The sequence below is a fragment of the Xenopus tropicalis genome, chromosome 4 (genome assembly GCF_000004195.4).
Source record: "Xenopus tropicalis strain Nigerian chromosome 4, UCB_Xtro_10.0, whole genome shotgun sequence".
In the NCBI taxonomy this organism is placed as follows: Eukaryota; Metazoa; Chordata; class Amphibia; order Anura; family Pipidae; genus Xenopus; species Xenopus tropicalis.
Genome location: NC_030680.2, coordinates 16,242,393 through 16,309,468, shown reverse-complemented (window position 1 = coordinate 16,309,468; position 67,076 = coordinate 16,242,393). Strand labels below are relative to the sequence as shown.

At 43.1% G+C, this 67,076-nt stretch overlaps 1 protein-coding gene across 4 annotated transcripts; it reads right to left on the bottom strand.

Moving 5' to 3' along the window:
* Positions 1-12,643: 12,643 nt before the first annotated feature.
* Positions 12,644-66,846, bottom strand: far1 (fatty acyl-CoA reductase 1). Of its 4 annotated transcripts, none has more exons than XM_018092872.2 (12): positions 66,729-66,846; positions 49,161-49,361; positions 43,457-43,632; positions 40,426-40,605; positions 33,606-33,783; positions 31,201-31,245; positions 29,853-29,980; positions 29,694-29,761; positions 25,690-25,861; positions 18,115-18,244; positions 16,016-16,143; positions 12,644-14,340 (listed from the first exon to the last, which is right to left on the bottom strand). In XM_018092872.2, the coding sequence occupies exons 2-12, from the start codon at positions 49,347-49,349 to the stop codon at positions 14,178-14,180; spliced, it is 1,557 nt and encodes a 518-aa protein (XP_017948361.1). In that variant the 5' UTR covers positions 49,350-49,361; positions 66,729-66,846; the 3' UTR covers positions 12,644-14,177.
* Between the last annotated feature and the right edge of the window lie 230 nt (positions 66,847-67,076).

Genomic DNA, 67,076 nt, shown 5'->3' with positions numbered 1-67,076 from the left:
CGGCCTTGGTGTCTCAAAAGTGAGCAATCATCAATGAAATTTGTTTTTCTTTATTGTTCAAGACCACACTGCCTAAACTATAAACTTTGTTAATTTAATAAGAAGGGATGTATGCTTATTAGCTCAACCCTTGTACTTTCTCAGAAATTGTTCCGTGCTACGGAACATTCTAAGCTCTTGATCAGCCATGGAGAAGGAACATTATGATATGGACAAAGGTCACAGCTGGTGCACCACTTGAAAGGTACTAATCCTCGTGTCATTCACGGAACTTAGGTCTTTAAGGTCTAACAGGTCTCTGTAGTATTTAGTTTTTCCTAATGTCTCAGCAAAAGCAGAGATATCAGCTTACCCAGCGGTTCTCAAACTGGGGGGGCTACTCCACCTAGTTGGACTCGGGTAGTGACAGGGGGTTCAGCTAAAGGGTCATTTAGGGTAAGATTTAGTAAGAAAGTCTATTTGATTTGTTGGATATATCACAAGGCCCAGCATGGAGATCACCTATGAAGTGATTTTGGGTGAAAACCTAAATATTTTTGGAACTATGACTGAATGACTAAGGGTAGCCCCTGACCAAAAAGGTTGGGAAACTTTAAAGGAACAGTAACACCAAAAAATTAAAGTGTATAAAAATAATTAATATACTATGTACTATTGCCCTGCACTGGTAAAAGTTGTGTGTTTGCTTCATAAACACTACTGCAGTTTATATAAATACCCTGTTGTGTAGCCATGGGGGCAGCCATTTAAATTGAAAAAAGGAGAAAAGGCACAGGTTACTAAGCAGATAACAGATAAGTAGCAGATTCCCATTGTATTCTACACAGTTATCTGTTATCTTCTTATGTAACCTGTGCCTTTTCTTCTTTTTTTAATTTAAATGGCTGCCCCCGTGGCTACACAACAGCTATTTCTATTAACTACAGTAGTCTTTCTGAAGCTAACACACAACTTTTAGGGCTCTGGTACACGGGGAGATTAGTCGCCCGCGGCAAAACTCCCTGCTCGCGGGCGACTAATCTCCCCGGGTTGCCTTCCCTCTGCCATCCCACTGGCGAACATGTAAGTCGCCGGCGGGATGGCAGACGCGGCGGCGCGATTTCGGGAAATCGCCGAAAAAGACTCGCGAGCAGGGAGTTTTGCCGCGGGCGACTAATCTCCCCGTGTACCAGAGCCCTTACCGGTGCAGGGCAAGAGTACATTATATTTTAATTATTTTAAAACATTTTTATTTTTTAGTGTTACTGTTCCTTTAACAGACAATCACTGTAGTAACCCCATATCATTAGAGTGAAGATCCATTTGGGGTATTTTGAGACTTTATTTCATGATACCATTGTAAGTGAAGATGACTGAATCTTTATCACCCTAATTACATGGGGTTTAGTTGACATCTCTTCAATGGTGTGGTTGACAAAGATGGATGCCACATCAGCTTCGGTGGCCAAACAACTATCATATAATGCGTTTCCATTATAACACCTAAGTATTTGTAATTCATAAAAATGGTTCTGATTCATTGACTCAAGAGCTGGATCTTTTATATTTGTTTGTATATAATGAGAGCTGCTCTCCCCACAGCTTAAAAAAAAATATGGCAGTTATTCAACTGAATTGCACCCAACTTCTTCCCCAGGCAAGTTAGCAATGTCAGAGTGTTCTTAGTTTCACATCTAAAATAGCTTTGTGTCACAGTTTAACCCCACACCGTGCAAGGGAGCTGTTCTTTGGTGTGACACGGTGGCTGCCAGGAGAGGAGCACAGAAATCAGGTATATTACATGGCATGGGTTTCTCAGGATGGGAAATTGACTGTGCCAAATGCCCAGGGCAAGATGCCACCTAGGGCATAAACTGCTCACAGCTATTGCTTATAATTAAACAGAACTTTGCGTATATTTACTATATATATATATATCTCAAGCAATGCACAAGGCAAGGTTTTGTCATGATTTTTAAGGTGTACTTTTTATTTCTAAATTACACAGTTTACAAAGCAAATAATTCTGTCTGCCATTTAAAACCAACAAATGTATTTTCTTTAGCTGTAATATTGGTGTTTCAGCGCCATCTCAGTGCATTGTGCCTGAGTCTGAGCTTTCAGAAGGAGCCAGCGCTACACATTAGAACTGCTTTCAGCTAACCTATTGTTTCTCCTACTCCCATATAACTGGAGGAGTCCCAAGTCTTGGACTTGGATTTCTTACTATTGAGTGCTATTCTGATACCTACTGGGAGCTGCTATCTTGCTCCCTTCCCATTGTTCTGCTGATTGGCTGCTGGGGGGGGGGGGAGATATCACTCCAACTTGCAGCGTAGCAGTAAAGTGTGACTGAAGTTTATCAGAGCACGGGTCACATGGCTGTGGCACCCTGGGAAATGAAGAATATTGCTAGTCCCATGGGAAATTTCAAAATTGAATATAAAAAGTTTTTTAAAAACAGATTTCAATGCAGGATTCTGCTGGAGAAGCTCTATTAACTGATGGGTTTTGAAGAAAACATGTTTTCCCAAAAAAGAATCCTTTAACCCCTTGCAAACACAAAATAATTAACGTAATATCTGCCGCATGTAGGGCCCAAACAGCCCCCCAGCAGCCCAATAAATAGTGACTATGGCACCTTACAGCAGCCCCTCGGCATTTGCCAGAACCCACAGATTGTCAGGCCGGGCCTGGTTGCATTTCATGCCAGTAATATTGTACTAAATGATACCTTCTGGGTAGCCTAGCAAGGTAGGGGTTCCTTTGAACCCATACACAATTAATTAACCCCTGTGGTGCATATAACTAAGAGTTCAAACCTGCTTGCTGTGTACACTTTATTTTGGTGCGCACTTATCTGTTACCCAAGGTGTGACATTGATGAGATCCAGTACATTAGAATTGTAATCCATTAAAGGACATCCATGTGTTGATCCCAGGGATTGCACAGTCTAGTGTTTAGTCCTGGCTCTCCACTTGGGTGGGCCACTAACTAAGAAGGGGTGACTGACCCTAATGGGCACTGAAACCTGGGGCCTGACTAATTAACGTTTTGGTTGAATTTCCTGAGTCCCTAACTAGGCCCTAGATCTGCAGTAGCCACAGTGAGCGCCTATTGGAACTGCAACCTAAGGGCCCTAAAGTGCAAGGAGAGTGAAGTCCTTCCTGTAACACTAAGGGGAACCTGCAGTTCAGCCTTTCCTGCACTTTGCCAACCTTATAGCCCAGGGGATGCCTGTGCCTGCTCCCCCCTTGCCTTAGTGCCTTGTTTTCCTCTTTTCCCACCCTCTCTTTTCACAGTCTGGTATCAGCCTTGCTGTTCCCACATTGCCCAAGGCTGCCATCTGCAGGCTGGAGGTTACCACTGCACCATCCTCATTTGCCTGCTTATTACAATATCACCACAATTTCACTATATCAGGTCAATTACATCAAGGGGCAGAGCAGTGATGTCGACAGGCGGATTGTGGGGCTAATTCTTGGTGAAAAGGTAAGATTAAGTAGGAATTGCCAATAGCCCATCAGCAAGTCATAGCCCCGCCCACATAGCATCACCGTTCTACCCAAGTGACATCACCACCCACCCCCTGTGACATCACCACCCACCCCCTGCCGAAGTAAGGAGCCAGGAAAGTTGGCAACCCTGGGTGGGGCTTAGAAGCCAACCGGAACCAGCATAGTGCACGTGTGCATACACACATTGCGGGGGGAATGGGTTTGAGGGGCACATGATTTGGAAATCCGGTGCTGGGAATTGGGAACAAGAGTTTAATACATATATTATTTTGCGGGTAAGGTCAGTAAAATACCTACTGGTGTATTGAGCAGCTCATTTTTCCAGCCGCCACAGGGATTTAATATGGCAGAAGTTATACACATATCCTGCTATACATCATCCCCTCACCTTGCTGAGTCTGCTCCCCCGACTCCCTCCTTTTATGCTTTCTGCATTCTTTTTATTTGCCTTTTTTCTCCCATTTACTTTAACCCTTACAGATCCCTATTCTGTTTAACCCCTTCCTCTGCCTTTCCATTGCTCTTCTCCGCCGCTGTCCCACTAGTGTCCCATTAGCTTCTATCTCTATGCGAGTGTTAAAGGAACAGTAACACCAAAAAATGAAAGTGTATAAAAGTAACTAAAATGTAATTCAGAAAGTTTACTTCAGAAAGTCTACTATAATTTATATAAATAAGCTGCTGTGTAGCCATGGAGGCAGCCATTCAAAGGAGAAAAGGCACAGGCACATAGCAGATAACAGATAAAACACTATTGTATTCTACAGAACTTATCTATTATCTGCTATGTAACCTGTGCCTTTTCTCCTTTTTTCCAGCTTGAATGGCTGCCCCCGTGGCTACACAGCAGCTTATTATATATAAATTATAGTAGTGTTACTGTAGCAAACACACCAGTTTTACCAGTGCAAGGCAACAGTACATTATATTTTTATTACTTTAAAGCTCTTTCATTTTTTAGTGTTACTGTTCCTTTAATGTCCTAAACTCTCCCTTCTCCATATTGTATCCTGCTCTCCAGTAGGGATTCAACCAAAATTCTTGCCTTTTCAGCAAGATGTGGCCGAATCCACGTGCCTGGGCAAACCGAATCCGAATCCACATGGCGTTTTTGGTCACATGACACGCACAACACGTGGTTCTATTTAACACATCCATGATCTAATATGCATATGAAAAATAGGATTCAGTTCAGTATGCGGCCAAATCTTTCACTAATGATTTGGGGTTCAGCTGAATCCCAAAATAGTGGATTTGGTGTATTCCTACTCTCCAGCACTCTTCATATTTACTCCCCATTTCTCTATTCCCAAATGTGGCTCTAAGGCTGCCATTCTAATCTAATAGAAATGGGGATGTTTCGCGAATTGCATGTGGTATTTTGGAGAGTGTGACTATAAAGTGGGCAAGGTCTAACCTTTCACCAAGACATGGTTGATTTGGCTCCTCTTTATGTTGTTCAGACCTGTTGGGAAGGTAAGTCATACTAGCTACTTCCTACTGCCCTCCCTGTCTGCGACTTTACTATGCCCCGCTTCTGCCTCCAGCAGCTTTAGGCCAATGGGAACACATGCTTATCATACAGCATAGGCAAGGGAAGTTATGCTTCAGTTCTCCTTTAGTGCCTTGTTTCTCCAGCAGGTGGCGCCAGAGCCAAGATCTTTTTTGTATGGCAGAATATTGTCTTTTTAAAGAACCCAATGGTCATTCTGCAAATCCAATGTAGCAACTGTACTTTATGACAAGGCAATATGTGATATATTCTGAAATATATAATCCTTCACTCTCATTTTGTTAAATATAAACTTGGGATAGCTATAATGTGCTGGCGAAAAGAGTACACTAGTTTTTATCCCCAAAACTAAAATTACCCATCAGTCAGGATCCCTTTGTATACCTGGACCTGTCCCCCAGGCCCGGACTGGCAATCCGTGGATTCCAGCAAATGCTAGAGGGCACTGGAGTAACTATAGAGAAAGCCCATGGTCATGGGGGGGCTAGGCCCTGGGGTCTGCTTCCTATATAGTTGCAACAACCCCCCCAAACTGCTTTCCTACCTGCAGGCAGGAAATGGGGGACACAGGCAAGTGAGTGGTGGGCGAGGGCCCGGTAGAAGTCTCTAGTTATGGCACTTGCCAGAGGGGCTGCTGTAAGATGCCACAGACTATTTATTGGATCTGTGGGGGCTGCTTGGGCCTCTGTGCACATGAAATGCCTGGGTCTGTTTTGAATCCTAGTCCACAGGGTCAGACTGGGGGGTTCAGGCCCCCCCCATACCCCCCAAAGGGGCCCCCGCACCCCCCAAGGGATCTGGCCGCCCAACCCCTCCCCCCAAGCGCTCGTGTAATATAATTACTTTCGGGTGCACTGGGGGAAGGAGAACAGCAGCCATGGGGAGCTCCGGGGATCGGGTCTAGCCCGGCGGGGCCCACTGGGTTTTTTCTCCTTGCCCCGCTGGCCCAGTCCAATTCTGTATTACCAAGAGCAATGCACTGTGATACAGCAGATTCCTCAGAGGGCACATACTGGGCTCATAATGGTATTTATTTCCCCAGCCCATAGTTAGTAGGCTGCACTGAGCTGGCAGCTAGAGAAAGCAGATCAAACAATGCTCTCATTATTGTCTTGCAGAACATGCAGAGCTAAAGTGAAGCAGAGAGCAGAGCAAGGGTTGGCCATGGCATGAGAGGTTAGGGCAGGAGTAGGAGTGTGAGGCATTCCAGGCAGCTGGGACCAGTTGTGCACTAGTGCCATTGGGGGGGGTTGCTATTAAAACCAGAATTCATGCCCAAGCTTTTCCTCATGGGGCCCTATTTGTGGTAGGACGCTGAGCATTCATATAGTCCAAAAAAGTCACTGCTTGCTTGGGCCACCTCAAGCAGTGCCAGGCCGGGCGGGCCCCTAGGAAACCTGGTCAGCCACCTCACCCCCCCAACCTCCACACAAGTAGAAGTGTGTGCACAGTGACGTGGGTGTCGGGGAGCAGGTACCACCGCTCATGTATCAGGGTGAACAGGACTGGAGGACCTGGACTGAGGGTTAGGCAAATAAGGTACATGCCTAGGGCCCTGCCCACTGTTGGGCTTTATGCATGTACCTTTTCTAGTTCCGTACCTGACCCCAAGGCAACTCTGGTTCTGTAAGAATATTAAAGACCCCTGGAACTCCCAGCATACTGTACCTCCTCATTTTTTCAAATTGGCATTTACCCCACTGATCTGCCAAAGCCATGCCCAGATATAACCAGACATGCTCTGAAGTAAGTCCAGCCCCCAATTTGTGGTTCACAAATCAGGACTGTCCCTTCTATACAGAAATAGTTAGGAACTATTACAGAGATGTATGGGTGGGCGGTACAGTAGCGTGGGTTAGCATTGCTGCCTTGCAGTACTGGGGACCACAGTTCAATTCCAGCCAAGTTCTCCCATGCTTTTGCAGGTTTCCTCACACAATAAAACTGACCATACGTTAACAAAAGTAGAAGAAATAAGAAAATTAGAGGAAATATCACATCTAATACACAATAATAGCAACACTTACCGAAAAACCTGGAACCCCTGGGCAGAATGCCTAAACAAAATGGGTAAATAAATAAATAAAGAAACAGATGCCACAAAACATCACACCTAATAACGTGCTCGACACCACCCCCACCACACAAGGTAACTTTCCTTGGAAAATTAAACATGAATACACACCTGAAGACGTTTATCTATGGAAAATGATTGTAAATAGCAATATAGCAAGAACTTGTTGTTAGCTTAGAAATTTTTGACTTTGAATGTACAACATGTTTCTATTTTTATTATGCTCCCCCCACCCCCTCCTCTTCTTTCTGTATCCCTTTCCCCCACCCCTGTTGACAATCTGAAAAATAAAAAACAAAGAATTTAAAAAAAAAAAAAAACTGACCAAACGGATAAAGGTGTCAGTAAAGGTGTCAGTGACACTGCACATGCTCAGTGTGCTCTGGGCAGCTGTTGGGAAGCTAAGCTTAGGGGTCGTCGTAAATCATAAATAAGAAATTGAGGTTGGCCTGTCATAGAAGCTGATGCTACTGGGCTGATTATTAAATTAGGATGCTAATTTCACTGGTTTCTGAGCATTTCTGGGTGTTATATTGTATATATACAGTATATTGTGATGGGTCCCTAAGCTCAGATAAATGCCAGAAGCATAGAGCAAGTGCTAGGCATCAGAAGAAAAGAAGATAGGGGTCTACTGAGGGCATCTTCAAGGGAACAGATCTTCCCTGCTAAAGGGCTGTTACAGAAGCCCAAAACATAATGTACAACATTTATAGCCTATTTCTTTATTTAAGGTTTAGTTCCCCTTTAAAAGCATAATATATTCATTACACACAATGCCTCCCTGTAAGGAAGGAATGTCATACTAACTGCACACAGAAGCTCCAGATGTCTGGGGATGCTCGGAATTCAAATTTGCAATAGCCCGCTAATGTAATAAGTATCTGCTAGTAATTAATAACAGGCAGACCTTTCATCAGTTTTGAATTGCGTCTCATCCTGCGCTTCCCTGCCATGGAACACACAGCGAAGTGCCAGCGAGGATGAGCCCTTAAAGGGGCGAGGTGACAAACCTAATAAAGGGGAATATCCTACTGCTACTTTTGCCTCGGGCTTAGTGAATATTATGGGCGCACATATACATATACATATACATATACATATACATATACATATATATATATATATATATATATATATATATATAGCCAGGGATTTAATGGCCCATTGTAGCAGTATTTTAGCACTTCAAACAAGCAGACTTTATATATAAAGTGACACATTCCTATACCTCCCAATTTAGGCAGGAGCATTCTGGTCCGCAGACCTAAACAAAACAGATTAATAGAAGGGTTTGGGGCAGATTCAAGGGTGTAACATTACTAGGGTGGAACAGGGGAGCAGCCCAAAATAAGACATGCTGGGAGGAATGCCTTGGGTCACAGGGAAACCCGGGCCCATTTACAACTACAAGCGCAGTGAGCCAAGTGCCATTCAGTCACCAGGGAGAGCTGTGCTTAGGGCAATTGTGGCAGATGTGTTAAGGTCTGGCATTTAGTGTGTGAGTGATGTGTGCACCCTCTTCTTTTGGCGCAGCTGTGTTGTGGTGACTGGATCAGGGTGCTGTGGGGACACTGGAGCAGGGGCGGGCCAAGCTGATTGGGTGCCCTAGGCAACAGAGTCGGCCACCTCGCCCCTACATCTCCCCCCCGGGGGGCGTAATGACAAGTGGCAGGGGCAAGGACAAGGGAGTGCAAACTAGGGGTAGGTAGAAGAGGCTCCTTCCCTCACCGGGCCCTAACCTGCAAAACCTTAACCCTCACTGGGCCCTAACCTGCAAAACCTTAACCCTCACCCAACTCTAACCTGCAAAACCTTAACTCTCACCCGACCCTATCCCTCAAACCCTTATCCTCACCCGACCCTAACCTGCAAAGCCTTAACCCTCACCCAACCCTAACTTGCAAAGCCTTAACCCTCACCCAACTCTAACCTGCAAAACCTTAACCCTCACTGGGCCCTAACCTGCAAAACCTTAACCCTCACCCAACCCTAACTTACAAAACCTTAACCCTCACCTAACTCTAACCTGCAAAGCCTTAACCCTCACCTAACTCTAACCTACAAAACCTTAACCCTCACCCAACCCTAACCTGCAAAACCTTAACCCTCACCTAACTCTAACCTGCAAAGCCTTAACCCGCACCCGACCCTATCCCTGAAACCCTTATCCTTACTCGACCCTAACCTGCAAAAAAATTGCTGTTGTAGGACCAACACCCAACCCGTACACGCTTCTTTCCACCCTATGTGCTACTTCTGTACGTGCCTTAGGTTCCAAGATGGGAAACCTCAAGAGTAGAAAAATGTACTTCCCCAGTCCAACCTGCACCCAACCTGAGCCCACAATGGTCACCCAAATTTCAACCCTAACCTGCCTGACCTAACTATAAACCTGACAGGCACAAATGAAAATCAGAGGAGCAGACAGGGGGTACCAATTGATGCTGAGCACAACTATACGCAAGTATCTTTAACAAATGGATTTTTAGTGTGAAATGATTTCTCCCACCTTTCTGACAAAGATCTTTTGAGTTAGGGCCTCTAGCCCCTTATTGTGCCAAAGCTTATGGTATGGGAGTACCAGTACAACGCTCACTACAAATTGTGTCTGATACAGTATGTAGCAGCAGGGCAGGACAAGACTTGGCTAAAATCCCATCATCCTCTATCACCAGTCTTAAGACATGTAGTCATAAGACTACATTAGCTAATTCCCCACATATCCAACTGCTGGGCACATACCATATAAGTGACTACACACATGCATGGCCACCTTTCATTGCCCCAATCGCTTGGGCCTATAGCCTGCATATTGGAACTGACATGGAAGAGTTACGGTCCCTCTTCACTTCATCTGTTCATGCATTCCCCCCGGCATGACCTGGTATAAATATCCAACCAATGTGGTTTAATTACATAATCTACTAAATTCCAAACTACAAAAAGCAAATAACAAACAGGCCAATTGCTAATGACCTTACAATGCCATTGCCATACATAATGTACCTCCCCATTCATTTCTGTCCTGCCCCCATCCTCCCACGCGAGACCCCAGCAGCTGGCAGAGGAGCCATCAGTCTGCCCAATCTCGTTGCTGTGGCTGAGCCTGCTGCTGAGTGCTGCTCCCTGCTATTAAAATTGCATGTTTCCTCCTCTTCTGTTAAATGAGGGTCAGAAGGGAAATGCTATACGTTTCTCTTTCCGAATGAATTATTCACACCCCGAATGAAAGGCAGCACAAAAGAGGTGGCGATTGGACCGGCGCTGCTCAAACTGTCCAACAACTTGACTGGTTTTCCATTAAGTCTTTGAAAGGGGACCTAAACCTTAATGCTTCCATTATTGTTAAATTACTAATGTGGTCATTATATGACAGGTTTTAGGGTACAGTCCTAGGCCGATTGCACCTCGGAGTCCCTTGGGTAGGGGAGGAAAGGCTAGTTGAAAATGGAAAGATAATATTAATACAACCCTTCCCTGCCATATGGGGCCCCTTTTGCTCTAGGTATTTATATAGTGAATAATGTTCCTCTATTGTAAAATATAAGGATATTATATGTTACCCAGTAGTGGGCGAAACAACGCTGCGCTGGGTCCCCCAGGTACCTGTAAGCTCAGGTGAGGCCTCAGCTGTAATGAGAAGCTGAGATAATATACGCAGAGTAACACTGCACTTTAACCTCGCTGCTAAGAAAAGAGAGCGACGGGAGCTCTCAGTAAACTAAAACTGCTGCTGCCTTTGGCAGGCTGCAACTAATAGCCGGGTACCAGGTTTCCAAGAGGACCGGAGGTTTACAGCATTGGCTGCAATGGCCCCGGCTGCTTTTTAACCTTATTAAATTATTATTTATTACTAACCACAGTGCAAATACAAATCTTCCCACATTTATCAGGAATGTATCCAGCACTAAACTTAAAGGGGAACTCCGGCTTCCGAACCAAAATTTGCTAAAGTGACCCACACAACACAGTAACCCCTAATATACCTATCCCTGTAATCTGTTCCTTCAAAAAGTATGAATAAATACCTTTGTATATGCTCAAATCCTGCTGCAAAACCGTTCTTCTCTTTCTACATTTGAAATCCTGGCAGGGGAGGAGGGACTAAAACATTTATATTACAAACTGTAACAACTTCTCAGCAGCTGACATCTGGCTAGTAGGTGGGCTCTGGCCACTGTTAACATTTGTTCGGCCCATGGGAAGGCAACTAGACAGTTTAGTAAAGGGGTAGTCAGACTCCTTCTGGCTAATGGCAGAGGAATCCATAGACAGTCACTATCTATTGGGCCTGTGTATGGCCACCTTCATTCCCACAATTCCTTGCATGTTCTATAAAACACAGAAAGAGGCAAAGCATTGTGGGAATTACAGTGTTGACTGCTGGAGAGCTTTTACTCGGCAGCAGCAGTTCATTAAGTAGCAAGGGGCAGGCAAATACTGCTTTCAATTTCATTTACAAATAACTTTATAATCAATAAAAAATGTTTAACTACTGTATAATGGAATGTTGCTTCAAATTAATTTTTCTTTCATCCGACAAACTTCCCCTTTAAATGAAAATCATCAGAAGACGAAGCCTGTTTTCAAGTCTCAAGCTCCTGGAAGATAACGTAGAGTTAATATTTACATTAAATGGAATTAAAATACTGATAATGCTTGTTTCATGCTAGCATGCACTTCAGCCTAGCGCAATAAATGCACATTCTGCTTTCTCCGGCTTAGTGCAATCATTCGCAGTCACCGAGGGGCAGCTTCATGCGAGCGAATAGGACGCAGCCAATGGGGATTCAGATACTAAATAGGCCATTAGCGGAGCCCCTGCCATTAATAGCACATAAGGCACCATATGGCCAGACAACCTTACTTAATGGGAAACAATTATTACAGGTTTTAGGCTGCAAATAACAAATGGCAAAAGCTTTGCTGAGCCATTAACTCATGGATAAGGCATTAGAGTAGGTGCTCGGCCATTAAAGGCTTAATGTACAGCAATGAGCACATCGGCGGTACTGTAAAAATACAAATAGACACACTTACACAGAAAATAAAGGGCACATTGCAAAGACACTGCATTAGGGTTAAAGGGAAAACAACTACAACTGTATAGGGCTTATTTATTTAGATGCATGTATTATGGTGGCAGTTTGTTGAACTGTAGGAGTGGCGGCACTGGAATTCTGCAGCGGGAATTCATTCATGGCAGGGTCATACACTGCCCTAACCAATGACTGCTGGTCTGCTCATGGCTGGGCTCCTAGGTTCAATTCCAATCAGGGCACTATCTGAAAGAAGTTTGTATGTCCCCCCCGCCGTGTCTACTTGGGTTCTCCAGTTTTGTCCCACACTCCAAAATATACAGGAAAGTTAACAGGCCGCTGATGCACAGTGTGAGTTAGATTGTAAGCTCCACCAGTCAGGGGAAAGCACTGCAGAATAGGGAAGCACTATATAAACAATGATAAATAAATCTAGCAATTTAACACCAATCTGGCAGGATATATGTACGCCCACCTAGTTGTCCTACTCCCCACAAAAAACAACACAAAACAAAATTCACAAAAGTCATAATTTATTGGTGCTTAGGAGCTGCCGACGGCCTCTCACACATGGATGTGATCCTACGCCACGGCAGCAAGAAGATATTCTGATGCTATACAATTTTAGATTTTTTTTTTTGTAAAAGACCTGTGACATTTTCTTATTTAACTACATTTCACAGAAAACTAGCGAGAGGTGCTCCGACTGAGATCCGCACCTACAGAAAGGAGCCTGCCGTGTGGATGAGCACTGCACAACAATGAAGCGCGCCGGCTTGGGAGGTGGAAGTGAGATATAAAGGGAGCTGGTAACCAGTTCCTCGGCACCCCCTGCGGGGCACAATCCCGACTAAAGCAGAAGGTGCAGAGGAGCTGTGGTAAGTGCTGTAGCAGTGTCATTGGACACATGCTAGAAATAAAGCCGTAGGTTCAATTCTCACCAATGGCGTCGGCTTTCTGATGTGATCGGAGACATGTAGCCCAATAACTGGGGGACGCCTGAAGGTAACTATAGTATGAAGGTAGAGAAGCTTTAGGGCAGATCTCCAATTAGCGCCATTGCTTCTTGCACCATTTACAGAGCTTTACTTGCATTTGGAAATCTTCTACACAATAAAATATATCCTCTATAAAGTAAGTTAAATAACTGGCTTTGGATCCAACGTTGGAAATGGGGAAGACTGGGACGAGTCCCATCGGCAAGGCAAGGTAGCCTCAGAGGCTTAATTTGTGTTTAAACGAGCAAGAAAAAGAAAACCAGTTACAGACAGTGATGTACGCCAAGGGGTTGGTGCGTTATAAGCCACGTGTCTGTTTGTTTAGTCAATCACTGCAGTGCAAAAAAAGATTAGGTGAAGTCCTACGTGGCTGCTGGGGGCCAAGCTATGCATATGGCGCAGCCCGCTAGGTCTCTTACGCAGTGCATATATTTATAGGCTTCGTGGTCTTGAAGGGGTTAAAACAACACAAGGCAATGCCATAGAAAGGGGCCGGAAAGGAGGATGGTGAAAGTGAGGAAGGGAAGGATTTAATGGAACAAGGGATATACAACTGATCGATTAGCCAATGTAGTAACACAGGGTTTCTAATACGGTGAAAAAGTTACAGTATTTACATGACAGGCGTAAGGCTTATCAGAGAACCTATATATTTAGTTACGACTCAACCGTTCAGACTGGCACAGCTTTGCAAGTGACCAAACAGAGTTGCACCCTGTGCCAACCTTCACAGACAGCAACTTGAGATTAAACTACATTTTCATAGAGAACAAAGAATGGGGAAAGTGTGAGTGTTATTCTTTCTGCAAATGAGCTGAATTAGAACCGCTTGATACCTACAGTAGGGAATGCTGGTTTAATCTGCCCGGCGTGGTTCATGTTTAAGGGACACTTGAAATGTCAGGGTGAAGAGAAAAAAAAAAGCGGTTTCTCTGGGCTCGGGGTGGTAGTATGGCTGTGCGCACAACATGTTAAGGGCACGGAACGTTGAAGAGGTTTTGTGCAGGTTGCCGCCGTGTGCATAGATGCCCCAGATATGGAGAGTCCAATCCTCAGTACCTCATGGTGCTAGATGCCCGAAAGTAGGACAGAAACTTGAAACACATACTAACGACAAAATACCAGATGTTTCTTGCCATCTGCGACCTGGCGATGAACACGCGCCAGATGAGCACTACCAGGATGGTGTTAAACCCGTAGCGGATATTCCGTAACCTGTGGGATAAAGAAATGGTGCAGATGGTTAGCTCCCGCTATAAAATGTACCTGGTAACCCTATTCCTCTATATCTAAAGCAGTGATCCCCAAACAGTGGCTCGGCGGCAACATGTTGCTCCCCAACCCCTTGGATGTTGCTCTCAGTGTCCCCAAACCAGGTAGTTATTTTTGATTTACTACCAAATAAAGCCCCCTGTAAGCTGATAGTGTGCATAGAGGCTGCCTAATAGCCAATCTTAGCCCTTATTTGGCTCCTCCATGAACTTTTATGATGCTTGTGTTGCTCTCCAAGTCTTTTTACATTTGACCGTGGCTCACGAAAAGGTTGGGGACCCCTGATCTAGATGAACAGCCGTTAAATCCCTATATTAAATTCTGTACAGTGCACTAGCCCAAGTCATTCGGCTGGTATATAAATTGGACTTTAGCTCTCTCAACTATGCTTTCAAGTATCCCTTATTCCTGAAGTCTCAGCTGACCCTCAATAATCATGTGCATGCTGACACACAGGGCAGCCACAAGAGGGCACCCCTGCACACTCCCCTATACTGTCCCATTTGCCCATACCTGTTTATAAAAGCAATGAATTCTCAAGGCTGCCAGAGAGCTCTATCTGCCATATACAGTATATACAAGTAAGGCGAACGGTTTAGTACTAAGAAAAGCATGTGTTGTGGATTAAGAATATATATAAATGGCTTTCCTTGACCTTTAAAATATTTACAATAGTGGGCCGTAAATACCCAAAAATACAATTTTTATTACTGGGCCCCAGTGAATTAAGTAGGTTTCTAATGACACAAAGATGCGCAATGCTATAATCTGAGATTATGTAGGGGTGGATCTGTACTTTGATAAACTGTCAGAGCTGTGGCATCTCTACATTTGTAAAGCAATCCAAGGTTGACTCCCTTCTAAAGCCTTCCCCGTTATCCTGTTGTATTTAGCAAGAGGTCCCCAGCCTTTTTACCCTTGAGCCACATTCAAATGTAAAAAGAATTGGGGAGCAACAAAAGCATAATAATGTTCCTGGGGTACCAAATAAAGGCCATGATTGGCTATTTGATAGCCTCTATGTGGACTGGCAGACTACAGGAGGTTCTGTTTGTCATCACTCTGGGTTTTTATGCAACCAAAACCAAATCAGGAATTTAAAAATAAGCTCCTGCTTTGAGGCCACTGGGAGCAACATCCAAGGGGTTGGTGAGCAACATATTGCCCCCGAGCCACTGGTTGGGGATCACTGATTTAGCCCCTTAAACGCTTTGCCTTTTGTTACAGGAGTAGTTCACCTTTATATTAACTTTTAGTATGATGTAGACATTGATATTCTGAGATATGCAACTGGTCTTCATTATGGTTTTCAGTTACTTAGCTTTTTGTTTAGAAGTTATCTAGTTGGTAGGGTCTTATTTACCCTAGCACCAGGCAGTGGTCTGAACAAGAGACTGGAGAATGAATAGGAGGGGGCTTAATAAAAAGTTAACAGCAATAAAATTGAAGCCTCACAGACTGATGGTCTTTGGCTGCCCCATTTAAAAGAGGCAAAAGGGGAAGGCAAATAGTCATTGCATAGTTGCTAGGGTATTTGATAGCATACTGAAAGTTAACATAAAGGTGAACCACCCATAATGCTCTTCTGCACACATGGGTGCCTTACCCCCCAGCTTACTTATTTAAGTGCTTCCTCGCTGCGGGGAGCCCGGACATTTCTTCATTCAAGACATATTTTTTCGTCCCCATGCAGTAGTTTTCCATGTACTCGGCCCAGTGCAGCTGTCTGACGTCAAAGTTGAACGCCTGCAACATAAACGGGCATTGGTGCCAAATAAATATCTGAATTCTTGCACGGCAACACATAGTAAAGGGCTGATGAGTCTTCTGCCGTTGGGATACAGCAAACTTGCAAAATGTGAGGCTGTGAGGGAGTTTATAGAATACATTAATAATTAGAGGGTCATATTATAAATGGGGTCTCTAACAGGGGATTTGTTTATGCATTTTTTGTGCACTTGAACCGAAACCTTGAAAAAATGATGACTAAATAGCTGTATTCTATATACTGAACTCACTGTACCAGCCCAGAGATTCAGCAGCCCCAGAACAGTAATGATCCTGGCCTTCAAAGATGTCAATAGGAATTTGCCATCTTGGACCTTGTTAGGTGTATGTAGATGCCTAAGCTTAGGTAAGTGCCAGCAGCCCAGAACATGTGTTGGGAATCAGCAGAAAAGAAGATGGGGGGCTACTGGGGGCATTTATGGAGGCACAGATCTTCCCTGCTACAGGGCTGGGGTGGCTTTGGGCTGGTACAGAACCACACATGTAGCAATATATAGAATTTTTAGCCTGCTTTTTTTACGAATTAGTTCTCCTATAAAACAGTATTATAAATGAACACAGAATACATTAAGGGCCTTTATGTATTGGTATTTCAACTTGTGACTGTTGAAATTAGGGATGCACTGAATTCAGGATTTGGGGAAGATTCTGACTTTTTCCACAGGATTCAGCCAAATCCACGTGTCTGGTTGAACCAAATCCGAATCCTTAAAATAACGTGACTTCTGGTTACATGAACACCGAAGCAGAATCTTTATTTCGGTCCTTGGATGAATCTTTCACAAAGGATTCGGGGTTCAGCCAAACCCAGAAAAGAATGGATTTGGTGCATCCCTAATTGAAATGCATTCTAAATGTATCAAAATACATAAATGCAAAGTACATGTTCTACACATCAATCAAACAAGAACACAGCGTACTGCAATAGAAGGCAACTGAGCTAACATGCAGATCTGAACACTTATGGGTACAACAAAGTGTAATAAAACCAAATCAATACGGATCCTTTATTGACAAAAGACCTCTTATGGGGATTAGATTCGCAAAGTCCCAGCCAGGAGTAAATGAGAACCGATAATGCTGACTGTATGACTACAACAAATGAGCTTCAGGCATAAAATATCTATACTCAGGCAAGAATCAGGGCTTAGACAACAGATTTTGCTCAGTTGCCCATGGCTACTCTCTCATGTAGGGCCTTTCCTTCTACAGCTGGAGGTCCCATGTTGAATGATAAGATTTCTTATGGTGCATCACAGGTCTAATAGATCTGATCATAGGGAATGACTATGAAACAAGTGGACTGACCAGTTAAGATGACCATATTGGCTGCAATATGCACGCTCGGGTACCTGTACTATAAGCTGGGCAAATCTGTCTCATTGTAGAGGGGGGTCTGCAGTCCCATCAAATAAGCAGTGCATTGACATGCTGATAGTTTCATAGTTACATAGGGTTGAAAAAAGACCATTGTCCATCAAGTTCAACCCATCCGAGTAAACCCATGCAGTTGTTGGACAGGAGAATCTAATCTGCCTGATTTTCAGGCAGATATCAGTTGGGCAGGCACAATGGTTGGCCTCAGACATGGGCTATAAATTGCCAAACTGGCCTGGAAGGACAGAATTGGCAGTGTTTATCGGCCTATGTACGCCTGCCATTAGTCGCCCATTTGTTTTGCCACATTGGATTTTAAAATGGGAAAACTGAAAAATACTTGTGTGGCGAGGAGAGTACAGGGCTGAGGTCTTCTCCAGCATGGGGACTATATGATCTGATTGTTGGTTGGTGACCAGCCTTATAGATTTATTGTTTACAATAACAAACAGAAAGGCCATACCTTAGGGCTATGGTACACCCCACACTACCCCACAACCCTTCCTTTAAAAGCAAAACATTACAGATCTAAGAGATTGAAATGTCGCTTACCTTTTTGTCGTCTGGACTCAGCTGGCTCATGAGCATGTTGGTGTTTTCATTGTTCCACACCCAGGAGTTACTTGTGAAATATTCCAGCAACATCATGGCCTTATGAAGGCGCGTGATGGTCTTCATCATCCTTCCAAAAGAAAACCCAATGAGTCCAAGGTGCCAATGAGTAAAGCTAGGACAGGTGGGCCTTATATACCCCAAAAAGGTCCCAAATGCATTACAGCACAATACATATCCGTCACCTTTGTGAAGCCACCAATTAGGTAAATCGCTAATAAAGCAAGATAAAGTCTCGCAATACCTAAAACTACATTCAAATGCAGAAAAATGAATAAAGAGCTAAGTATCTTGCACAGGTTTTGATCAAAATGATTATCCCATCACAGAATTTATTAGATATTAATTGGAAATGAGGCATGAATGGCACAGCAGCGCAATGTTCACTGTACTGCACTTGAGTGCAACCCCATGTCTAACCATACTTTAGGGTTCGTAGCTACTGGAAAATTGGAGGCTACTGGCAGAAGGATTCCACAGGGGCTGACCCAAGCATTTACAGGTTCATGTTCTCATGGGTTGTTATTATACAGTGCCAGTAATTCGGCAACTCTTTTATTGGTCCCTGCCCCTATAGAGCTTACAATCTAGTTTTCCTTCCTCACACACAGTTAATTTATCCTTGTGTATTTGGACTGCTAAAGGGAAGAGGAGCACTAGCAGGGATAGATGGTGGCCTGTCTGGAACAAAACCCAAGACTCCAGAGCTGCAAGTCACTCTTTGTTTCTTTGGTTTCATTCAAGTGTTCTAGATGAAAGGGAACCAGGGTTGCCATATGGATAAAGGCCTGACGTGTTGCTGTAGAGGGCCCGACTGAGCTGGGATTGGTGGTTTGGGCGTAGCACAGGGGGCCCAGTTGCTTCTTATGGCAGCCCTGAAGTCAACGAGAGCTACATACCCACAGACTACAATGGTCATATCATCTGAAATGCCAATTGGTCAGGTGAGGTTTTGCACCAACCAGTGATTCTACACGGTTGGCTTGTTGGCTCACAAATCAGCCCATTTTGCTTGAACTAAAAATCAATCGTTTCAGAAAGCGACACAATAAGTTGGTCGTAGACTATAATTTGAAACTGACAGAATTGTACAAAAAACATCTAATAAACATGTAATTAACAGGGGATGAGCTGTAAGTTACCACATATCTGCCTCCTTTACATAGCCTGAATATTCTCCTGCTATTTACAAAAGCTACAATTATTTGAAGTTAGGTTATGCTCAGAGAGGTCTTTCTGATTATAACACTAATAGTGTAATGTAATAAAAGGCACTAAGCTTGCCCAGAAGCAGTAACTCATAGCAACCAATCAGTAGGTAGCATTTACTCGCCACCTGTTTAACTGCAAACATCTTATTGGTTGCTATGGGTTTCTGCTCCTGGGCAAACTTAGTGCCTTTTATTAGGTATGGGGGTATGTTCTATATAATGTGCAGGTTAGTGTATACTCACAGCCAGTTAGGTCACTGAACCCAAGTTATTGCCAGCGGGACCTTGGGCACAAACACAATACTACCGGACACTATGCATGCTGTTATGCAATTTAACTAGGTCGGAACCAAGGGCTTGGGCAACAGACCTCATGTGAATCCATCTGGCCTACTTCTTTTTGCATGGTGCATCAGCAGATGAGGGATAAGAGGAGCCGCTGCTCCTTGGCTATAATGAATGTAAATAGTGGAAAGTAGCCATGCATGTGTTCGGCCAATCATATTACAGTATCTATTCATTCAGCTGGCAAGCCGATTGGTCAGATACAGGGGATTTGGTTCAGCAATCTTTGTTCACGGATTCAGATGAATATTAAAGCTGCCAAGCCAGGCTGATTCTTGGCCAATAGATAAATGTGGGCTAAGAACCAGCCACCATGCTTGCCTTAGCCTACCATTGTGACTATACCAGGAGGCACTGCACCCAAGTTAAGCACATTTCAGCACTGAAATGCATAAATATGAATTTTAGTTCCGAAATCTGCTCTGTGTGCCCTCAGCGCGCTTCCCCTATACTTGGCCTAATATACTGTCAAACCCACTGTCCGATCTATTGTGGCCTGATCATTTTCTGCCCTATCCTACAGGACCTAGAGATAGGTTTAGTTGTAATCCAAAGGCAAGACTGTTACTACTACTCAAAGTAAAGAAGCTTCTTTTTTTTTTTTTTTTTTTAACTTTTCTCTTTTTTTTTGATGGCAACCAGGTAAAATTCCTACTTTTCACTACACCTGCATCTAAGAAGCATGTCAGCAGCGCAGGGGTGAAATATTCTGCTACTAGGGAATGTAGTCTAGGCAGCCTATAGTGTTGTATTACCTGGCTGTGACCCACATACTGAGTAGGCTTTACTGCAGTAAAACAAAAGGAGACAAAAAGGGTGAACAGCCGAATGCGTAATCTGATTTGGGACAAAATGTCAGTGGTTATCGGCAGTCGCTCTACTTTCTATCTGAGCATTGGCCATGAGTTTAAAAAAAAAAAAACTACCCTAAAAGGATGGAGAAGCCACTCTGTAAGCGTGATGCTAGATTGGTAAATGAAACAGCGGGGTTTTAGATAAAGGACGGCGGCTCGGTTCTGCTAATGGAACAGAAGGGAAGAGATAAGGCGCTCCCGTACAAGAACATTGGGTAAAATAAAAGCCACACTCAACACTTTGGTTGCAGAGAGAGGAAGGCTCCCTGGCACCAACAGGAATAAAACACATATATATATATATATACATATCATTGAACACAAATCCAGGGCCAGTTTTAAGTTAGGGCAGAGGGGACATTTGCCTTTGGGCCCCCAACCTGAGAGGAGCCCACTTCATTATGTATATATATTATTGTTGATATTTTTATTGCTCTTTGCAGGGATCTCCAACTTGTGGCCCCTTGCTGTAGTTTATGGACTGGAGGGCTGCAGGTTGGAGACCCCATTTATAAAAAATATATCTCAAGATGAGGCCCATACCTTCAGGGACTTGAGACCCCTCTGCTCTATCTTCCGCCCTGCACAAATGGCAAGCACGTGAAAAAGCAATATAACATTTGCATTATGCGCCGGTGTCAGGAGCGTCGAGGTGCTTGAGAAGCGAGTATGATGTTAGTTCTTCCCCGCCACCCCTGCAACTGGACACGGATCGCTTTTATCCGTTGAAGGCAGAATTATACATGCAAAAAAAAGCAATCTTGTGTGGAGTATAGACAAAAAACTAGTTAGGCTTCACTTGCTTATAATGTCCGTAGGTGAATCCAGGTAGGGGCTGGATGCATTGCGCTGGCCCCTAACATCACCTTATTCTTGGCCCTAGACACATGTTTAGATTTGCCCAATTCTGTCCAACACGTGGGGCGGATCTGTTACCTATTTGTTGGATTTAGAAAGGGGAATAAAGCCCCACATTATTCATTATTATTAAGAGAATAAAGGGAAACATTAACAAGAGGTTGCTTGCCCCTGACCTTCTTAACAGTAGAAAGGACGCCCCAGAACAGTCCTGCAGCACCAATATAGACATGGAAATTTTAGGGCAGCACAGTAAGGCTAGCAGCATCCCTGGACCTTTGACTTCCAGCCCTCTGTGCTCAAGTAACAATCGCCAAGCAGGACCACGAGCACTTCAATCATGCATGCTCAATCACCACCAGAGAGCAGGGGACTGGACGGTCATGGAGGCCACCAACACCGCTGCACAGCTCTACTTCAGCACTGCTACAGGACCATCCAGGGGGGCACGTCATTGCTGCAGTTGGGAGAGGCCCCAATACTGAATACCCCTTGATAATGTTTGCCTCTCCTTCTCCTTTAATGCACAGGGCTCTTGTGCCACAAGCTACAAACAGCAGGCCTGGGCTGGATAAGATATAGTTCTCTGCGTAGATTCCTTTCCTTTTGGGTTCCACCAGCACTTGGAACAGAAGCCAACTTGGGCCTTTAGTTGTTTTGGAATGTTTAGGGAATACCCTAGCCTTTAATTATCCTTTAACATATACTAATCAGTCCTTTTCTCATTGCACACGCAGTACTATAATCGTTGCCATATTCCAGGGAGAGACCTTAGAAATGCTCCTGAATTCTCTGAAGAGGATTTTGATCTAAGAATTCATTGCTGTAAACATTTTATACAATATTCTAATATAAGAAAACCATCGGCGAGGTGACTGGCGACTCCTTACAGCACGAAGAGGCGCAGAGTTTAATTTTTTTTTCTTATACCTAAGCAAAAGAAGCCTAATTTTTTTTTGTTATACTTTTGCTTCAAGCCCGTAGTCAAATGAAATTCACATTTCACCAAACGCAAATAAATGGCAAAGTACTGGTAAATAACTGCAACACTGTATTGATGAGAAAGCCAACAGGCTTGATGGCAGCAACAATGTTGAACCCCGCAACAAGGGGACCAGCATCCTTTATCGTTGTGTTTTTATTTTAAATGAAAACAACAATATCTGATGTCCTAATCCCTGCCAAAGTACAATACTGAGAGGAGCGTATACTCTTGGGATGTTTAGTCTCTCTCTCTGTATATAGTATGAGATTTCTTACATTTATGGGGGTTTTTAAACATTCTTTGCTTTTTTTTTTTTTTAACATTTAATACATTCTCTTGCTATTTATTATATACAGGTATAGGACCCATTATTATCCAGAATGCTCGGGACCAAGGGTATTCCGGATAAGGGGTCTTTCCATAATTTGGATGTCCATACCTTAAGTCTACTAAAAAATTAATAAAACATTAATTAAACTCAATAGGATTGTTCTGCCCCCAATAAGGATTATTTATATCTTAGTTGGGATCAAGTACAGGTACTGTTTTATTATTACAGAGAAAAGGGAATCATTTAACCATTAAATAAACCCAATAGGACTGTTCTGCCCCCAATAAGGGGTAATTATATCTTAGTTGGGATCAAGTACAGGTACTGTTTTATTATTACAGAGAAAAGGGAATCATTTAACCATGAAATAAACCCAATAGGGCTGTTCTGCCCCCAATAAGGGGTAATTATATCTTAGTTGGGATCAAGTACAGGTACTGTTTTATTATTACAGAGAAAAGGGAATCATTTAACCATTAAATAAACCCAATAGGGCTGTTCTGCCCCCAATAAGGGGTAATTATATCTTAGTTGGGATCAAGTACAGGTACTGTTTTATTATTACAGAGAAAAGGGAATCATTTAACCATTAAATAAACTCAATAGGATTGTTCTGCCCCCAATAAGGATTATTTATATCTTAGTTGGGATCAATTAGAAGGTTCTGTTTTATTTCCACATAAAAAAAGGAAATCAGTTTTAAAATTCTGAATTATTTGCTTATAATGGAGTCTATGGGAGACGGGCTTTCCGTAATTCGGAGCTTACTGGATAACGGGTTTCCGGATAAGGGGTCCGATACCCGTACAGTCTTTGCTATTTTTTTTTTTATACACTCTTTGCTTTATTTTTTAAGATTTTTTTTTTATAAAGTCTTTGTACAGGTATCGGACCCCTTATCTGGAAACCCGTTATCCAAAAAGCTCCGAATTACGGAAAGCCTGTCTCCCATAGACTTCATTTTAATCAAATAATTCAGAATTTTTAAACTGATTTCCTTTTTCTCTGTAATAATAAAACAGAACCTGTACTTGATCCCAACTAAGATATAATTACCCCTTATTGGGGCAGAACAGCCCTATTGGGTTTATTTAATGGTTAAATGATTCCCTTTTCTCTGTAATAATAAAACAGTACCTGTACTTGATCCCAACTAAGCTATAAATAATCCTTATTGGATGCAAAACAATCCTATTGGGGTTAATTAATGTTTTATTGATTTTTTAGCAGACTTAAGGTATGGAGATCCAAATCACAGAAAGATCCCTTATCCGGAATACCCTTGGTCCCGAGCATTCTGGATAATGGGTCCTATACCTGTATAAAAAATAGAGAATGTTAAAAATTTTAAAAGCAAAGAATGTATGAAAGAAATAAAAAAAAGCAAAGAAAGTATAAATATTTATAAGTTGTTTGCTGTTTATGGAGCTGCCTTTTTCAGCACTGTACAGAGATATACTGTGATATACTTACGTCTGCTTGTGAGAGGCAAGCACTAGTGATGTGCAGGTTGAATATTTTTTGCCCCACCCAACTCCATGACCCATTAGCCCACTGCTTAGATTTATATACCCGCGCCTGACCCATTTTCAGTGTCAATGAAGGGAGTAGGAAAGTGCAAGTATATAGGGCAGGATATACTCTATATAAATAAATGATAATGATAAAGCAGCACCACAACATCATCATTAGAGGGGCTAGGACAGCACATAGAGTCCGGGTAACAGATTGCCTAGGAGGGAATACAGCCTGTCAGCAGCCCGTGACTCGCCTCGGAACTCGGAAATTGGATTGCCCCGGAACCCGGGGGCTACTAAGCACTAACGACAACCAGTGCACATCACTTTAAAGGACCAGTAATGCCGTAAAGTGAATTTTATATGTTTTAAATTAATTTTACACTTAGGGTACAGGCAAACAGTGTGACTTTAGTGTCGCCCAGATCTTATTAAAAATTTGTGGGAAGGGACAAAAATGCTCATAATTGCTGCACCCCTCCCATTCAAGGTGGATGTGAACTGCTGGCAATTATTGATTGAAAATGAAGACCAGCTCTTTTCCAATCGATACGTTCCTGTCACTTGGCAGGGATTCTCCTTCACTTTGAATGGGAAAGGAAGCTTATTTCCAGCATCTTCTTCAACCCTTCCATGGAGCTACAAGACGCTTAAAATTGTCTACCATTACCCATAAAGCTTGAATCAGATCACTGAGCAACTAAAACAATTTCTTGCCAATAAACGTGTTCTAGTTTATAAAGGATTTCATTCTATAGTTCTGTAGAGAGCCATTAATCATATCTGACCACAAGTTTCCTGCACTGGTCCCCTACTCTCTGCAACCTCAGCAACAGCCATGCTCCTCTGCAGAAACGCTGAACATGATTGGAGCATGCACCCTTAAAGCCAATGAGATTCCTTGTTTCTAGTGTGTACATGCTTCTCCTCAGGGCACAGGACTGTTCCGAGAGGTCTCGTTGGCCCAGCAGGAGAAGAGGACCTGTTTAGGAAGCCTATGGTTAGACCAGTGTCACACCGGCCTGTTCATTGGCTTTTCTCCACTTTCCTTTTTCTACAAAAGCCACTGAACAGCCCTGTGTGTCCATTTACCTTTATTGTATTCAATCTATAACCATAACATTATTCAAACACATACAAATACCCTTATATGCATTATTACTGATGTTTTAAAGGTAAAATCTACCCTTCCATTTGAATTATCTCTGGGTCCTTTTAAGGCAAAAGACTCGAACAACAGAGGCCATGTTAATTGCCGATTCTTGTCACATTTTACTGAGCCAGAAATATAATATCTTGCCATTTACAACTGCCCTTTGTTGCATATTTGCCATTGAGCCTGTGTCTTCTCAGTGCGCCTCCACCAATTAACTGTGCCTCCTATTGATTTGTTTTTAAACGCAGCCTTCCTTACCAGGGCTTCTGACCCGTTAACCTTAGAATAGCATCATACATCATTGCTGGAACTATATGACTGACAGTCGTCCAGTACTGATGCAATAGGGGGTTGTTTCGGAGATTAACATTGGGGCGTCTTAGGGCCTGTTCTAAAGGATTCATCTTGAAGGAAACATTTACATAATATTCTGTGGGGGGAAAAATAAGCATCAAATAAACAAAGAGGTTTAACAGCAACAAAACATGTATTATTGTCTTAACTAATTGCTCACAGGCTGCGACAAAGTTTGCCAGGTCAACACTCTGAGTCTTGGCTCTCCCTGTTGTTATATAATAACACAGCAAGTGTTCTCTGGAAGCTTTGCCAGTGTAGTCCATACAGACTTTTCAAAAGACTCCTATTGTGCCGATGAAGCAAAGAAATCCCAGCCTGCAAGCAATGCATTCATATGCAGGCAACCTGAGGTTCACTTCTCATCCCATTGGGCTACAGAAAAAGAAACCACAGGCTGACAGCCATACACGACATTATACATTGCATTAGATCCCCCTGCCTAGGACGATTTGCTTATGGTTGTTAGTGGCATGACATGTAAGAGGAACAGAAAAGAAAAGCGCTATATAGTCACCATTACCTTGGGCTTCTTCCAGTAATCCTGAGGTAGACATCATAGAGGAATGCTGGCGCCTTATGGCTCACAGCAATCCAATAGTGATATAAGAGGTGATTTGAGGTTAGATTTACATTGGGCCGTCTGAAGGCCTGTTCGAGAGGGTTCCTCTTGAAAGTGGAAATTACATGGTACTCTGAGAAAGAGAAGCATTGCAAACAGCTTTCATAATCACCACTTCGGCAATAGACATCACAGGCTCCATGAAATGAACAGCAACAGACAGCACAGCCACGGGATGAGCATGCCACACTGTTCCATCCACTAATAAGGGAAACACTGATGCCTAAGCAAACATCCCCACCCACGGGGAACTCAAAATGGATACATCCCAACCTATGGGGACCTGCATAGTGGTATGTTCCCACCCACAGGGGCTGAATACTGGTATGTTTGCGACCCACAGGGGACTGCATAGTGGTATGTTCCTACCCACAGGGGCTGAATACTGGTATGTTTCGACCCACGGGGGACTGAATAGTGGTATGTTTCCACCCACAGGGGCTGAATACTGGTATGTTTCGACCCACGGGGGACTGCATAGTAATATGTTCCCACCCACAGGGGACTGAATACTGCTATGTTCCCACCCACAGGGGACTGAATACTGCTATGTTCCCACCCACAGGGCACTGAATACTGGTACGTTCCGACCCACAGGCAACTAAATACTGGTACATCCTGATCCATGGGGGAGTGAATACTGGTACATTCCAACCCATAGGGGGCTAAATACTGGTAGATCCCAACCCACGGGGGACTGAATACTGGTATGTGCTGCTTCCGCACCAACCGGCCGCTTATCTTTTTCTGTTCCTCTTTCCAGACAGTCAAGAACATTTATAATCTTGATTTTGGTGCCAAAGTAAGTTGTAATCAGCCCTTTTATTTTAGCACAGATCGGTTGTATTTTATATAAATTCCTTTACATGGTGTCAATATGTGTGATGTGTATTTTGGGATTTCTAATTTGCAGCTGTAAAACTTCCCACTGGTGATGTCTTGACCAAGGCACGGGTCATTACTGAGTCCACTAAGTTCAGTACAGTAAATAAAGTATTTGTAAGTCATTCATTATGAGGCTTTATTTTTCCTTTAATGTCTCAAGACAAAACAGGAGGCTATTATGTCGCTTGCTTTAGAGCATGGGCCGTGGTATCTGCAACCCCTACAACTTCAATTATCATTGGGATGCTTTGTGGCTCAGGAACACTGGGAAAGACAATCCTCTATACTCGCACGAGTAAAAGTCTATTCTTGGGGCATAAGGAGTGTAGCTGCCATCTAATGCATAGTAGTGTGATTCGGATGGGATAGGGGAGGCCAAGCCATTTAATCTACCTTTAATCTAAGGCTTTAAAAGGGTGACAGCGCCTTAAGGGCCCAAAAAGTCCCTGTGTATATTCCGAGTCTGTGTTTAAGGGCTCCAGCACAAGAAATGTTACAGATGCAGACGAGGGCTTATATAGTAACATGGGCAAATCTGCCTCATGCTTAAGAATTCCATCAGCACTTTGACTTTGGCCTACTGCAGTTAGAAAGCAAAAACTTTCTATTCGTCTCTATGTTACCGGACCAGGGAAAACCGTTTCGTTTTTTTAAGAAATAAGCAGCATTATCAAAGATGAAAGAAAACATTTGTGCATTGTGGCTACTTTAACAATAAGCAAGGATAGTAAGAACATCCATCTCCCAAATGTTTATCCCTCTTGGGCTGCCAGCTTATATTGGCTACCCATTTACTGGGCCAGATTGGGAGTTCATTTGGCCCTTAGGCCAATGACTGGGTCATGCAGTAAGGTTGGTACATAACCAACTTGTTGCTACATTGGTCCAGACAGACTGAATCAGCCACCATTATGAATTATGGTGCTAAATAACATGGAAATAGCTAACTTGCTGGGCTGACACAAAACTTACAGGTATGAGATGGTCAATATAAAGAAGAATAGACAAAGAAACTTCTGGCCCAGACCTAAGGTTATTGCCACACTGGGCTGTTTCTCAGTGGGTGATTCCCATTAAAGGGGTTGCTGACCTTTGAGTATGATGTAGACAGTAATATTCTGAGACTATTTGCAATTGGTCTTTAATTATTTCAGTTTTTCAGCTGCTATCTGGTCACTAGGGTCCAAATTACCTTAGCAACCAGGGAGGGTTTGAAAGAGAGACTGGTGTATGAATAGGAGAGGGCCTGGATCAAAAAATAAGTAATAAAAAGTAACAACAATTAAACTGTAGCCTCACAGAGCAAAAGATTGCTGGCTGCTAGGGTCAATAGGGTGGGCTGGGGAGATTTGTAGCTTTTTCTCCCCCTTCCTTAGAGCAACAAAATGCTGGGGCGACACCCACCTACCTGTTTATCTATGGCATGGGGGAATAACCCAAGAAATTGCCATAGACCCTTAGTATGAAATCAATTAGGTGCATCAATGTTTCCACCTGAATTTTGGGAGACGGATGTTTTTAGTATGCAGTGTTCTGCACTTGATACAGAGGAATAATACAATGCAATACACAGTAGCAGAGCCAAGAAGTTATGGTGTTTCTGCATCAGGCTAAAAGGATAAGTAAACCTTTAAAATAAGTTGGTGTACAATTGATGAGAGTGCTATTCTAAAAAAAAAAAAAAAAAAAAAAATGCAAAATTGCTCAGAAGAGCTTATTTTAAAGGCTAACTTATCTTTTAAATGGAAGGATTTCTGAGAAACAAGTATTTATTTAACGTCAGGGAACCTTAAAAGCTAGTAAAACAAAAAAACCCTCACTCCAGTCTTGCTTAACATACAGGGGAAAGGCCTATATTGTACATGAAATAAATCTATTAAATTGAAAATACACAATACGTCTAGAATCCCACGTCAACCAATAAGATGATTGCTTGCAAGCAGCAAACCGGCCGATTGGTTGCTATGATTACTAGACATGAATTTGTACTGTTATGGCATCCTTCCAGGCTATACTGGAAGGGGGGATAGTGTTACACACAGTGCTGGTTTCCCTGGACACTGGTATATTGGTTTCTCAGACATACTTTCCTTTTAATTAGGAAATGTTAAAACATATGCTTTATTAATGTAATAAGTTATTCGTTAAGGGGAGCCATTAGCCTTACTGCCCAGAATGGAAACACGGAAAGGGAGCGCAAATGTATTTCATGGCACAAACCAGGCAATACATTTAAATGAATAATCATCTATAAAGACTTGGCATGCCCAAAGCCTTGGCAGAGCAACCACCTCCACCATCCTCAGTGCTTCTCAGGGTGGCAGAGGATGATGGGAAATGTGACCAAGACTGGACAGTTACTGTTTTAAAAGCATAACCAAAGAAGTAAAAGAATTCATACCGACTTCCCCCCAGTGGAAAGGGTTTGTTCCGCCTGTTGTACAGTTGTACACCAGGATATTCCGAGGTCTGCAAGAAATGGAACACAATAGGTAAGTATGAGTTGTCCTGAGCGGCCTGGTACATAAAAACACAGCACTTTATAACAAGGCAGTGTCACCTGCTGTACCTATTAACTCCAGAGTACCAGGCAGCGGCTAACGTTGTGTTGACCACTACGTCTACAGGGATAAGGTCGGCCACGGCGTTGTTGGAAGCCCTCATGGTGCGGAGAATTCCTTTTCCTGCCTTTGAGAAGAGAGAGAAAAAATAAACAATTTATTAAACAACTACTTTAGGTAAGTGCTTGCTATTTATTAAAGGGGTAGTTCACCTTTAAATAGATTTAACTTTTTGGATTCAACTGGCACAGTCCCCCGGCCCCTGCTTTTCCAGGGAGAAATACACACACAATGCACCACCCTATAGTGCAGGGTTTTGGGGCTTGGTTAAAGGGAAACGAAAGTCAAAGTCACTTGGGGGTGCCAAAATGTTAGGCACCCCCAAGTGACTTTAACCGCTTACCTCGTACCCCGGGCTGGTGCCCCTGTTAGGAGAAAACAGCACCAGCCCGGGGCACCTGGAGCGCAGCGCTTCCGTCTTCCTCGCTTCCTTTTCCTGAGTGCCAGCGGTGGGCGCATGCGCAGTAGAGTGAAAAGCCGACTTTAACATTTAAAGTTCGGCTTTTCACTCTACTGCGCATGCGCGCGCAGCGAATCAGGAAAAGGAAGCGCCGGCAGCTACCCCGGGCTGGTGCTGTTCCTTCCTCACAGGGGCACCAGCCCGGGGTAAAAGGTAGGCGGTCAAAGTCACTTGGGGGTGCCTAACATTTTGGCACCCCCAAGTGACTTTGACTTTATTTTTCCTTTAAAGTTGCTTTTAAGGTGGCCGTACATGGGCAGATTTAAACTGCTGATTTGAGTCATTTAGACTGATTCAGCAGCTTATCTGAACGTGTATGGGGCCCCCCGATTCAATATCTGGCCAAAAATCAGCCAAGAATTGATTGGGCAGGTTTGATTTTCCCGACAGATCAGGGACCGCATCGGCTGACGCGGCCCTCAATCTGACGGCTCCTGTGCCTGTCATTATAATTTGATTATTTGGCCCTAGATGGGCATATCAGGAGAAGCTCCACTCGTTTGGCAACATCAACAAATGGGCGGATCTTAATGTGTATGGCCACCTTAATTATGATCAAAGCACAATAGATTAATATCTATACTAATCAGACAGAACCTGCTGCTTATTGCCCTTTCTCTGTACAGTGTGATCTTTAAATCTGAGTTTTACCCAGGTTGCCGCTATGTATGTCAAGGTCTTTCCATGGATGCCACTGCACCAATATTAATAAAGCCGACCAATATTATCCCTGCCAGTGTTTGAGAGACAGACACCTGACCCACAGGTGTAGTCAACGCCCATAGCAATAAATAGGGTGAGATTTTTTGCCCGAGGAAGGTACTTACTGCAATGAAGAGACCACTGGGGCCGTTGAAATTATCAATCCAGCCCTAAGGAAAAGAGAAAGAAATCAGACTGTCAGAGGGATTTATTGAGATGGGCAAAATTGTTACACACACGTTTATGTGGAGACATCCCAAAAATATGCCTAAATCATTGTGCTTAGTAATACAGGTATGGGATCTATTATACAGAATGCTTAGGACCTGGTGTTTTAAGCATTAAAGAAACCCAGTCCGATTGTTATGCCTCCAATAAGGATTAGCTGGATCCTTAGTTGGTATTATTACCAACTATTACAGAGAAAAAGGACATTTTTGAAAATGTGCATTATTGGATTCAAATGTAGTCTATTGCTGATGACCATAATTCAGAGCTTTCTGGATAACAGGTTCCCCAGGGCTGGAACTAGGGGTAGAGAGAAGGGGTACACGCCTAGGGTGCAATTCTGTACCTCTAGTCTGGTCCTTTGTCCCCCACCAAAGTTGGGCTTGGGCGAGGATGCAGGCCAGTTTGCCTAGGGGGCCCAGGTGGCTTGGCACAGCGCTGGGGTTCCCAGATGACAGATCCCATGCCAGTATTACATTTCTTTTAAGCTATGAGCTACGGCAGGCGTAGTTTTTAGGTCTTGGCTCTGACATTGGAAAAGGGAGTGTGAATCTAGGTAGGCTGCTGGGAGTTGCACAGTGCCACCAACCAGAAAATAACAAAAAGGCTCACACATGCCTGTTTTTTTTTCCCCTTTCAAGTGGAAAAGAATAGGAAAATTCTGCCATAAAGCAGAGGGCTGTGTTCAAATTCCAAGCTAAAGGAAAATTCCACTCCAAACTCTTCCCATGCTTCTGGGCACAGCTATAAATACAAACATACGTGGTATTCTCCCCTGCCAAACCCACACGCCCAGCAGCCAAAAAAGCAATAATGCTGATTGCTAATATAGTAAGCCCTAAGTCGTCCAGGAACCTGTAAAGAAATGAACCTGCTGATAAATTCATTCGGCAACTGGTAACTACCAAATAAGGCATCTGCCTTGGCCAGTATGGCTATGGGAGTAGGCATCTCTACTCAGGTTAGGGTTATGTAACACAGGGCTTAGCCATTTTATTCTGACACAACCCGGAAATTTGAAGACTTTTCTCAGGGATACCTTTTGTTTATAATAAATTATCCCCCATGCTGAGGTGCTGGATATCCATTATCCTACATGCTCATTGGTCAGATTTGAGCTTTACTTTGGAGTGTTTCCAGCAGTATTAACTAGACCAATCAGTATCAGGCATCGACATGGTAACACCCCAATCTGCACATATGTCCATTAACACCAGAACTTTCAGGCCTGCCTTAGCCCTTTATCAAGCCTCACAAATAGTGTCTATTACTTTGATGTAAAGCATTACCAAAGCATTAAGCCACAAATTACCACCCTACGCTGGAGCCAAATTACCAACCTACTATAGAGCCCTCTATAACAAGCTCCTGTTCATCAAAGCCTAAAGCTGGCCATACACGCACCGATAATGTCGTCCGAAACCTCGTTTCGTACGATATTCAGTGCGTGTATGGCATGTCGGCGAGTCGACCGATATCGCAGGAAGCTGCTGATATCGGTCGACTCACCGATCGGACCAGTTAAAAGATTTTGATCGGGAGCCATAGAAGGCCAAAATCTGCCTTCAGCGCTGAATCAGCAGAAGGAGGTAGAAATCCTGTTGTTTCTACCTCCTTATATGCTGTTTCAGCCCTGAACGGTGTGTGGCAGATTTGACAATATTTTGTGCGATCGTCAGATCGCCACGTGTGTGGCCACCTTAATAGAGGCTACAATTGGGTGAAGGGAGGGGTTTGTTTAATAGAGGGCTTCTGTGTGAACTGCTAAATTGCTTTCATTTTGCATGTACAAATAGAAATAGTATGTGACTTTACTTTTAATTACATCAACCATTCAAGATCAAATATACTACTGAAGCATGCCATATCCCCACAAATGTGTTCTAAAATCTAAATGGGCACCTCCACACACACAATTACTGACAGCTACCAACCTTTATGCCTGGGGCACATAGAAGACAACAGGAAAAGCACTTGTAATAAGGAAAAGGAATCACCTTGGGTTGCTTTCTGCTAACCACAGTGGGAGGGGCCACAAATTAGCCACAGCCCACAATGCAATCATGCACGAAACAAGTAGCTAGATGCCAAAGAGACTACATATAGCTATAAAGCTATTAAATGAGAAACTGCATAGTCAGAAACAAGGAAAGTGCTATTCACTACGGGAAGGGGATGACTATTTGCTAAAAAACCGCCCCCCAGCCAAAGCATTTTCATTTGAAGAGAAGCATTGGCCAAGGTCCAAGGTTACTGTACTGTACACCATATGCGACTGTCAGTATATTGGCAAATTACTCACCGGAAAGGGCTCTTTCCAGCTGGCGCCGACAATGGATGGCCTAACAATAGCGATGTTAAGCTTGCTGCCCTCCTGCTGGACCACATATTCCGCCAGGGCTTTCGTATATGTGTACGTGTTTGGCCGGTCCCCTATAAGTTTTGGGGTAATGTCGTTTACCAGGCCGTCGTCCATCCACCTGTCGGAAGATAAAATGAGTTGAAAAGAACGTGGGGTAAAATAGCGGCTGCCCGACTGCTTTTTCTTCAACCAGGGATGATGAATTACCCTAGAAACCATTAATGTAACAGTGGTGAAACTCGCATTAGTGGTTTCTAGGTTAATTCAACAAATTATCCCTGGTTGAAGAAAAACTAAAGCCCCCCCCCCCCCAAAAAAATGTATATTATATATATATATATATATATATATATATATATATATATATATATATATATATATATATATGTATATATATATATATATATATATGTATATATATATATATATATATGTATGTATGTATATATATATATATATATATATATATATATATATGTATATATATATATATATATGTATATATATATATATATATATATATATATATATATATATATATAATATATATATATGTATATGTATAATATATTTATATAAACTATAGTAGTATTTCTGTAGCAAACGCACAACTTATACAGGTATGGGATCCCTTATCCAGAAACCCGTTATCCAGAAAGTTCCGAATTACGGAAAGGTCATCTGCCATACTCTCCATTATAAGCAAATAATTCAAATTTTTTAAAATTATTTCCTTTTTCTCTGTAATAATAAAACAGAACGTTGTACTTGATCCTAACTAAGATATAATGAATCCTTATTGGAGGCAGAACAGTCCTATTGGGTTTATTTAATATTTAAATTATTTTTAACAGACTTAAGTTATGGAGATCCAAATTACGGAAAGATCCCTTATCCGGAAAACCCCAGGTCCCGAGCATTCTGGATAACAGGTCCCATACCTGTACTAGTACAGTACATGATATTTTCATTATTTTAAAGCTTTTTCATTTTTTGGTGACACTGTTCCTTTAAGATGGAAACATTTATCAGAAAAATGATGGATGGATAAAGAATATAACAGTATATTTTGAGTGGGTAGCTAAGCTCAGCAGCCCAGTTTATGTGCACTGAATCAGTAGAAAAGAGATGGGGCGCTACTGGGGCATTCAGACGCAGAGATCTTGCCTGCTACAGGGTTGTGGTCATCTGGGGCTAGTAAAGAAGCCTTATACATAATGTGCAGCACTTCTATAACTGTAGTTACCCTTTAATCACATCCCTAGGGTCTCCCTTAGGAGCATCTACAGATACAAACATCCCAGACCTAGTGCTGCACCTAATACTATGCCAAGGTGCAACAGGCACAGGGCCACAGGTAGGCACAAGTCTTACTTGTAAAGGGTTTACCAATTACACCCCTTTCGCTTGGCACTAGCATACTGAGCTGGGGAGCACCTGAGAGGCAAAAGTCCACGTTGAGGCGGGAATCAGGGTGCGGCAGGGAGATGTCAGATGGGGGCTAAAAATGCAGCAAAACAAGTTCTGAAACTGGCTGGGCGACAGCAAGATTCCTTGTAGGCGGATAATAAAGAGGGCCAGCGGGCTTTGGCTAGTGTACATACAGACAGCATGAGGAGTGTGCATGGGGATTGGCCCAACAGAGTACGTATGTAAAAATGGCTTTATATAACCCACCGGTAATGGCATATGGGGTTATTTCAGGCACTTAAGGGAAAACACACACACACTGTAGGTCTCCATAAAAATATATTGCATAAAACCCTGCTATATATAAAAAAAACATTTTCATAAAAATATGATTTAGAAAATTGCCATTTTATGGTGCACACAAACAAACCATGGGAACACATCCAAGGTCATATCAGCCAATGAATGGACAGAGTTCAGTCTTTTACTCCCACACTACTTCCTGTTACAGTTGGAGCTGCATTATTTCCTGTCAGCTGATCTCTGAGGGAGCACCCAGCCCATCACAAAATGGCGGCTCAAGGCAAAGGAATAAAAGGGCAATATTTACCGATATATATATATATATATATATATATATATATCTATATATATATATAGATATAGATATATATATATATATATATATATATATTCCAGTTTAGTAAGATTCTTTAATAGGTCACCTAATATGATATAAACTATCTGTTAGTTAAGTATCTATTCTGGGGTGTAGTTTTCCTTTAAAGCACATAACTTAAGGGTAATGGCACATGGTGCTGTTTAGGGTGCCTAACTCTCCCAAAACAGTCCCACGTGCCCTTAAGGTTATTCCTGGGGCAGGAACTGATGGGAATGTGATAGGAACCTTAGATTGTAAGCTCCACTGGGGCAGGGACTGATGGGAATGTGATAGGGACCTTAGATTGTAAGCTCCATGGGGCAGAGACTGATGGGAATGTGATAGGGACCTTAGATTGTAAGCTCCACTGGGGCAGGGACTGATGGCAATGTGATAGGGACCTTAGATTGTAAGCTCACTGGGGCAGGGACTGATGGGAATGGGATAGGGACCTTAGATTGTAAGCTCACTGGGGCAGGGACTGATGGGAATGGGATAGGGACCTTAGATTGTAAGCTCCACTGGGGTAGGGACTGATGGGAATGTGATAGGGACCTTAGATTGTAAGCTCACTGGGGCAGGGACAGACGGGAATGTGATAGGGACCTTAGATTGTAAGCTCCACTGGGGCAGGGACTGATGCGAATGTGATAGGGACCTTAGATTGTAAGCTCCACTGGGGCAGGGGCTGATGGGAATGTGATAGGGACCTTAGATTGTAAGCTCCACTGGGGCAGGGACTGATGGGAATGTGATAGTGCCCTTATACTGTAAGCTCCATTGGGGCAGGGACTGATGGGAATGATGGATAATCTCTGTGGTGCAGAATATGTTGGCTCTATATAAAAAATAATTATAATGTTGTTTGAGATTATTCCTCCATTCCCAGCTGACAATGCAGTGAGCAGAAGGAGCGCAAGGCATGGAGCAGCAGAGGGTGCAGATCACAACGGGGCCTGGGTCTCCTTGGCGCTGCTCTCTGTACCAGGGGGCTGATATTTAGCGCAGCATTCCCCTAGGCACCAGTGCTTGTTAAGTAGTTGGCATGGCCCTTAGCACTCTAGAACTTGCACCAGAAATCTTTCCAATGTTTACACCACAGCAGACGGGAGAATAGTAGGACTGTTACCCGGCTGCACCCATCTATTTTACTCTGCAGCAAAAGCCAGTAAGCTTAATAACTGGCCAAAGGACAGAAAAGGGCACGACAAAGGCTGCCAGAAGCTGTCTGAACCTCCCGTCCCTTGAAATAGGCAGCAATGCCATCTCTTGGGAGGTGACGGCTTCAGGAAAACACGTGCAACCGGCCATTAGCAGGGTCTCGGAACCCAGAAGAGAACACAGTTGTTAGCAGAATAATTCTAGGCTGTAATTACTGCTTCCTCCAGGGCACCATTCTGCCTGAGGATTCAAAGGCTAAATAAACCCACTAATCAACTTTTACCTTATAATACAAAACGTCATTCTAAGCAACTTTCCAACATACATGCATTTCACATTTCAGTGGCTTTAAAGTTATTGGCAAATGGAATTGCTATTGAAAGCAGCACCAGTTCGGCCATTTCTCTGCTCCTGGCAAAGAGGGCCTGGTAATCACTGTTTCTGTTACATTGTTTCAAGTCAGGAAGAGAACAAAAATAGACAGACACTGTTTTTAATAGGAATTTCATTTACAAATACCTTTAAAACTATAGGAAATATGTAATAAATGTATATTGGAAATAAACGTATATTGGATTTTTTTTTTCAGTATGCAAACTTTCATTTTTGCTTTTACTTCCCCTTGAACAAGTAAATAATTTCAAAGAAAATGGAAAGACTTGCCTTAAAGGCTGAGTTATGTGCCCCGGGCTTGTAAATTGTTTTACCACATCAATTATTTTATCTAATTACATATATATTAATGCAAATGTTCAGCTTAGCACATGTATGTATTTAGCTCATCTAAAGCATGAAAACAAAAGTAAAAGGTAGAATTCATGTTTAACTGCAAAGTGGGAATGGAGGACCAAAAAATAGATACCAGAAATTGTCTATATAATGCTAAAGCTTAATTTAAATGTAATTATCCCCTTTAATCTGTGTTCTTCCACCTGGAGGCCCTTTAAAGGTCCCCATACACGGGCCAATCAGCTCGCTTGGCAAGGTCACCAAGCGAGCAGATCTTCTCACAATATCCTCACTTACGGGTGGGCGATATTGAGAAAATCCAGGCTAATTCGATCATTTTGGCCCTGGGGCCAAACGATCAAATTATAACGACGGGTATAGGAAAAGTCGGTCCGGGGACCGCATCACGCGCTGATGCAGTCCCCGATTCGACTAGATGTTTTTAACCTGCCCGATTGATATCTGGCCAATTTCAGGCCAGATATCGGTTGGGCAGACCCGTCGGTAGTGCCCTCACATGGGCCGATTAGCTGCCGAAATGGTCTATCAGCAGCTAGAATTGGCCCGTGTATGGGGACCTTTACTCTTATTGAAATAAACAGCTGAGGGATGATGGGAGAGTACTGGAAGTTATAGTCAAACAACGGAGGCTGGATAGCCCACTGAGGGGGTTTGCCAGATGGCCCTCATTAGAGTCTTTCCAGTGGTGTAACTATTTAGGGGGCATGAAGTGCAATTGCAACTCCCCCCTCTCCCCAGGATCCCAGGTACGATATAATGAATCCTTATTAGAGGTAATATAGTCCTATTGGGTTTAATTAATGTCTAAATAAATTTTAGTAGTGATACTGACACCAAAATACTACTCTTCAAAATATTAATGTGCATGAATAGGTCCCTATAGGTCATGTTGATTGTTTCTGCTTTTGTAAGCAACAGTTACTTGAGGTACCTAAAGTCCCTTCTCAGCCTGTCAGCTATAGCTTCTAATGCTAACGGCCTACTGCTGCACAAATATGGCTGCCCCCTCATAGAGGAACATGGGGGATCAGACAAGTAATGTAAAAGCACAGAGAAAATATTTTAAACGGCATGCCAAGGCAATGTTATGATAAATATAAAAAATGTAAATTCAAGTGTCAGTATCTCTTTAAGGTAAGGAGATCCAAATTATGGAAACATCCCTTATCCAGAAAACCCCCATGTCCTGAGCATTCTGGATAACATGTACTATACATGTACTGGGAATTATATCCTATCCATTTCAATAGCATTGCACCCATGTAGGCCAATTGGATATACAAAAGCACTGCCATATTATCAGCTGGACGGACCCCCCCCCCCCCACTGCCACTGATTTCATCCACCATCAGAGCCACTAAACATTCAGGTACCAAAGACGTGTGTGGCACTGCCCAAGGTAGTGACAAAGCCAATGGGATTTCAGTAATATTTTAATATATCCCTCCTATTCAGATATCAGCATCCATTCCATTCCTGATGAAGTCATTTTTGGATGCAAAAGGGAATATTTTACTTTATGAAATGAAATTCAGTTATTTTTAGATAATAACCTTGCAACACACACTTACAGCAGCAAAAGCACACACAATTGCAATCTATCTTATCCTTGTTGCCGAAATGCTGAGCAAAGATCTACAGCAAATTGTGCCTTTAAATCACATCCGTGACAGTCACCCAACATTTAGCTTGCTATTCGGAGAGCGGGAGTTTAGCATTTCCCTCGGGCACAATGGAAAGGTTCCAAGATATGCAGCACAGGCTATTTTCTGCATAGCCTCTACCTCCATCCTCAGATTAAAGCAAAGTCCCTCTATGAATAGGAAAATGGGACATTTTTTCACTTGGTTAGCGATTTCTCCAGCAGTGGCAGCAAAACAATAGACACAGAAAGAACAGCTGAAAGATATTGCCTTGAAATTACATTATACAATCAAATAGAATAAGAACATAGCCACGCACTAGAGATGGATAGGGAGATAGAGGGGGACAGGAAGGAAAGAGAGAGCTTGAAGAACAAAAGCTAAAGTGCCTTGGTGCTGGCAAAATCATCCCATTACCTTAACCAATTTTATACACACAGAAAAGAATATAAAAGACCACAGAGACTGAGATTTGTATTCATAGCATTGCACGTCCATTGCCCCCACATGCTGACAAATAAGGGGCATTTACGTGCACAAATGAAGAGCGCCATGTTTGTTTGTTTTGTTATGACCCACAATGCAATGTTTTTTTTTTCCCCCAGAGTAATTCCAGTGCTAACTGCACAACGGTACCTGTGCTAACTTGGTGTGCAGAGTTGGACCTGCCAATCGTCCTGATCAAACCCCTTTCCTTGATCTTCGATATCTCTCAGTACCATGCCATAGTGCCTTCTCAGTAGTCACACATGGAAACTGCAAGTTTTTTCCCCTACCCAACTGATTTGGCTCCGGAGCGACGTATTGGGTGGCGGATGTGGGTCAGCTTGCAGGTCTGCCCAGCCAGACCAGTGCAGGACTCTAGTACACACCAGACCAGGTCATATACTAACCATAGGATAGGAGACCCTTGTGCTTAGTAGGTGCTCAGTAAATGACCTGGCACTCACAATGGCCTCCCTTGTTTCAATGCCACAAGCACCGTGTTGACAAAAAGTCCCCATAAACCCCCTTGCAGAGCGCAAACCAGATCTGCTTTTTTCATTTAATGACCTTAGAATAATAAACTCCTGCCCTGCTTAAAAATAATTTGTGTTTTCTCTAACACTAAGGTAGAATGTCAGAAAATACCTACTCTAAAGACTCTATGAGCTTCTTTGGATCCACAGGGGGAGGGTAGACCATTTCTTCAATTTGCTTCCGGTTGCAGTTTGCGTAGGCTGTCGACACGTGTATGAACACTTCCAGTTTCTTAATCTTCTGGGCAAGGTAAAGGAGCTGCCGTGTCGCAATCACATTCAGCTGCATGGCATCTCTAAACACAAGAACATATGAGGAAAATGAGGGACGCACTTTAAAAAATTACTGCACGCAAGATTTTTTTTTTCTTTTAATTCAAGCTGGCCATACACGCACCGATAATATCGTATGAAAGTCACTATTTATTGGGCCCTCAGTGTACTTGAAATGCCAGGGCCTATTTTGAGTCTCAGTCTGTACATATTTATTCTTTATTACACTTGCACATTAACCAAACTGCAAGAATGTGCCAGCCCAAGCAGGAATCCCTAGATGGCCAAACAAACCTGAATTTTCTGGTCCATACCCTGTGCAAGGCAAGTGTTGCAATGCAATAGATTCTACCTAACAAGTCCATTGTGCAGATACAGGATGGTAGAAATCATCAGACTGGGGCACAAAGAAGGTTCACCTTCCTGGGTCCCTTTAGGACCCGATAGATCACAGGGACCAATTCCCTACTCCTTAGGCTAGCACAATCATTCAACCCCTAAGTCTTTTTGTATTCCATGGGGGGTAATTCACAGATTCTTTAGAAAGCAGAGTCCCACAATCTATCACACTAAAACAAGGTGAGGGAGGGGATGACTGCCAGCCTTATAGGAGACAGATCATATAAAAATTAAGACTATACCAGTGAATTATACTCCTCCAAACATAAAAAGGATTGAGCTTAAATAGTTGTGTTTCTGGCCGATTTATTGAGAAATTCCACCAAAACCCCACTAGTCCCGCCCATCTGTTCCACTTCCTGCTGGCTAAATTCTCTGTATGTGCAGGGGGGCCGACGGCTCTCAGTAAACTGCACTGTAGGATAGGAACCAATCAACAGCTAGGCTGACCTGATAGGGAACTGACGCCTGTCTTTGCTTGTGTTAGTGCAGGGCTGTGATTGGCTATCCTCCTCCTACTGTGCTTCTGGAAGGGACTGGCCACCCTTCATTTGAAACAGGGACGGAGAACTGATCTATAGCTGCAATAAAGGGGCCATTTTTACAGATAGAATACATTTTTAGCCCAAAGTGCCCTTGGTTTCTGTGTTTTTTTTTCCATTTATCCAATATGTCTCCTTTAAGATGGCCATACACTGTAAGATCCGCTCTCTTGGCAAGATCGCCAAGAAAGCGGATCTCCCAAGATCCCCACCTAAGGCCTAAGTACGGCGGGTATAGGTGCATTATGAGATCTGGACAATTTCAGGCCAGATGTCAGTCGGGCAGGCCCGTCATTTGTGCCCATACACGGGCAGATAAGCTGCCGAATCAGTCTAAAGACCAATATCGGCAACTAGAATTGGCCCATGTATGGTCACCTTTAATGGTCCCAGCAAAGAGGCAGACTATAATGGTTTGCTCTCAATCTGAAGAATCTGTTTTTTCCTGCACCAATTTCAAATACCTGAATGAGCTCATGTTGAAAAGAGAAGTATTTTTCCCTTCAAATAAGACTAGAAATCTTTTTCATCCTGGGATGACAGCTTCCGTTATTATCGGAATCATCAGTTTCTTGAAAAATCTGAAATTTGTTATTTCAGCAGTTTAGTACAGGGGTGGCTAGATTTGCAATCTAATGAGACCAACCTATTGCAGCACATACAGCATCTGGCAAAAAAAATGCTGACTGCTATTCCCCATACTTCTCTCAGATCAAGAGCCAGTAACTGATAGTAAGGTAAAGAAATGCAAAGGCAGGCTTGCTCCAGCATTGTTACATGGAGCTCAAAAGGATTGTTCAGTGCTTTGAGCCTGATAAAGAACAAGATATCAGTGAAAGAACACTGAATGCACTATACACCTTAAAGGAACAGTAACACCAAAAAATGAAAGAGCTTTAAAGTAATAAAAATATAATGCACTGTTGCCCTGCACTGGTAAAACTGGTGTGTTTGCTACAGTAACACTACTATAATTTATATAATAAGCTGCTGTGTAGCCCCGGGGGCAGCCATTCAAGCTGGAAAAAAGGAGAAAAGGCACAGGTTACATTGCAGATAACAGATAAGTTCTGTAGAATACAATAGTGTTTTATCTGTCATCTGCTATGTGCCTGTGCCTTTTCTCCTTTGAATGGCTGCCTCCATGGCTACATAGCAGCTTATTTATATAAATTATAGTAGACTTTCTGAAGTAAACACACAACTTTTACCAGTGCAGGCAGCAGCACATTATATTTTAGTTACTTTTATACACTTTCATTTTTTGGTGTTACTGTTCCTTTAAAGGGGTTGTTTAAATTAACTTTAGTATGACACAGACATTGATATTCTGAGGCAACTTGCAATTGGTTTTCATTTTTTGTGCTTTTTCAGATATTTAGCCTTTTACTCAGCAGCATCAGGGTCATCGCTAGGGTCTTCTTTACCTTAGCAACCAGGCCGTAAATTGAATGAGACAGGAATATGAATAGGAGAGGGACTGAGTATAAAGATAAGTGTTTAAAGTTTAGCTTTCCCCTCTGCTGCACTTGCATAACCAATGCAAAGAAGGAGGAGGCAGGAAGAGGATTTCCCTGTGATGCTTGCCCAGAAGCACCCCAGGCAGGGGCTGCTTTTCGCTAAAAGGAGCACTAACCCAGGGTATGAGGTATTTGATTAGAACTACTGGGGGTTCCTAATATTTGGCACCCCCCAGTGATTTCACCTTTCCTTCTTTAAGCAATTAGAAAGCTGCTGAAATTCCAAACTGGAGCCGCCAAACAAAATGCCAAACAACTAAAAAATTGAAAATTAAGACTGAAAATGAATAAAGTAAATCTAACGTGCCCATGTCTCATTCCTTGTGGTGGGGAACGAGCCTGCCTATTTTCCCAACTCACTTCCTCCAGAAAGCGGATACTGAATACATGATACTGCAGTTAAGTGAAGTTACCTAAGGGACTCATTGAAGCGGACAGTGGCGGCACAGTGGAAAACGATATCGATGCAGTCTATTAGCATGTCTTGGTCTTCCTTGCTCAGATCCAGTTCCGGCTGTGTGAGCTCACTGCTGATGGCGATAACTTTCTGTGCACATTCGGGTTGCTCGTCTCTTAACCTATCAAACAACTGAAAGACACAAAAGTGAATTATCATTTCTGAAGTTCCAGTACAGCTTGCAGGGCTGCACAGATCTGACCAAATTCTAATAGATACATTTAGTGAATGAACAACCGTGCTTTGTATGGCTTCTATTAAAGAAACTGCATCAACTCTGTATCAGTCTCAGCCACGCCAACACTGTCTTAGGCACAATGCTAAGCTTTCTTTGGCCTCCCATAGCCCAGCTAATATGTTAAATCCTTACAAAAAGCGAACAGAGGGTATTCACCGGGCCCAGACTGGCAATCTGTGGGTTCAGGCAAATGCCAGAGGGGCTGCTGTAAGATGCCATAGACAGTCACTATTTATTGGGGGGATGATTGGGCCTCTGTGTACTTGAAATGCCAGGGCCTATTTTGAATTCCAGTGCAGACCTGGTATTAACTAGCAGCCAGTGGCAGTGGGGAATCAACATAGAACATTTATATAGCACGCTTTTCGGACCAGGCAAGGCCTTCTTTTTTCCTTATTGAATTGTGTATGTAATTTGTATGCTCATTGTACAGCACTGCAAAATATGTTGGTGCTTTATATATATATATATATATATATATATATATATATATATATATATATATATATATATATATACACCTGTTAATAAAATAACAGTAGTGTCTGCTCTAGTGATGTGTGCCTGTCCCTCACCCATGCTAACACAACCTCAATTTATATATCTGTGCCTGCCCTGCCCATCTCTGATGTCACCAGGGGGGGCCTGAGTATATAAGTGCCTCACCGTCACTAGTGGGACTGGGACAATGCTAAGAGGTCAGAGAGGGTCTGCAAGGGCTTTGCCCGACCCACACAATTGTTCTACTCCTCTAATACTGAGACTTTTCCTTTTTTATTTTGTCCCTCTACTATTTCCTCTTCCAGAGTCTCCTTTAAACCACAGTCTAGTTGCTAGGGTAAATTGGACCCGAGCAACCAAATCCCTGCTGTAATCCTAAACTGGAGAGCTGCTAGACAACGGGATACATAATTCAAAACTCATTACCAATATAAAATGTCTCAGTAGGTCACTTTCTACACTAAAAGGTAACAGAAAGGTGAATTTCCCCTTTAAAAGACAACGCTATACCAGTAAGAGAGATAGGAATGCTTCTGCCTAGCATAATTAACTAAAGAGCTATGTTTTACTGCCCATGCAGCCCTGATGAATTATCAGCTGTTGGAGGAACGGCACCATCAGCAGAGACTGCAATTCATTAATGAGGCAACGTGTCACATTGATTGGGAACGGTTACAAGTAGCAAATCGGGTACTTAATTTTCCCAATGCCATGTAGGAAAGAGAGTGGCAGAGATACAGAAGCTAAGGAAGGCTTGCTAATTTGCTGCACATCAGAGACTCCCAATGCCAGGGCACGGCTTCTGATCCAGGGCTGAAGGTCTGTGGGTTATATTTATCGCTGAAATGTTTCCAAGGTATGAGCTACAGATGCCAATGTAGGTCACACAGCCCCAAAGATGGATTTTATGCCACTGAAATACACATTCTGTATACACACTGTATACACAATCCTGCATTCATAAGGCCATGGGCGAATCTAATGCAATTCTGGTCTCATAGGCTTGCAATCAGCTGGTCCGACTAGTCGTTGGTTCCTTAAGAATGGCAATCTTGCCATGTGTTGGAAGTACATGCAGCTTTCAGGGATAAGCCCTGATGTACTGACCGTGCAGGAGGTCTATAGGTGCCCAGCAGCGGTAGCCGGGTAGGCCGCCAAAGGCTATAAAGAATACAAGAAAAAACTGAGCTTCCCAGCAAATCTTGCCTGCTAGTGACTTCACTTCCAGTTCCTGCCCCAAAAAACTGGCAAGACTTTCAGTACGGGGTGGGTTCACAACGAGGAGGCACTTGTTTGGACAGGTTAATGTAGGGCAGGTCCGAGCTTGGTCTGCAGAGAACCCTAACCCTGCACAGAACCCTAACCGGACTCCTGTTAAGGTGGCCATACACGGGCCAATTCGGCAACTTATCAGCTTGTGTATGGGCACTAACGACAGGCCTGCCCGACCGACATCTCGCCTAAAATCGGGCAGGTTTGTTTTTTGTCAGAACCGGTACAAAGAGAGACTTTGCCAAGCAAGCAGATCTTACTGTGCATGGCCACCTTTACACTGCTTCTTTAAAAGTTAGACTCAGAGAACAGAAAAAGGGATATATTGCAATATATGGACAAACAATCCCTGTTTTGGTTAAGGGGAGGGTTACTTAGTACACAAAATGTCTTAATGTTCTATATATATTGATAATGGGTGAGTGCAGGGGACCACTTGTTTCTGTCAATATGAGTTTCCCAACTGACCAGGGCGATTGCGTTCAACCACATGTGGCCGCACCTAACCAATATAGGATTTCTTGATATGGCCAGACATCCCAGTTGCTGTCAGCTTAACCTAACTGTTTAGAAATATATAATAAATCCATAGCGTTGTTATTTACACAACACAGTATAATTCCCTGGAGATGTAATTAAAAACATAGCCGTTAACATTATGCTTCACTATCCCTTGGATCCCCTTCCGATAAGCCTTACAATACCAATTACCCCAAGCCCCACATCAATATACGGACCTGAAAGCAGATACATTTATAGACATGCCAGCCATCACCCCTGCCAAGAGTGAGCTCATCTGTACCTGGTGTATCCAAGTACAGTAACAACCTAATCCCCTCCATGTATTGTGCCAAAGCTCACAGTTATTGTGCCTCATTCATACGCTGCTAACATATTCCCCAGTACTGAACAAAGGAGGATTAGAATATAAACAAACACACTGATTCACAAGGATAGGCAGCCTTGCCCACTTACAGGGGCGTATGATGTGGGTAAAGCAGTATACGGGATAAAGAAAGAGATTACTAAACTATTAAAGGGCACCAATCATAGGAAAACTGTCTCAAGTCTAGTTCAGGTTGGGGGAAACAATACTATTTAGGGCTGTGACAGACGGGGAGATTAGTCGCCGCGCAACAAATCTCCCTTGTCGCGGACGACTTATCTCCCTGAAATGCCATCCCACCGGCTAGAATGTAAATTGCCGGTGGGATGGCATACGGGGCACAGCGATTTTCCAAAATCGGCGAAGTTGCCTTGAGAGAGAACTTCACCCATTTCGGGCGCCGTGTATGCCATCTCACCGGTGATTTACATTCTAGCCGGTGGGATGGCATTTCAGGGAGATTAGTCGCCGTGACTAATATCCCCGTCTGTCACAGCCCTTAGCCAAAAAAATTGCTAATGGCAAGTGCTATGCATAATGAGCGAGGAAACTGTGACCATTAGTCTACGGCTATCCTAGTATGCCAGAACCAACCACTGGGTTTCCAGTCTTCCTAACCTAGGCCTTCCTAACCTAGGCCTACCTACATAGGTATCATGTGCAAGCCTCAAGCTGTTCAGCCTTAAATTGGCTTTTAGTATGATGTGGACTAAAGAGTGCAATTCTGAGACAATTTGCAATTGCATTTTCAATTTTGTGTGGTCTTGGAATTATTTAGCAGCTCTTTAGCTGGGAATCTGAGCAGTTATCTGGTTGCTAAGGTCCAATTTACTTATAGCAAACAGTATAAATGAGATATGAACAGGAGAGGATTCTCAATAGAAAGATAAAATGTAATAAAATGTAATTTTAACAATAAAACTGTTGCCTTGCAGAGCAATGGTATTTTTGAATGCCGGGGTCAGTGAGCCCCATGTTAAAGCTAAAAAGAATCAGAACATGGAAATAATTCTTTAAAAAAAAATTGGACTCTCTGCTTCCCAAACACAGCCACAAGCCACTGCAAATTTTAACTGACCCAGGGAGTGTGCTGTATTTGGTGTCAGGATCTAAGATGCAGAATTATTATGGGTTTTTGTGGGTTATAACCAGAAAATCGAAATAGATTAAGGATAGGAAAGAACACTGCAAACGCATTTGCTGGCATGGAAGAAACTGGGAGGTGCGTCGAGTCGAGCGGCAGCACACATTATGTAGATGCAAGTATTGGCTACAAGCAATTACAGTTAGAAGGGGTAGCAGGAAATGGTGAGACTGAGAGATATTGTTGTCTCTGGAGAAAATGGAGTGGATGAGGGAGAAGTTGCCTAAGCTGAGCCAGTTTACATTTGCAGAATGCAGCTTTTTTTCTATATGGCCAACATACTGCTGTACAGAGATTCATCTAAGGACCTTATCACATTCACACTGAATGGTTAATTGTATCAAGAACCATTTAACTGGGAGAAAACAGGAGTACCCAGAGAAAACTGGCTGAGGCTTTGGCTAATCGCCTTGCCCCATTTTTTGGGACCCCCTGAGTGGAAGCCCCACAGCTTGGTAACCTTTGTTCTATTGGGTGGCTGCAAAGCATATAACTATAATGCCTTCCAATAATGTAGTCACAGCACAGTAAAGGGGAGCAGAAAGGGGTAAGAACCCACATCTCAAGATTCCCCGTTTGTACCCCAGAGGCAAGGACCCAGTGGAGCAGCAATGGGTTAAAGAATGTGAAGTTTCAGGCCATATTGTGTTGATTCTGTGCATATAGGAAGAGGAATGTGTGTGGGAGTATTACATGACTTTTCCCTGAAGGTTCTTAAAGGGCACCTATACCAAAAATGTTTTTTATCCCCACCAGGAGGGGTAGCCTAACAGAACACACTCCAGATGGGAGTGTGAACAGAACAGTGCTCCAATGAGTGCTGTACCCCCGCACATGGAGCCCACTCACTGGGCATGTGTATGAGCTAGTGTTGTGGCTTGGTCAATTAGTGCATAACTCAGGGCTGGGCAACACATATTGAAAAAGATGGGGGCCATTTCTTGGCAAAAAAAACCCCAAAACACTATTCTTTCCCCCATCAGGAGCAGCTGGAAACAATATTTTTGTTATACGTGCCATTAAAGAACCCTGTTTCCTAACCTTGGGTGATATAACAAAGAAGAGGAATATGTTAACCCATAATTATAAACTGAAGAACGCTGAGAGCTGCAGTCCAACAACATCTACTGTTGGATAAGGAAGAGTTCTGTGGAATAGTGATGTGCGGGCCGGCCCGACACCCGCGGGTTTGGGCAGGTTCGGGCCGACGGGGCGGGCCGTCCACGGGTCTATAACTACAGGGGAGAAGCCGGGTTGAGTAGGGTATGGAGTGGGCGGCAGAATATACATTAGCAAATATGTCACAGTCCCATGGCCTACCTTACAGCTCGGTCAAAATATTTCAGCCAGCAAGTGCAAGCAGGGCTTAGCCCCTGCGTGTTTATTCAAAAAGCAACGTTTTGGGGGCGTACCCCTTCGTCAGGCATGTCTGACGAAGGGTTACACCCCCGAAACGTTGCTTTTTGAATAAACACGCAGGGGCTAAGCACTTTACTTGTTGTGCTGGCTGAAATATTTTGACCGGACTGTGTGGAGAGTGCCGACTCTCTAGGCTGTGCACCAAGTAGTAATTCTCTGGAGGAGGTAAGGGTGTGCTAGTGTAAAAAATGTTTTCCTACCTTACAGCTCATCATTTCTGCAACCCTTTCTCGTGGCTTCTGGCTCGCTTTGGGCCTGACCAGGACATACACGGCCTTGACGTTGGGGCATGATCTCAGCAGCTTCTCCAACAGAACCTTTCCCATGAAGCCAGTGGCTCCGGTGATGAGGACATTCTTCCCTCGGTAGAATTCTGGAATTGATATCATGATGAACTAGTCCTAAAGAATGACAAGATGGAAAAAGATTTAAAAAAACAACTTTCCAATATGTGATTCAATATTTTAAAATATAAAAATTATTTCTACTGGGAATCCCCCAGCCCTAGAGACAGTCACTGCGGGGCAAAGTACCTAGGGGCAATTCACTGTGGGCAGTAAAGGTTTTACAAGTCCATAAATGTTAAGTACTTTTGTCTGTGTACAGCGTCGGTTAATTACAGAGGAAGCTTTTTTTTTTTTTTTTTGCAATTGTAAAATGAGCAAATTAAAACTTCCCCTGTAAAAAAGCCATTTATTTTCCCCTGATTAAAAACAAAGGTCCTTTATTACTGGGAGATACAGACAGGGTGTAATAATAACAGAGGCAATGGTTTCCCAGCTCCACAAAGCAACCAAACACAACTGCAGTAGCCTAGTCACTGCTGATAATCCCTCGGTCACGCCCATTATTTACCCCGGCCATGCCCCTGATTTACCCCAGCCATGCCCCTGATTTACCCCAGCCATGCCCCCTTTTTACTTAAAACCCACTTCCCTCCCCACCCAGTTCTCAAGGACTTTTAATCATCTGGCTTCTGCTACATGGTTACAGGATTGAAAGAGAATACAATGCAAACAGTCAGATACTACATTTAAAAGCAATTAAGAATTACAGATAACTTTACAGCCGTTAAAAATTTTTTGAAAGGGGTCATTCACCCTTAAATTAACTCTTTGCATGATGTAGTATGCTATTCCGAGACAATATGCAACTGGCCTTCGTTTTGTTTTGGTTTTTGAATGATTTTACTTTGTGTTCAGCAGCTCTTCAGTTTGGAATTTCAGATGCTATCTGGTTGCTAGAGTGCAAGTGACTCTAGCAACCAGGTAGTGGCTTGAATGACAGACTGGAGGATGAATAGGAGAGGCCATGAATAGAAAGATAAGTAATAAAAAGTAAAATCTTTTTAAACAGACAACCCAGTTACAGACAACAACATAAACAGAAATAAACTGGGCAGAATGATATCATAGCCAATCGGAGTGCTGCATACAGACGGATACTATGCACCCACACATTACATGTTACACAACTAAAAGTTCAGAAGAAATCTAAGGGAAGTAACAAGTAATACAGTAAATATTGATACTGCTCTATAACAATACTGTGGGGGGCAGGCCCGGACTGGGAGTCAAAATAGGCCCTGGCATTTTAAGTACACAGAGGCCCAAACAGCCCAATAAATCACAACTGTCTATGGCATCTTACACTGAGTCATGTGACAGAAGACATCACTGAGCACCAATTATAACTGATGACATCACCAAGCACCATTTATAAAAGTCTATCACTTACCAACAGAACTTCCAACCTGAAAGGAGAAGAGGTATACGTTTCTAAAAGGGTTAGTTCACCTTTAAATTAACTTTCAGTATAAGGTAGACAATAATTCGGGGACAATTTGCAATTGGTCTTCATTGTTTATATTTTTTTTAATCATTATTTAGCAGCTCTCCAGTATGGGATTTAGGAAAGCTATTTGGTTGCTAGGGATCAGTTTACCCTAGAAACCAGAGATGGGAAGATAAATTGAAGAGTGACTGAACTGAAAAATAAGTGATAAAATTTAATAATATTTTAGGGCAATAGCACACAGGGAGTTCTGTCGGGTGTGGGAAAAAAGGCGCCACCGTGGCTGGCAAGTCTGAAAATGCCATTCCCTTTTGCTATAGTTTGAATCACAGTAGGTAAATTAAATTACCCGTGGGAATCCGGCCTAATTGTGTAGAAATGCCTTCTCTCGCATCTTCCCGCAATTAAGCCGAATCACCTGATGTCATTTTTACTTCTGGCGATTCAAATCTTAGAAAAGCGGACGGCATTTTAGGGAGATTTGTCGCTTGCTGTAGCGCCTTTTTATTGCTGGATACTAGGGATGCACTAGAGAATACACTTTTTTCGGATTTGGCCAAACCCCGACCGTGACAGATTTGGCTGAATACCAAACCGAATCCAACTTTCACGTTTATGTGACAAAGTCACAAAATTTTTAGGATTTGGATTCAGTTCGGCCAGGAGCGTGGCTTCAGTCTAATACAGTGATCCCCAACCAGTGGCTCGTGAGCAACATGTTACTCTCCAACCCCTTGGATGTTGCTCCCAGTGGCCTCAAAGCAGGGGCTTATTTTTGAATTTCTGGATAGGAGGCAAGCTTTAATTGCATAAAAACCCAGTGTAATTGCCAAACAGAGCCTTCTGTAGGCTTCCAGTCAACACAGGGGCTATCAAATAGCCAATTATAGCTCTCATTGGCACCTCCAGGAACAGTTTTTATGCGTGTGTTGCTCTCCAAAACCTCTTCCATTTGAATGTGGCTCAAGGTTATAAAAGGTAGGGGATCCCTGGTCTAATACGAATCCTGACAAAAAAGGCCAAATCTTGGAGGAATCCTGAACAGAATCCTGGATTCAGTGCATATATATCTACCCTTATCTGAGGCAGAAGGAGAAGGCAAATAATTAAAAAAATTAGACATTTTTTTTTTTAAAAAAAGGAGCAATTGAAAGGTTGCTAAGAATGAGACATTCTGTAACAGTGCTGTCTGTTCACAAAGCAGCAGGCTAATTCGGTGCCAGCTCCTCTAATAAAATTCTCCTTAGGCCAGTTCCTTGCCCACACTTGCCCATGAAGCAGACATTTTATAAGTGAACAGAACTGCAGTTATACACAATACAGCTTAATATGCAATAGGCCCGCCGTGGTAGTTTACACCCATTGGACTATACCCTCTGTAGCATTTCCATATTTGAATACAATCGGATGCAGATTTTCCGATTATGGTGATAATATTTACATACTACTGCATTTTGCTCAGGGGAGGGGGTTATAGTTCAGCGGATCAATGGAATATCAGGTACTCGTGGCAGTTAGATAAGCAGGCCTGACCTTATCAAAGCAAACTGCAATCTATTGATTAGCGGCGGCAATATTCTGCTGATATGGAGGCGAGGGTGGAAGTAAGGCAATAAAAATCCCAGATAAGTAAATACTCCATAAAATACCCGGACAGATAAGATGAGTAAAGGCATTAGTACAGAGAGTGCTGTTTATTGGCCCAGGTCCACTGGATACAGCTCTATAGGAGAGTATGGCACAGAGCGGTACTGGGAGCTCAGCAGAGCAATAAGGCAGCCATTTAACCATCCTGATACAAAGTCTTGCTTTATCAGGGCAGCCAGAAGCTCCATTACTCAAACATCAGGCAAAGGGGCCACTGTAACCGGCAATATAGTCACAATCACAAATTTACCCAGAGTAAATGTTTTCAATTTCAGCAGCTACCTGGTTGCTAGGGTCTGGTTAACCCTAGCAACCATTATTTGGTTTGAATGAGAGACAGGAAAATGATTAGGAGAGGGACTGGATAGAAAGATAAAGATAAAAAAAATAATAAAAATGTAGCCTCACAGAGCAATAGATTTTTGTGGCTGCCGGGGTCAATGACCCCCCCATTCAAAAGCTGGAAAAGGCAGAAGAAAAAAAGCAGATAATTCAAATATCGATATGAAGAGGTCATGTTAATGCTACACCTTTAAATATGCTACAATTCTAAATAGGCTAGATCTGATCTAAGCCCCTGCGGCTCCTCGTTCTGGTGGCTGTTACCGTCTCTTTTCATGGCTTTTCTGGATTACAGAACTCGCTCCGGCTGTACATAAATCTGATTGCCCTCTAAGGGCACGTCCTGGGCGACATCTGTCAGCCAGGGGGGGGAAAACATAAGTGTTCTAAGCATTCGTTGCCCAACACATTTAGGGCTTGTGTATAATGGAGTTGCAATACATTAAGCATTTTTTGAGTGGCTTTTAAGCTATTTGCTATTAAAAGCATCTGCCATGCTTTGTACATGCTCTGCACTACTGGTACCGACTCCTGCCTGAAGAACTGATGTTTGCTACATTGTTTCAAAAGCATTCAATAGCAGTTGGAACCCATGAAAGTGGGAACATTGCTCCTTAAATTGACATATTTCATCATGAAAAAAAAAAAGTTTGGGAGGATGTTCCCTTTAATAGACCAAATTCAAACATCATGTGGTGTGCCAGCAAATTCCCACACCTTGTGTCTCAACCCTTTCTCCTTGTAGATTGTAAGCTCTTTTGGGCAGGGCTCTCTTCACCTCTTGTATCTGTTATTGGTTGCTTTATATGTTACTCTGTATGTCCAGTGTATGAAACCCCCTAATTGTACAGCGCTGCGGAATATGTTGGTGCTTTATAAATAAATGTTAATAATAAATAATAATAATCCTCCCTATTTCGACAATTCCCCCATGGCCAAACGACTGAATTAGCACAATATTGCCCACCTGTAGATGGGGATATCAGGAGAAGAGCCGCTCGCTTGGCCACCTTGCTTAGCATGTATGACCACCCTTACCCTGCCCTGTTTCATCCCACATCTGCCCTAATCCCTGTTCCCACTCCATCAAGCTTTCCTGGACCAGCCCCATATCTTCATAATCCCTGCCCCATGACATCACAGCACCGCCCCATGACATCACCACCCACCTCTTTTCAGGTTCCAATATGGCAGCGGTTCTCAACCTGTGGGTTGTGACCCCTTTGGGGGACCCCTTTCACAGGGGTCGCCTAAGACCATCGGAAAACACATATTTCCGATGGTCTTAGGAATCATTTTACAGTTGGGGATCACCACAACATGAGGAACGTTGAGAACCACTGCAATATGGGGTAGGTTTGGCAGACAAGGACTGTATCTGCTCATTGATGCAGCCTTTCCCAGCTCCACAAGACCCGATATGATCTAATATTTGGTCTATATTAGCAAAAACAGTTGAAGTATCACTAAATAGTTACTGATTTCCCTTATAAAAGCAGTAATGAAACAACTGTCAACTTGCTGACAGGTAGGAGGGTACGAGTCGGTCCTGCCTACATTCCCAGCATTCCCGTGCCCAGCTTCACATGGCTAAGCAAGTTCTCCGAAGGCTATAAAAAGACATTTAAAAAGCTTTCCGAGTTATCTTTTCAGCTTTAAGAAGAACCGGACCAATTGTTTAAAAACACAATATGATGTCCCCCCATGTAATTCCAGATCCTCTGGGTATTTAGTTATTTTTATTATTAAAGGTCGCACTCTCTCCTTGGGAATTCCTTTGAAGGCATTTGGTTGTTGAGTAAGATTGAGGGGTGATACCGATACTCCGTACTGCACATTCTGCTCTCCTCAAAGCAAACGGAATGTGCAAGGGAAAAGGCAGTTGAATTGTGGGTAAAAAAATTTTGTTGAATTGCTAAAGAGTTGTGATTATGCAGAAGATTTTTCAACCATATTAAAGGGGCAGTATTTTGTTCAACATGAGTGCATTGGATAGGGTTTGTGCCCAACATACATTTTGCCTATTGTTTTAATAATGAGAAATCCCTGGGCAAACAGGGAAAATGAAGCTCCTCCTAGTTTAGCCCTTGTGAGGAAGCAAATTAGATTCCCAGCGCACAGAGAAAAGTCTATTAGACCAAATGGACAGATAATTCCCCAGAATGAGCTCCTCTTAGCTCATGATTTCATTTAGCCATAGTTCCAACAATTCCTAGAGCAGCAAGTAAGTATTCACCCCTAAATACTACTCCAACCAACCATACACAGCTTCCTGGAGTATTACCAAGGCCAGGAATTATTCCCAAATCTCCACCTAACTTGTCTAACATCTGCCCCCACCAAAGACACTGGGTATTCACAAGTGGGGCTAGCCCCAATTTGGGAACCACTGTGTTATGCTGAAGGCAGCCACTTATCAGCAAGAAGGGATTCCCAAACACAGGACCATTGAATAAATATAAGATATCTATAGTTGTGGTTTTCTGTAATGGCAATGAAAGATCAGGTGCTTCATCGCTGGTTGGAAATCCCCTCTCTTGAGGCCCGACAGTACCTACTACTTCATATTCATTGGAATCCTGGGTAATCACTCCTAAATTCTTAATTCCACTATTTTGGCCAATTACCTTGGATCACTGTACGAGTTTTTTGTGCAATGATTCCAACAAATGTGATGGGGCTGGTATTGTTGAGTGCTTTTTTAGTCCACTGGGGAGCTAGGCGATGGAGAATCCCATGTTTCAGGACACTGAAACATTAAAGAGTCACTCAATAACCCAAAAAGGTCTATCCTTTCCAGGATTAGCACTGCCGATTGTTGGACACACAAAGATACATTGGCCTGAGTCCCCTCTTACACAATCCTGTGTTACACCATCAACAGGAAACACACTCCCTTGTAGTATTCCAAGGGAAACAGAGTGTATGCCAAGCACATTCCCCTGGAGTTTGGCCGGTAAATGTTTATTCCAGAAAACTTACTGGGTTCATAGAGGATATTACAGCTGGCATTTAGACCATTTTTCTGCAAAACAACTGGCCCAACACTTTCCTTATCTTGGAAGCCCTAAGGTGGCCATGCACTGGCCGAAATTCTGGTATTTGACCAATTAGATAAAGTAGCCATACACTCTACGGCAGGGGTGCTCAGACTTTTTCCCATGGCAATTGACGTTTGGCTTCTCCCCGCTTATGTACACAACACAGCGTACGTACGCCAACACAATAAACACGTGGAACTTCTGCCGCATTCCCGGCTTCAACGTGGTCCACCAGAAATCCACTTATTTGGAAGACACATGGGATGAAGACACATTAAGCTACTAGTAGCAGCTACTTTTTCACAGCTACTAAATGCCAGAAAATACCTTGCCATAGACAATACTGAGAATTGCCTCTGCTAAAACACAAATAGAGACAAACAGTAAATGATCAGCATTGTCTATTTTAGTAGCCACAACAAGTAGCTGCTGCTACTAGTAGCTCCATGTGTCTTAACCCTAACAATAAGAGCAGCTGAAAGCAAGGCCGCCATCAGGTAACTGTAGTCAGGTGGGCTAGGGACAGCTGGGCTAATAACTGGGGCCCCCAGGCAGGGGAGGGCTGTTTTAACTTAGCATACTGTAGGTTTGGAATCAAGATAGCTTTTTTCTCTATATTAATGAACACAGTGCCTTGTGCTTGATTGTAACTAAGCTGCATGAATCCATATTGGGGGCAAAACAACCCTGTTAGGTTTATTTAATGTTTTAAGTTTTTTTTCCATATTTAAGGAATAGAGAGCCAAACTACAGACAGATCCCATCTCCAGAAAACCCCCCAGGTCCCAGGCATTCCAGATAACAGATCCCACACCTGTAATATGAGGCACCATGATTACTGATGGTGGCCAAGACAGAAAATAAAGAGATGCTGTTCCTTCCCTCCTGGGTTGCGGATGTGCTTGCACAGCACATAGAAAGTTGGGATAGTCTACCAAATATACACATTCCAATACATATACATAGCACTTCAATTAACGTCATACCACACCCCCCGGACTCTTTGTAAGGGGATTAGCCTAATGTCCCAAGGTTATCCATGATAGATCTCTGCTGCCACGGGCAACTAACCGCTCCAAAATGCCTTTCCACTGGCAACAATAGGAAGTCACGCGAAGTTGCCTGCAGAAGGAAACTTTGCCAAAGCAATGCTTAGGCATTTAATAGCAGTTAGTCGACCACGGTATCCAAGATCAATTGCAGGCAACATGGGACATTAGCCTTATCCTACAAGGAGCCTTATGTCCACCAGAGTCATTTGGACTCAATCTAAGCATTAACTATGACTGCAGGTTCATTCCAACTGGAAACCATGCTCTCTACATGAAACTGAAGGTTCTTTCCAACTGGAACCATGCTCTTTGTGAGCCCATATAATGCAACTTCTGCCTTATGGCACTTTCCACTATACGAATGCAGTGACACTTGGTGTCCTACAAGCCTCTTGCCATCTAGATCACCTCGCGAGCCTAGGGGTCTGACTACTTTATAATCCGAGCAACTAAGATTTAGAAGAGATGACTTTCATTTGCTTCATTTTCCTTCCAGCAAAAAAAAGTGAATGAAGCAACGCACGATAGATGGAAAAACTGAAAGGGCCATCTGTCTTCCAGCAGCGCGTGCATTATATCGGTGAATCACCTTTTTGGATGGCATTAGTAAAGCCATGCCTCGCGCTGACTCACTAATAGACTGCAATGCCAAGTTAAGGCTAATTAAATTGTTTTCATTTTTTTTAATCAATAAACTTCATTTACCGTTCCCTAATTATGTTCTCTGGCAGCATTAAATAAAGGCAGTTCAGTGAAAAAAAAATATATATAAATTTACTCTTGACGTATAAAGCACATGGCATGATTTCTCCGTGGTGCTGTGCAGGCAGCAATGCTGGATTAGATACAAAGAACCTATATATGCTTCAGTTGTTCTCGTCGGCACGACTTCCAAAGACACTCCGTTAGCCCTCACTAAGCAACACACAGAAATATAAACCAGTAAGCCTGCTTAGAACCAGAGGAACAGGTCGTCAGGCTTGTGTCATTCCTGAAGAGCAAACAGGGGACCTGGTATAAAGGTGAACACTGAAACCGCCCGTCTTCTCTTGTAGTAACAATGTGCGACAGTGTTCGTTCTGTAGCTTTAATATGATCCATCTACGATGGAAAGTATGGACGGACTGAGATCCTGCAAACATACTCTATAGAAATGGTCCATATTTGGGATCTTAATAATATTCGCACTTATGGGCTGGTGTATGTGAAAGTCAAACTCATAGATTTCTCTTGTATGGTCTGACCTTGACCCGACAGGCACAATTAGGCTGCACACACAGTTACTGTACCGATCCGCAGACTGAGTGGGTACAATCGCCTATTTTGTATCACAGGTACTTTGTTGGTGAAAAATGCACTGGCCCTGGGTGTTTTATCCTTTTCAGCCAACGATAGATGGGTTGTTAAAAATGCACTGGCCCTGGGTATTTTATCCTTTTCAGCCAACGATAGATGGGTTGTTAAAAATGCACTGGCCCTGGGTATTTTATCCTTTTCAGCCAACGATAGATGGGTTGTTAAAAATGCACTGGCCCTGGGTATTTTATCCTTTTCAGCCAATGGTAGATGGGTTGTTAAAAATGCACTGGCCCTGGGTATTTTATCCTTTTCAGCCAACGATAGATGGGTTGTTAAAAATGCACTGGCCCTGGGTATTTTATCCTTTTCAGCCAACGATAGATGGGTTGTTAAAAATGCACTGGCCCTGGGTATTTTATCCTTTTCAGCCAATGGTAGATGGGTTGTTAAAAAGGCATCGGCCCTGGGTATTTTATCCTTTTCAGCCAACGGTAGATGGGTTGTTAAAAATGCACTGGCCCTGGGTATTTTATCCTTTTCAGCCAACGGTAGATGGGTTGTTAAAAAGGCATCGGCCCTGGGTATTTTATCCTTTGCGGCCAACGGTAGATGGGTTGTTAAAAAGGCATCGGCCCTGGGTGTTTTATCCTTTGCGGCCAACGGCAGATGGGTTGTAAAAAATGCACTGGCCCTGGGTATTTCAGGCAAAACATGCATGCTTTACTGTTTTGTGCTGATGTCAGTGCACACAAATAGGGGTGGTAGAATGCCAATGTTATATACACCAACGGTGAAAAAACCTGTGTGCCATTAACCTAAGGGGCGTGTTGCTATTTTCACGGATCACCAAGGATCCCCTTTGGGGCAGTTCAAGACTGTTCGCGTATGCAAAGAGTCAGGAACCGCTGCAAGGGATCCCTAAAAAGCCAATAAGGACGATGGAAAGTATGGTATTCACAGCTGGGTGCTCAAGAATCTGCACCCTTCAGTGATTTACTCTTTCCTTGTACTATAAGATGCCCATATACAAGTCCAATGCCAAATAGGCCGCTATGACTGTTCCAAATAAAATCAGATTCCATACTGTATGTGACCTGAAGGTAAAAACGCCAACAAGAAACCATTAAGCGTAGACGCACAGACTAGGATATGATCACCACACAGTTTAGTACTTCAGCTACTCCTGTATGGAGAGGAGAGTCCCAAAATCCAGATTTTAAAAGAAACAGAAGCTGGACTGGATCAAGGAATGCCAGCGACTAACCAATCACTGATTTAAATGTGTCCCCAAACATTAATAAGAATAATTATTCTTTCAAAAACAGCACCCAAGAAAAGTATTAAAAGTTGCTTTAGGTGTTAAAAAGTAGCCCCCAGCGGCACACATGTATTACTGGTACAATCTGATGAAGTTGGATCATCTCCACACATTTCTACGGATTCACAAGAAACTGTATAGGAACAGTCATGCAGTTAGTTTTGTCATTTGTTTTACATTTATAGGCACACTGGGCCAACTAGGACACTAACCAACCATTATGCCCCTCATTACATTAACTGTAGGAGCTACATAAGGAAAACATAAGGAAAATGTGCCAGGCTGGAAATACTATTTATAAGTATTAAACCTTGCACTGACATTTCTGTCCCCAGACAGCAAGGAGGGAGTGTACTACACTCAACCATAGCACAAGTGCAGTTCAAGAGCACCAGTGAGTTTTTGAAGTGTTTGAGGAATGCAATTGCCAAAAAGCGTTAACATTCCAAGAACGTGGAAGGAGCAGAGCACAAACATCAGCTCACTTGGAGGTGTAGGCCAAACGATCACATGATAATGGGGAGCCTTGGAAGAGCTAATGGGAGAGGACAACATCATCGTGCCAATGTGGTCCTCACCGGATGGGACTTACATTAACATGTCCAACAGATAGTTGGTTGGTTTGCTTAAAAATATTGGTGTGGCAGGCCATTAGCCACTCTGTCTTTAACAGGCGAATCAACAGCCCATGTATGGCCACCTACAAACTATTAATGAAAGCGCCTCCTGCTGTTCAATGAATCCACTGGTACCTCTGTGCAAAAATGAGTGTTCTATAAGGCAAAAAATATAAGAAAGGGCCAAATAATACATAAAAGGGAAAAATGAGTGAAATGTCATTAAGCGGTGTGTTTCTGTAAAAGGCTCAGCAATCCCTTAGGGCTATGGAGATGTGGTTAAATTGTAGCAGAACAGTTTATAAATGGACGTTATGACTTCCTATAGGTTACTAATGGTATAGTAATTATCCCCATAGGAACCAAAGTTGTTGTAGCCAATTACAAACACAAGAATTTGGTGTCTTTAAAACAAAGGCAAACCCCAGGATTTGGTTGGGCTGCTTTACCCCTCCAATGTGATTATGCTGATGAGAATTTTGTCATTATGAAAAGAAAGATATCTATAGAGTGAAGCTCTTTCTGGTTATGGTTGTAAAAACAAAATAAAAAATATTTGAAAACATATTTGCAATGTATCAGTGGGATACAATTCATTAAATTAGTAAAAAGAAAAACATGATTCCCAGTCTGTCTTTCAAGCTTGAGTCCATAAAATTAGATTTTTTAGAACACAACAGCGCTTTGCAATTAAAAGTAAATAATAAACTTGTTAGCATCTGAGTTTACTTTCCTTTTCTGTCCTGTGACACAGAGGTTTAATGCCGCACAGATAGGCTTATTTCTTTATAATGTTATAGGCAGCAGAATAGGGCAAATTATAGGAACAGGGCATTCTAGAACATTCTACAAAGGTCTCTTTTGATGCAGTTAGATTAAAGGTGGCCATATATGCACTGATATTAACGTACGATATTGCGTGTATGGCGGCGAGAATCTATATCGGCAAAAGCCTTGGATATCAGTCATCTCATCAACGGAGTGGAACATTTTTATAATAATATTGGCAAAACATTAATGCTGAACTTTCATATAAGGGTAGAATTCTTTTGTTTCTACCTGCATATCTGTAGATTCAGCTTTTAATGTCAGTAGGGAAAATTATCTTTAATGTGACCCGTGGTCGAGGGAAAGACTGTAACTGTAATGTGTATGGCCACCTTAAGGATGAATTCAAAACTAAAGGAAAAACACATTTAGAAAAGGACATTGCATACTCCTGTTGCTGGCTCCAAGCCTGGGCCCCACCTGCAGATAAATATCCATCATTGGGGGCTTATTACCCCCTAAGCCAGACATCTGATACAAATACAGTGCAGGCGTACAGACAAGCATCTCTAACCAATGCTGGAGGTTAATTCAGGTAATCTTATAAGTGTATGGGGACCTTTAGGCCCCAGGTACAAACAGCAGATTCAGATGGTTTAACCCAGTATAGGTCAAAAGTGGCAGAACTCCAAAAATTGCCACCCATTGCTGCCTATGGAAACTGCGTGAAAATGCCACACCAGGAAACGCTTTCACCTAGAAATCTGCATAGGCTCGGGCACCCAAGGAATGTCTACAAAATGGTCAAGTTTCAGGCGGAAAGTCCCTGATTCCCTGACTGTGTAGGTGGTCCGTGGGGGCAACATTCCTGGTTACCTGGTTAAAGCACAGGGTCTAATCCACCTTAGAGATAAAAAAAAAGAAATTTCCCCCCAACCTCTGAACTGACCCACTTCTGCTCCACTTTTGGTTTTATGGTTCCCAGGTACAAGGTCTCCCTAAAAAATAATTCCAAATCCTTTTCTATCATATTAGTTTAGCAAAATAAACGTTACTTATACCATATAAACTATTTAATTTATTTCCCCCTTTAGTCTTGGAATTTACAGTCACAGCCAGCAGGCCGGCGCCATTTTGTGTACAGTACTATTAAGGCAAGCTTTGTATCACCCCAAATTCTTATGCATTTGCCATCTAAGTGATACCTAGGAAGCGCTGAATGGAAAATTCAAGTAATTGGAATTAAAAAAAAAATCTAAGCAATCGTATATGGCCGCAGCCATAGAGGCGGGGCAAGCAAAATATGATTGGCAGCTCAGATTTTTAAATGCATTTATAACAGGCCTTTTATTACCGGTATACAGTTTTTTATGTGTGGGTGACAGGTCCCCTTTAGCTCATTGCGTCAAAGGTGGATAGTGGGTCTGGGTTAAGGCACGGGTCTGCTCAACCAGACCTGCATAGGACTTTCACCCCATTCCCATAACACAGAATGTTTTATCAATAATTACTAAACATATACAAAAAAATACACATTGTAAATCCAACAAAACTCCCTGTCTGCCTGTCACCACTTTTGATAGAAAAGTGCCTTATTGGACACACAGAGCACTGACAGATGGGTCACGGCACCAAAGCACCTGAGTGTTGCCTGTCACCTCTCCATTTGCTTTTTACATTAGCACTTTACATTCGTTACTATTAAGAGCATATTAACAATAAAGCACCTAGTTGCTAAGGTCAGTGATCCTAGTTACCAAATAATCTAACCTCCAAAATGGAAAGTTGCAGAAAAAAAAAAAGATCAAATACAACCAACGGCCCAAATACAAACACGTCAATGTCCACATGGCTGGGGGCCAGATTTGCAGGTGCAGAAGAATTAAGTCAACTGAACAACCAGGTCACCTTGGGTGACTATGGAGAAAAAAAAAAAAAAAGAGTGGTGTGCAAGGAGGTAGGTGAACCTGAAGAAGGTGGCTGAGAAATGAGAAGTGACGTTTTTGTGACGCCTACACATCCAAAAGTTTCTCTTTAGTGGCAGGACAACAAATTGAGAGGTCGAGAAGGGCAGCAAAGGCAAAAAGGTTAGTTTACCTTTAAATTACCTTTTAGTGGCTTACAAAATGTCCTAAAAGCAACCTAAAAGGTATTTTTCAATTATTTTCCTTCTTCTTTTGCCTCTTTCCACGCTTCCATTTAAAAATGCTTGGTGTCACTGACACCATCAGTCAACATTCTATTGCTCTGTGATGCTACAATGTAATTATTGTTTTTTATAAGTAACTTTTTATTCAGGCCCTATCCATCTTCCATTCTCTCATTCAAACATACCATACAACAAACCGCTGCCTGGTTGCTAGGTTAAGCCGGCCCCAAGCAACCAGAGAGCTGCAGGAACTCCATACTGGAGAGCTGCAAAAAGCTAAATCATTCAAAAACCTGATTGCAAATTGTCTGATAATATCACATACACATAATATAAAGGTTTATTTAAAGGTCAACTACCCCTTCAGGTATAAAAGCACATGGCATACTCAAGGAACATTCACAGAAATCACAAAGATAAAATAAGTGTGTCAAAATGAAACCTGACACATTTCTACTCCCTAGGGAGCCTTCATCAGAAAAGAACTGTCATTTAATAAAGGAATAAGGGTAATTGTAGCAGCAGATCAGAGTAGGCAATAGGAGAGAAAGGCAAAATTAAGGAGAGGCGGGGCAGGACTGAGAGAAATGGGTGCAGGCGGAATTATTAGGGAGTGGGTGTAGGCAAGAGTAAAAGATAAACTGATCAGATAAAATGACTGCCAAGTAGGCTAATGTATGAAAGTGCAGGCAGAACTTTCAAAGAAGGGCAGTTAAAGGGAGGGGAATGGGTACAGACTGTTTATTAGGGTAAAAGCAGCATTACCATGAAAAGAACTTTAAGCAGAATTATCCAAGTGGATTTGCTAGAGCACTGCCATCCAACTTTTTACATGTATTGGGCCAATTAACTGAGGCTACATTTTGGTCAGTGCCAGATTAAATGGAAATGATGACGCAAGGCTCTTGGACAGGCTGGGGGCATTTAAAAAACAAAACAATAGAGTGTCAATAGAGCCTGTGAACCTGCAGTTAGAAAATAATGTCCTAAAGAGCAGAAGGATGTACTATGGGAAGGTTACTCATAGATTTACTAGCAACAACTGTTGCAGAAAGAATGCAGCCATAATGACTGGGAAGGGCAAAATTAACAGAGAAAAGAAGCCAACGTCTGGGGGAAAATGTACCGAGCATTGTCAGAGGAACAAGTGACACCCTTACTCACAGGCACATGGGTGTCACACAGAAACGCCAGAATGCAACCAGTATCACAGGGCAAAGATAGAGCCATTACTATGCCAGCAGCTATACAAAGGGAAGGGCACAGACTGAACCACCAGAGGAACTGAATCATTACTGTGGGTGCAGAGCTGCCAAACACACTTTACTCTGCATGTTGAATCACAAAGAGGGGGGAACCACGACAATTTCATTCTCTTCTTCCTTCGGTAACTCTGCCGGCATTCTAAGTGCGGGCGGAATTACAAGGGAAAAGATGGAAACATTAAAGTGCAGGTAGAGTTACAAGACACAGAGAGATCATTAGACAGGTAGGTAGGCAGGTAGACTGACGTGAAGCAGGAGGGAATCAGAGTGCAGAAGAGTTACAAGAGGAAAATGGGGGGTGGGGGGCAATGTGCTGGCAGAATGACAAGAAGCAAGGGGAAGTTACCGGAGTGCAGAGAGAATGTAATGAGGAAAAAGAGAATCACAGAGTGCAGGTAGAGTGAAACTGTGGAATTGTTACGGGTGCATTCAAAATGAAAGAGGAAAGAGGGAATCATTAGAGTCACAAGAGGATAGAGCATTAGAGTGCAAACAGTGACAAGAGGAAGGGTAGATCATTAGAGTGCAAACAGTGACAAGAGGAAGGGTAGATCATTAGAGTGCAAACAGTGACAAGAGGAAGGGTAGATCATTAGAGTGCAAACAGTGACAAGAGGAAGGGTAGATCATTAGAGTGCATGGCAGAGTAACAAGAAGTGGTAGGAATTATTAAAGTGCAAGAAGAATGACAAGCAGCAGGGGGAACATTAGGGTGCAGGTAGGATTACAAGCGACAGGGGGATCATTAGGGTGCAGGCAGAATGACAAGTGACAGGGGGATCAGAGTAAAGGTGGAATTGCAAGCGACAGGGGGGATCAGAGTAAAGGTGGAATTGCAAGAGCAATGTCTGAATAATAAGGAAGTAGACACAATTCTTGAAGAAGGGCATGGGAAGGGACTGACACTGAAAGTACATGGATGAGCCGATACACAGGAGGACAGGTAGATAATAATCCACTTTATATATAGATTGCTTCCAGCATATTCCTCCTTATCAAATATGTAGTAAAGTAGGTCTTTAACCCCTACCCTCTACTGTAACTGGGCATCTATGTTGGTTGAATGTATACGGTTATATAGAGAATTTGGGGACTGGACACAGAGTGTAACAATAAAATGAAGGGTGCAGCTAAGAGAGGGCTGGATACAATCATTTCCACACGGCAAGGGAAGGAGCCAACAGGGGCACAGGCAGATATACTGGGAGAGGGGCACAGGCAGATATACTGGGAGAGGGGCACAGGCAGATATACTGGGAGAGGGGCACAGGCAGATATACTATACTGGGAGAGGTGCACAGGCAGATATACTGGGAGAGGGGCACAGGCAGATATACTGGGAGAGGGGCACATGGAATGATGGAGGGGACAGGGAGCAAACAGGAGTATGACAATAGAAACTATTGGAGGGGTAGGGAAGGAATCATAAAGGAAGGGGCAGACAAAGTGCTTGGCAGGGATACAGGAAGGAACCATATGGGAGAAGCCAGAACTACTTGCAGGGGCACAGGGAAGAGTTATAACGGCAGGGGGCAGGCAGCGCTGCTTGGAGGGGAGGAACAATAAGTGAGCAGCCTGAATTACTTGCAGGGAAAGGAACAGACATAAGGAATCATTAAGGAGAGGAACAGACATAAGGAATCAGTAAGGAGAGGAACAGACATAAGGAATCAGTAAGGAGAGGAACAGACATAAGGAATCAGTAAGGAGAGGAACAGACATAAGGAATCAGTAAGGAGAGGGACAGACATAAGGAATCAGTAAGGAGAGGAACAGACATAAGGAATCAGTAAGGAGAGGAACAGACATAAGGAATCAGTAAGGAGAGGAACAGACATAAGGAATCAGTAAGGAGAGGAACAGACATAAGGAATCAGTAAGGAGAGGAACAGACATAAGGAATCAGTAAGGAGAGGAACAGACATAAGGAATCAGTAAGGAGAGGAACAGACATAAGGAATCAGTAAGGAGAGGGACAGACATAAGGAATCAGTAAGGAGAGGAACAGACATAAGGAATCAGTAAGGAGAGGGACAGACATAAGGAATCAGTAAGGAGAGGAACAGACATAAGGAATCAGTAAGGAGAGGAACAGACATAAGGAATCAGTAAGGAGAGGGACAGGCAGAAGTAGTTGGCGGTAGGCACTGGCAAGAACTGATCCATACGCTGGCAGGCACAACTACTTGAGCGAATAACACAGAGAGAATTACAAGAGAATTACAAGAGAATGGGCGGAACCGCACGGGTGCAGGCACAATGACATGGGAGCGAGCGGAACCATCATTCTGTGAGAGCGGCAGCAGCGGCAGGAGGAGGAGGAGGAGGAGGAAGGGCGCGCAGGAGACCCTAGGGTGCTGCATGGCAGGGGAAGGAGACTAACACATGCAAATAACATGAGAGCCCTCTAGTCCCGGTCCTCCCGCAGCCCCCTCCCGCAATCCTCCCGGTGTTCCCCGTACCCCACGTGTCTTACCTCAGCCCCGACCCCTCAGCTCCGTATCCCTCAGCCGTCTCACTACTGACACAAGCCCGGGCCCTCACACTGCTCGCCCCGCCCTCTGCCGGCGGCCTCAGCGCCTACTGGCCGCTTCCCACAACGTCACACAACAGGCAAGCAGCCCCGCCTTGTGATTGGTGAATCCTTAGCAGCGAATAAGGGAGGGTAAGGGGGGATGAGGTTGGGACCCACCCGTCACTGTGGAACCTGGCGGGAGGCTTTCGGGGGGAGTGAAGGATGCCGGGTAGTGGGATAGATTATGCCAAAAGTGAACCGGATAGGCGGTAAGGGTTAGACTGCCAGCACAAGGCAGGGATGGCAATG

Bases quoted from the DNA above. Each gene is read 5' to 3' on its own strand.
- far1 (XM_018092872.2), bottom strand. From the start codon at position 49,349: ATGATATCAATTCCAGAATTCTACCGAGGGAAGAATGTCCTCATCACC. The intron at 31,246-33,605 runs GTGAGTAATTTG...TCTTTTCCTTAG, and splicing joins GCTGGAAAGAGCCCTTTCCG to GGCTGGATTGATAATTTCAA. The intron at 29,762-29,852 runs GTGACACTGCCT...CATTTCTTGCAG, and splicing joins GGAGTTAATAGGTACAGCAG to ACCTCGGAATATCCTGGTGT.